The 72,089-nt window shown below is 40.2% G+C and overlaps 2 protein-coding genes across 3 annotated transcripts; both read right to left on the bottom strand.

The window, feature by feature from the left end:
* Positions 1 to 17,795: 17,795 nt before the first annotated feature.
* CCDC42 (coiled-coil domain containing 42) lies at positions 17,796 to 29,545 on the bottom strand. Its single transcript, XM_087707837.1, has 7 exons — positions 29,156 to 29,545; positions 24,162 to 24,267; positions 23,595 to 23,699; positions 21,395 to 21,592; positions 20,464 to 20,685; positions 19,396 to 19,554; positions 17,796 to 18,075 (listed from the first exon to the last, which is right to left on the bottom strand). Exons 1-7 carry the CDS (start codon positions 29,230 to 29,232, stop codon positions 17,980 to 17,982), a joined length of 963 nt encoding a protein of 320 aa, XP_087563963.1. The 5' UTR covers positions 29,233 to 29,545; the 3' UTR covers positions 17,796 to 17,979.
* Positions 29,546 to 52,026: 22,481 nt separating this feature from the next.
* Positions 52,027 to 71,605, bottom strand: LOC106540689 (bMERB domain-containing protein 1). Of its 2 annotated transcripts, XR_015695986.1 has the most exons (7): positions 71,283 to 71,605; positions 67,112 to 67,232; positions 60,108 to 60,181; positions 58,864 to 58,978; positions 57,522 to 57,595; positions 55,946 to 56,115; positions 52,027 to 54,604 (listed from the first exon to the last, which is right to left on the bottom strand). XR_015695986.1 is itself a non-coding variant. In XM_014055898.2 (6 exons), exons 1-6 carry the CDS (start codon positions 71,359 to 71,361, stop codon positions 55,997 to 55,999), a joined length of 582 nt encoding a protein of 193 aa, XP_013911373.1. In that variant the 5' UTR covers positions 71,362 to 71,604; the 3' UTR covers positions 52,027 to 55,996. The 2 variants fall into 2 exon arrangements, 1 of the variants encoding a protein (XP_013911373.1); XM_014055898.2 differs by having other exon boundaries at positions 52,027 to 56,115; positions 71,283 to 71,604.
* Positions 71,606 to 72,089: the final 484 nt, after the last annotated feature.

The raw sequence follows: 72,089 nt of genomic DNA on the forward strand, positions 1-72,089 counted from the left end.
TTGTTATTGAAGTGATTTGTGCCACATTTCACATTTAAAAATAGTTATTTCTTGACCCAGTAGATAAAATCTGTGATATTCTATAACTGCAATTCTTCCATTAAATGCTCATTAGTGGCACTTCAGTCTGTATAAGTTATGCATGCACGACCACATATGAATGATTATATATGCCAGCAGAAGGATCTTGTGTATGGGTGTCAAAACAGATAAGACTGTGAATGCAGCATTCTAGTCCAATGATCACAGCATGATCCACACATACAGTAACAAGGCTTGCAAGAGCCAAGGTGGCGCAGTGGTTAAAAGCAGCACTGCAGGCTACTGCTAGATCAGCAGGTCAGCGGTTCAAATCTCACCGGCTCAGGGTTGACTCAGCCTTCCATCCTTCCGAGGTGGGTAAAATGAGGACCCAGATTGTTGGGGGCAATATGCTGACTCTCTGTAAACCGCTTAGAGAGGCCTGAAAGGCCTATGAAGCGGTATATAAGTCTACTGCTATTGCTATTGCTATTGCTATTGCAACCTTTGGATTGTGATGTTGTGACCACCATCAGGCTAATTTTGGGCTGGAATGGGACAATTTTTCACAGCCAACTTCCCACTGGACAACTTACTGTGGGGCAATTTAACAATTCAATTGAATTATTTAAAATAAATAAAACAATATTTTAATTTTTGCCTTTCACATTTCATTCCGTCCCCCTTTTCCATGCTTTCTTTAATGATTCTACTCCACCATTTTTTTGATATTAGTGTAACTCTTGTCCTGTGGCAAGTTGTCTTGTGGCGAGTTGGCCATGGCAAGTTGTCATAGTTCCAATTCTGACTGCCTCCTGAAGATGCTTCTACATCCCTGGCATCAGAGCACTGAAAACTTTGAAGAAAAATTCCTATGGCTTGCAACAAGTCTTTAAACTGTTTAGTACATTGTTTTCCCAAGTTGTTGTTGCTCTTCCTCCTCCTTTTCCTGAAGGCTCAATAATTTAGCTTCTGCAACCGCAGTTAAGCATGACAACAATCCAGGTCTTTAGTTGGCATCATCATAATGCCCAAGACTTTGCTTATAGACTACATGTGGTAAGAACTTGCCTAAATCAAACTTCAGACATTCACATTTGCCTCTGTTTGTGTAAGAGATTTGGATCTGCTGCCATGGTTGAAAGCACATGTGGCTTTCAGAAACATGCCTCTTTGGGGTGAAATTCCTAGGTGCATATAACTAACATTCAGATCTGTCTGAACTTCAGTAATTTCAGATGCTTTTTGAATGATGATCTGCTTTTTATGCAGTGTTGGAATTTGGACTTATGTGTAGCCAAAAGTCTACTGAAACATATTTTATTTTCCTTTCCCATACCATTTGTCATGTCATGTATAACTCTTATTTTCCACCAGTGCTATAAACCTGTCTCTATTCTTCCTGTTTCACATATGGGGAACAGAGCTGAATAGAGTTTATTCAAGGTTATAGTTTATTCACTCAGTTTCTCTACATGGTTCTGTCCGTATTGTAATTATTTTAGGATGAATGTATATACAGTGTGCAAAAACAGAGGCAGGCCATTTAAGCCACAAATTCTTCTTTTCCCATATTTAAATGGGCTAGTAAGAGCGCTGTAGACTGGTGAGTGGTTTATTGCTAATCTGTAACAGTAGCATATGCGAAGCTACTTTGACAAGCCTTCCAAATAGAAATACGGTATCTGTCTCACTAATACTTTTTCTAGGCTAGACAAAGTTTCAAGAGCGAACATCAATTCACTGTCTGTGAGGCAACCCTTGGAAGATACTTCAAAAGGCAATGTTTCCTCTTCTGAAAGTCCAGTGAAGTGGTAGCATTTATTTTTCTCACCTGAGGTTTCCTCCAGTGGTTCCCAAAAACTAGAAAAGGCTTCCCACAGCTACTAAAAATGAAGGAAGAGGCTTTAATGGGACACAAAATACCTCACTGGAAAGGACTTCCTTAATTTGAAGAGGAATATTGCATCACTTCTGTAGCACAATGTTGCTGGTTGAGGCAAAACTATGCTGCCATCCCCATGTAAGCAAGATAAGACTGTTTATACATATTCCAGAATATTTCCCATGCATTCACAAGGTCCAGTTAAATTAGGTTTCCTCATACAATCCTCAGCATCAATAATCCCTGATATTGTAGGTCAATGTTTATCAACCTAGGGAAAATTTATGATAGGTGGACATGTTGGCTGAGGAATGTTGGGAGCTGAAGTCCACACAAGTTAATGTTGTCAAGATTGAAAAACACTACTATACGTATTGCTGATGTGGGTGTTACATCGGACCTGGGTACCTGAGAGACCGCCTCCTGCCAATTACCTCCCATAGACCGATCAGATCGCACAGACTAGGCCTCCTCTGGATCCCATCTGCCAGCCAATGTCGGCTGGTGACTCCCTGGGGGAGAGCCTTCTCTGTTGTAGCTCCAGCCCTCTGGAACGAGCTCCCCGTGGAGATCCAGACCCTTACTACTCTCCCGGCCTTCTGCAAAGACACAAAGATCTGGCTGTTCAGGCAGGCTGGGGGGCTGTTGAAATAGCCAGCCCCTCGGGAACTATGAATGTTGTGTATTTTAAAATGTTGTTTGTCTATTTGTATATTTACCCCCTTCCTTTGTTATTGTAAGCCGCCCGGAGTCCTTTGGGAGTGGGCGGCATACAAGACCAATAAAACTAAACTAAACTAAACTAATTTACTGCCATTTCTTCCCTTCACGTTTCTGCATTTAATATGATGATGTTATTTTATACTGCCTTCAGTTTATTTCATTTCTTAAAAGGAAGAATATCCATTTTCAAGCAAATGAGAAAAAAAATAACATTTTCCACTTAGGTAGAGTATTACATGGGGTGAGCAGATTTCACACATCTCTGGTTTGTGTTTAGCATGCTTGTACGCAGCCAATATTGTTTGGAAAACCTCAATTACAACTTATCACAATGTGTAAGCCCAGGCAGTTGTGGCTTATTAATGCAAACCATGGCAGAATATAATATGGAAGTGAGCACAGAGTTGTCAGTTGTTTTGATAAGCTTCTGCAGCTCTGTCTTTAACAACAACTGATTAATGAGAAATGTGATAATCAGGCTGTTGCCAGGGTGCCGGTAAACACTTATTACCTTACACCTGAAACTGATATACCTGGCAATCATACAAGTTCTGAAAATTTGATAAACTTCTAGTTTCTATCCCTTTTGGACTTTTTAACCCAAACAAAGAAAAATGAAATTATGATATAATTTAGTTTAATGACAAAAATAAAAATAGGAAAAAATATAAGTCACATGTAACCCTAGAATAAAAGTTTAATTTAAATTTATGCCTATAACTATTGTAAAAGAAAATACATTTATTTTTCTTGTTTAAACATCTAATATTGTTATGACAAAAAAGAGAGAAACTTCTAGTTTCTATCCATTTTTAAAAACAATCTCCTGGCCAGGTGGGTATGGTATCCTTAAAATATATGTCGTTGTCTTTTATATGTCTGAATGTGGGGTGTGGGAGAAAATAAAACATTTTTTTTTCCAAAAAGTCAAGTTACTTCTTACTGATAAACAGCAGAGGGCAGCATAGCTAGCAAACTTCCTTCTCAGAAAAAGAAACAGCAAGACAAACCTCATTCAGAAAGCTAGTCCTCGACTTATGACCACAATTGAGCCCAACATTTATTTTGCTAAGTAAGAAATTTGTTAAGTGAATTTTGCCCCATTTTACAACTTTTCTTGCCACAGTTGTTAAGTGAAATCACTGCAGTTGTTAAAGTAGTAATACGGTTGTTAAGTGAATCTATTTTTCCCCATTGACATTGCTTGTCAGAACACAGATGACGTGACCCCCAGGTACTGCAACCGTCATAAATATGAGTCAGCTGTCAAGCATCCAAATGCAAATCAAATGACCATGGGGATGCGGCAACGGTTATAAGTCTGAAAAATGGTCATAAGTCCCTTTTCCCAGTGCTGTTGTAACTTCAAACTGTCACTAAGTGAACTGTTGTAAGTTGAGGACTACCTGTACTCTGATCAAGCGAGGCTGTGCTGGATGCTGAATAAAATTAGCACTGGCCAACTCTTGTCTTGGGTAGGAAAAAAGGAATGCAAATTCTCTGTAACAAAGTTTGTTTGGATTTGCAGCTTATGCTTGTTAGGAGATGATCTGAAGGTATCCTATCATCTGTTTAGCCCTGGAAGACAGTTTCCTCTTTTTGCCATTATGGTTGTGGTAAGGGAAAAGAGTCAGAAATTATATGAATCAGAACTTAACCAAGTTAAGTTGGTTAAGCGACTTGAAATATATGTTGCAGAGCATGGATTTAGCAGTTTATTTGGGAAAGATTCCCCCTTATTTCCTCCTTTGGCTATGGACTATGTCAGGGGTGTCAAACTCAATTTCATTGAGGGTCACATCAGGGTTGTGTCTGACCCCTTCTGGGGGACTGGGGCAGCATGGCCAGGGAGTGTGGCCAGCTTGACGTCACTTGTTGAGGCTTTGTTTTCAGCTGTGACGCCCTCCTGCAGCCCTCTCCCAGTGAAAATGGAGCTGGGGGAGCTGCATGTGGCCCTCCTGGGCTCCTGTTTCAGTGTGACGGTCTCCTGTAGCCCTCTGTGGGAAAGAGCTGCAGGAGCCCGTCATGGCTGAAAATTGAGCCCAGGAGGCCCCACATGGCCCTCCCCAGCTCCATTTTCCCTGGCAGAGGCACCACAGGCTGGTTCTTCACTATTTCCAGGGCAGCCCCACAGGCCAGATCTAAACACCCCACAGGCCGGATCTGGCCCACAGGCCTTAAGTTTGACACCCTGGATTATGTGAAATGGAACATCATCTGGGGAGGACTTCATTACTGCTGATTCTCCAAGCATCTTCAACAGAGGCTGTCCCAGAAAATTCTCAAGGCTCCATTCCCTTCATGACCATAGTAGAAAAACAAAACTAAACAAGGACCCTGAAAGACTTTGAGAATCAAAGACAGGAGCCAGAGAATTTCAAACAGGATTCACCTGATCCTCCAGATCTTTAGTACCATCACACATTCAGGACCACGACAGGTAGTCCTCGACTTACAACAGTTCATTTAGTGACCATTCAAAGTTACAAGGGCACTGAAAAGGGTGACTTATAACCATTTTTCACACTTACAACCAGTGCATCATCCTCGTAGTCAAAATTCAGATGCTTGTCATCAGACTCATATTTATGAACGGTTGCAGTGCCTTGGGAATCGTGTGATCACCTCCTGCGACCTTCTGACAAGCAAAGTCAATGGGGAGGCCAGATTCACTTAGCAACTGTGCGACTAACTTAACAACTGCAGTGATTCACTTAACAACGGAGGTAGGAAAGGTCATCAAACGGGGCAAAAGTCATTTAACAAATGTTTCGCTTGGCAACATAAATTTTGGGCTCAATTTTGGCAGTCAGTTGAGGTCTACATGTATTAGCCAGGCTGGATGGGATTAAGGGGAGCTGTCCTTCCAAACATTTAGAGCAGTGTTTCTCAACCGTGGCAACTTGAAGACGTCTGGAGTTCAACTCCCAGAATTCCCCAGCCAGCATTCGCTGGCTGGGGAATTCTGGGAGTTGAAGTCCAGATGTCTTCAAGTTGCCACGGTTGAGAAACACTGGTTTAGAGGACATAACATTCCTCGGGTAGCACCCAGTGTACCTAGCCAAGGGAAGAAAGAAAATATCAGTCTACAATAGGAGGAGGAAGGAGTATGAACGTTGTTCCCCGTCTGGAGATTTTTATAAAAACAATAAATAAAATAAAATAAAAATTCTATTGTGGCTGTGTGTATGAGAATGTGCAAGTGTGGTTAAAAAAACTGTGGCAAAACAAAACGATCTCTGTGTGGTTTTGCTGCAATCGCTTGACTTTGTGCTGTACACCTCTCAGAAGCAGAGGAAAGTAAACAAAAAGCCACAAAAGACAAAACAGCAGCAGAGCAAAAAGGAACCGCCAGACTGTTTTTAACAAACGCACGAAAAGTGGCATTCAGCCCCCCTCACCTTTTCACCCCTCTCCGTGCAGCAGCTTGTATTGAGTGACAGTGGCATAGTCTGAGGACACAGCAACAGGACGTGGGTTAATTTTGTTTTTAAAAAAGCTGAAGGTTTAACGTTATGTTCTGCAATTTACAATACAATAGCAGAGTTGGAAGGGACCTTGGAGGTCTTCTAGTCCAACCCCATGCCTAGGCAGGAAACTTTATATCGTTCCAGACAAATGGTTATCCAATATCTTCTTAAAGACTTCCATTGTTGGGGCATTCACAACCTCTGGAGGCAAGCAGTTCCACTGATTAATTGTTCTAACTGACAGGAAATTTCTCCTCAGTTCTAAGTTGCTTCTCTCCTTGATTGGTTTCCACCCATTGCTTCTTGTTCTACCCTCAGGTGCCTTGGAAAATAGTTTGACTCCCTCTTCTTTGTGGCAACCCCTGAGATATTGGAACACTGCTATCCTGTCTCCCCTAGTCCTTCTTTTCATTTCATAAGATCTGTCACTGTGTTCATCATACTTAGAACCTGAGGTAAATCTGGGTTTAGGACCAGGATATGTCTGCAGCAGGATTTGATGGTGGACCATGTCAGAATGCACATTTATTTCAGTGTTATATTAAAAGCCTTCTGAAAATAGGAAATGAAGAGAATATTTTTTTTAAAAATGATGGTGGTTTGAATTATTGTTCATCCAAGCAAGTACTATTATTTGCTGTTCATAGAGAAACTGAAGTTGACTTTGACCCTTTTGCTACCTCGGATGTTTGTGGCTTGCTTTTCACCCAGCTACAGATGTCTGCTCACTACAAAGCTAACAACCTCCTCACAACATCGCACGTCTTTGACAGGGCCAAGATGCTAAAATACATCAACACTATTATACTTAAAAGAGACTCGCAGCATCAGGTCACACACTCCATCCCAGAATTTTATAGTTGGGGAAGGCTTTATATAGTTTGCCAGTTCCAATACTGTCAGCCCCAAGAGTGAGAGAGACATCATTAGAGCGGGACTCCAGATGTGTGAAGAAAAAACATTCCTTTTGTATGTGGATAAACCAAAAGACGTTTATGGGACCTGGATGAAGCCAAAAGTTTGGCTATCCTTTCAGTGAACCTTTTCCCTGCGTTGAGGGTCCTGCCTTTATGAGAAAGTCTGTCAGCCGTGGAGGAGGGACGACATTCCTTGGCTTGCTGGAACTAGCTAAAGCTGTCGTTCAGACCCAAAGGAATGCAAGTTATCCCCAGCTTCATATTCTGACTGGCCCTTTGCCAAGATAGAGATAAGAAGGCAATGTGTCTTATTCCTTCATGAATCTGGGGAAGATAAAGTGTCAGCTTTATCTGACCAGCTGCTATGGAAACTGGGTGAAGAAAACTTTAGGCAAACCCAATCCAAAAGACAAAAGCTTGGCCAAAGCAAATTAATGGCTTTGTTTCTTACCAGCCCACGTCGGCTGCTTCGTTGTTTGTGTATCAGCGGGGCCAGTAACTGGAACATGGCGCAAACCATCTTTTGCAGGTTTTCTGTTCTGAAATAATCTGCACGACTGACAACAGAAAGGAGACAATTTCTGTTGCTATTATCGATCGCAAACTTGAAGGGTAGGGAGACACACCGACCAAACTACTTGAACAAGAGTTTTATGGAAATGATTTAATCGGAAGCAGGGACCTTGAAGGAAAAGAGCTAACATGCTGCTACTATTTATGATTTGGGGAATATCAGTAGGAAGGAGGACATGAACATGGCTAGAAACATACTATGTGCTTTGGGAAATTTCGGTAACATTAGGGCCATTGTGCTGACATCAGTACCATTTAAGTGTTAAATCTGATGGTCATTTTAAATTACATTCCCAGCCTTAAAATTCTGAGAGTATGTACAGAGAAAAAAGGCCTGGCTTTTGGCTGCTGCTCTTCTGAGTGCCAGGCAGTCTGTACAGGTAATCTTCCACTTATAACCACAACCAAAGGTGATATTCATTAGGTTGTGACCAGTTCTGGAGAACCGGTAGGGGAACTTTTGAGTAGTTCAGAGAACCGGTAAGTACCACCTCTGACTGGCTTCACTCCCATCTATTCTCTGCCTCCCGAGTCCCAGTGATCAGGAGGGAATGGGGATTTTGCAGTAACCTTCCCCTGCCACCGAGCCACACCCACCAAGCTACACCCACAGAACTGGTAGTAAAAAAAATTGAATCCCACCACTGACCACAATTGATCCTAAAATTTCCATTGCCAAACAAGACAGTTGAATTTTGCCCTATTTTAAAACCTTCCTTGCTGCGGTTGTTAATTGAATTACTGCAGTTGTTAAGTTATTAAATTGGCCGTTAAGTGAATCTGTCTTCCCTGTAGACTTTGCTTGTCAGAAGGTTGCAACAAGTGATCATATGATCCCGAGACTCCGAAGCTGTCATAAATATGAATCAGTTGCCAAGCGTCTGAATTTTGATCATGGGGTGATCACAGGGGTGCTGCAATGGTTGTGTGAAAAACGGTCATAAGTCTTAATGTCTATGGAGATTCTCACTCATCCATGTCTTAGTCATGAACTGAAGAAACTTCTTGGCTGGGAAGTGAAATGTTTTCAAAGAAAAAACAAAATCGAATTGCCTTTTGAAAAGCACCTTTAGAATGATCATAAGTCTCTTTTTTCGTGCCATTGTAAGTTTGAGCAGTCACTAAACAAATGGCTGTAAGTTGAGGACTAACTTCTTCATCCAGAAGCTGATAGCGGGTGAGAACCCTGGCCTGGCTTGCATCACTATGACATTATCTACAACCCCAGAGCAGAGGGAATACTCGATGTTCCTAGTCATTTGGTTCCTGCTTAAGCAGATGGTGGAAATTGTGGCCAGGGGTCCCTTGCTCATTTGGTTGGTGGGCCAATTACAATCCTCTCTTAGGTAGGATATCCTGGCAGTGATAACCTACACACTGGTCACCATCTGACTGGACTACTGTAATGTACTGTACCAGGGCTGTTAAACTCCTAGCCTGTGGGCTGGATGCATCACGTGCTGGCCATGCCAATGCCCAGTTTAGCAAAGGGAGAAAAAAATTCCTGACACATCAGCTGATGCCGCTGTGACAACTTGAGTTTGATGCCCCTATACTATAAAGTGCTGCCTTTGGAGATGACTCAGAAGCTGCAACTTCAGATACAGAATGTGTAGGTAGCAGATTGTAGGTAGCAGAATACCACAAATCCTGAATTGCTCAGTTGCCTGCTTCAGGTTTTCATGGTGAATTATTATTTCAGAGTGAGATGTTGATTATTCCTTTTAAAGCCAAATAGAAGATAACTCTGGGATACATCAGACAACATCTTGTCAAAGTTGAATCAGCTGCCCAATCCAATCAACTAGTACAGCTTTATTCAATCTTGGAAATGTTGGAATTCCCCAACCATCATGTCTGGCTGGGAAATTCTGACCTTTAAGGTCCATGAATCTTAGAGTTCCCAAGAAACACTGGGAACACTGCTATAGAAAATCCCTCCCTTGAGAGGAAGGGTGTGGGATGTGATGGTCATCCCCACACTGCTTTTCCCAGAGGGATGGTGAGCCCTCTTAGGAATATAATCTAACTGTTGGGTTGGCAATATATAAATCATGTAAAATGCTATACCTGTTTCTTTAAATCATACTGTAAAATGTGATTAGTTGCTGGTTTCCTCAATTGGCCATAAGAGGGAGCCAGAATGGGTGTTAGCTCTCTTGTCAGATGCTGGGCCAATCTGATCTGAGTGTTTGTAGAAGCTGGCTATTAGAAAGTACCGTGAGCTATTGTAAGTTTTGCAACTGCTAGCAAACTTTGAGTACTGAACTGATTGTATGATTACTGGACTACGTTATTTAGATTATCTCTTAACTGAAAGACATTGATGACTGACTGTCTTATCCGTGTATGACTTGGACTGTTTGATGGACTCTGATACCTCTATTTCCACAAAAGTAAATGCCTATTTAAACTGCAGTGTCTCTGTATGCTGGTTTGTGTGTTCTCCAAAACCACTCTCACAACGCTTCTCTGAACGCACTTGCTCTCCCAACGGGGAGCTAACTTAACACTGGTTATGGGTCCAGGTTATACCAGATGTAGCTAAAGGAGAGTTGGTGTTGATATGCAATACTGTTTATTTAGTGATTGTACTATCCTGGAGAAGATGGCGAGCGACCCATCAACAAGCCTGTTTATGATAACCCAGTTGGATGGAACAAACTATGTTTCCTTGTCTATGAAATGCAGTCTACTCCTGCATAGGGAAGGTTTATGGGATGCTGTACAGAATCCACCGGATGTAACTGCTTTGAATCCAGATAATGATGAAGATGCCAAGAAGATAGCAGATTTTCAGTGATGCAACGAACAGGTGTTGTGTATTATTGGTCTAACACTGAATGACCAACAATTAGTTCATATTTGTGGAGAAAATTCTGCTGCAAGATGTTGGGAGAATTTGAAGAGGATTTATGTACGTAACACTGTAGGTGCACAGTAGGTACCTAACCTGAAATTACCATCATTTATTTATTTATTTTTGCATTTTGCAAGCTTATGAAGATTATTATTTTTCCCAACATAGGTAGTCCTCAACTTATGATATCAATTGAGCCCAACATTTCTGTTGTTAACAAATGCATATTTGCTAAGTAAATTTTGCCCCATTTTATGACCTTTCTTGCCACAATTGTTAAGTGAATCACTGCAGTTGATAAGTTGGTAACACGGATGTTAAGTGTATCTGGCTTCCCCATTGACTTTGCTTGTCAGAAAGTCACAAAAGGGGATCGCATGACCTTGGGACAAAGCAAAGGTCGTAAGTATGAACCAGTTGCCAAGCATCTGGATTTTGATGACATGATTAAGGGGATACTGCAAAAGTTGTAAGTGTGAAAAATGGTCATAAGTCACTTTTTCCAGTGGTGTTGTGACTTTGAATGGTCACTAAATGAACTGTTATAAGTTGAGGACTACCTGTGTGGCTTTAGCTCTTGCTGGTTGTGGGTATCCACCACTGTTAATTTTTTAAAATGTATAATTTGTTTGGGTTTTTTCCCCCCATTATTGCACTTACTGTAGGTTTTGTCTGTGTTTCGTTGTCCATCACATGAAGTCTAGTTGGATTGGCGCAGTCTACAGATATTGCTCAATAACAAAAAAAAATTAGGAGAGTCTGAGAAATAGCTATTTGAATTAGCATACAGACTGCTACGCACCCAATAATTTCAACAATAGCAGTGAAAGTTCACACCATTCAATGGGATGTGTCTGATTATTGTCTGTGAAGATATTTCTCTCTCATTCATTCAATTGTATGCTGGCTGGGAGACACACATCCAATATATAGTCCTTGGCAGGTTTCACTATTGCTGTCAGTTAATGAATTTCAAGCCTCAGCATGAATTTCTATAAGCTTCATGAATGGAGCCTAAACTTAGCTTTCCTGCTGTGGACAGAATAGCTTTAATGTCTACAGAGAGAAAACGAACTCTTATATCTGCTGACCTAATTTGGATGATTTACTTTTTAAAGCTGCTGAAGTTATGACATTGCTGTTCCTACCAGCCTATAATGCTGACATTACTTATTCCTCAGCACTGATTGGAAATTTAATTGCATGTTCTTATTTAATATCTTTAGCAGAAAAGCAGAAAAGGCTTTTCTGCTAAGGATATTACCAGCATTTGAGATGATGGAGGGCAGGCTTTGTAATTTCAACTAATAGTTGCATCTCTGATTGGCTTACAACAAAAACATTGTCATCTAATGCCTTTTTATTTACAAGATAAACGAATTATAGCAACATTTATTTAGATGTAGATGAGAGAAGTCCTAATTCATGCAGTCATCATTAAGGAATTTAAATAACATAGATATTAAACAACGAGGACCTACTTTCTTAAAAGTACGTATTACAGAAAATTAACATACTTTGTGCCTTTATTTTTGTTTTTAATGATTTTTAATGGGTTTGTTTTTCTTAAGCAACCTTTAAGGCTTGCTGTGCTCTGCATGTTGCCTATTCCACAATTTCAGAGAAAGGGACAATTTAGACTTCATTAATTATTTGGATCAGCTTGATGAAACCTTCGATAGCAAAAGGAATGAAAGCAGAATAGAGAGAACTATAAATTTCTGGTGGTGTTAAACATACTCTTCTTGTGAAGTCAATGATTTTGGATTCCTTTAGATATAAAGATAAGGGTAAAGGTTCCTCTTGCACATATGTGCTACTCGTTCCCGACTCTAGGGGGCGATGCTCATCTCCATTTCAAAGCCGAAGAGCCAGCACTGTCCGAAGAGGTCTATGTGGTCATGTGGCTGGCATGACTAAATGCCGAACGAGCACGGAACGCTGTTACCTTCCCACCAAAGGTGGTTCCTCTTTTTCTATTTGCATTTTTACATGCTTTCGAACTGCTAGGTTGGCAGAAGTTGGGACAAGTAAAGGGAGCTCACTCCGTTACGTGGCACTAGGGATTTGAACTGCCGACCTTTATGATTGACAAGCTCACGTCTTAGCCACTGAGCCACCGCGTCAGTGCTTTTAGATATAAATGTATCTAATATTTGGAAGAGAAACACAAAGTTGCCCTTTAGTTTAGTCTTTGACTTTAGCTCTTCCTGCTGGACCTATACAGCAAGATCATTTGCAAAATAATCTGCATTTCACACTTAGGTTGAATTACCAGTGGAAATTATTTGCTAGGAAGAAAAGAATTCTTGGGATATTTGTGTCTGCATATTCAAAAGAGTTATAATAAAGATTCCTGACCACTTTCAGCCAAATACCATTCCTAAATTTGGAGGGGGGAGAGCTATGGCAGAAAATTGATAGGAAAATATAATTATTTGTTTCATATACTAAACTATGGTTTATGGGGGGGAAATCACAGTTGGCCGGACTGGCACAACTCACCAAACTATATACCATAATTTGCAAACTATTCTATGCTATGGCATTGGTTAGTCTAATCTGTGATCCATGCCAGTATGTGAGTAATGTAAAATATGTCCAAGAAAGTAATTAATTTTAGGGCTATGCTTTCTTGAGATTCAAGTAGAATTGTTTCTGTTGGACCTGAGGAAGTGGTCAGAGTCCTCTGGAGGACAAATACTACCACCTATGAATTAAATCCATATCCGTCCTGGCTGGTCAAGGTTCCTAGGAGGTATCATGTGCAGAGGAGTGTTGCTCCCGGTTTGGCCCCGATTGGGCGAATCAGTAGTAGTGGCGGCAGGAGGCTCCGCCCACCTGCTCGGACGCTTCTGCACATGTGCAGAAGCATCGAGCACGAGTGCATGTGCAAGCACGAGTGAACTGGTAGTGCCGGGATTTGGGTTGGTCCAAGTGATGGTGAATTCATCCTTGATGGAGTGTTTCTGGCTCCTTTTAAAGAGGCACTGGTCAACCCTCTCCTTAAAAATCCATTGCTGGCCTCCGGTATTCTAGATACTTTTCATCCAGTCTTTTACCTTCCCATTTTAGGGAAGGTGGTGGTGTTGCAACTCCAGAGTATCCTCGATTGTACTTTTAGATGATTTCTGGTCATCTCTGGAATGCAGGTGGTGCATCCATTCTTGCTTTTCTTGACATTTCTGTGGCTTTCAGTTCCATTGACCATGGCATTCTTTGGGCCAACTTAGGGAGTTGGGGGTGAGGACACAGGTTCACTTCTTTCCTCTGAGGCAAGTCCCAATTGGTGTTGATCCCAAAAGGTCCAGCCCATGGCTTCTGCTTTAGCGGGTGCCAGAGAACTCAGTGCACTCTCTCTACTCCTTTTAAACATCTATATGAAACCTCTGATGATTATATATCTTTGTCCACGGAATGCCGTGAGCATTGCTTTGCAGTGCTAGGAGACTGTGGAGAGCTGGAGAGCTGGATGGGGAGCAACAGAATTCAGCTGGGTAAGTTGGAGTGGCTGTGGATAGGTGAAGGTCCTCTATATCCCAAATTTACCATCTTTAGTCCTGGATGGAGTTCTACTATTCCAGACAAACTTGGTGCATAATTTTGGAATCCTCCTGGACTCACAGCTCCTGCTCAAAGAACAGGTTGCAGTTGTGAGTAGGAGGGCCTTTGCTCAACTGTGTTATACACCAGTTAGAATGGACGTGGTGGCTCAGTGGCTAAGACACTAAGCTTGTCGATCAGAAAGGTCGGCAGTTCGGCAGTTCGAATCCCTAGCACTGCGTAACGGAGTGAGCTCCTGTTGTCCCAGATTCTGCCAACCTGGCTGTTCGAAAGCATGTAAAAAATGCAAGTAGAAAAATAGGGACCACCTTTGTTGGAAAGAAAACAGTGTTCTGTGCGCCTTCGCCATTTAGTCATGCTGGCCACATGACTGCGGAAACATCTTCGCACAGCGCTGGCTCTTCGGATTTGAAATGGAGATGAGCACCGCCCCCTAGAATCAGGAACAACTAACATCTTTGTGCGCGGGGGGGGGGGGACCTTACCAGTTATACTTCTTCCTGAATAGCGAAGCCCTTCTCTAGGTCACTGGGACCCTGGTAATCTCCCATCTGGACTATCACAATGTGCTTATATATGGGGCTACATATACATAGTACATAGAAGCTTCAGCTGATTCAGAATGAAGCCATGTGAGCAATTTTGGGAGTCCCATGGATGGCACATGTAACACCTCTACTGCACAAACTGCACTGGGTGCTGGTTTGCTTCCAAATGCAATTCAAGGTGTTAGTGATGACCTTTAAAACCCTGCAAGGCATTGAGTTACGTATGGAATTGTGCTCTCCCCATTATATCAGCCCTTCCCACCTGGTCAGATAGGCAGTATATGTTAAAGAACCCACTTTCAAGAAGTCAGTTAAAGAGACTTTTCTCTACTTTGACTCACGCTTTTTAGAATATCCCTCCCCCCTCTCTCTCACACACACAGACAGGTGAAGTAGGGTCCCACCCTTGTGGGAGAGTTTGAAGACCTAGCTATGCCATCTTGCTTGAGTCTTGCAGAGAGGCACCCCCACACCACCTTTATAACTTTAATTATTCTATTTCTGTTCTAACTGCTTCCTATTGAACTATGATATTTATGTGGGTTTCATGTTTTGAATTGTACACCATCCAGACTCACTCAGCGAGTGAGATGGGTGGTCCCTAAATTTGTTAAAGAAATAAAAATAGAACACCTGGTGGCGTTTCTATCTTACCTCCTAAGTGACAAGAGGTATTTGCTGAATGTGGCCCACCTTGCCATGGAATCCAGAAGAATGGGAAGTATTCATATCCTTCTTAAAAGAGGTTCTTCGGCTGTGTTATTCTCTGTTTGCTGATCCTTTTCACTTCCTGAAGGTGTGCAGTGGTCCCTAAGTCTCCAAATGAATGAGGCAAGCTGGCATGAGTCACCAGGGCCTCCAGAGATGAGCTACTTTCCTGTTCCACGCATCCTGGCTGAATCTGCGTCATCGGTGCCACCTGATTGCACTGCAGAGCTGAGCAATGACGGCAGCAGAATACACTCAGCGCCTGCTGCTTTCCTAGTCTCTGCTCTTTGCTGCATTCTGAGTACCGTGTATGGGATAAGTGAGCTCCTAGCTTCCCTGCCTCTCTTGTTCTCATCACCTTAGCTGTCTTTGCTCAAGTCAAAACACTATGCATAGAAGAGAACTGTGACTCAGCTGGCAAGAAATTGCTCTGTGGTTTGCTGTCTTTGGCTCTGCAAAAATTGCTTGCCCATTGCAGCTGCCATGAGACAGCTTCTTCGGGACTTCAGCAGACCTCCCACACTGTGAAATGCTCCAGCCATTCTCTGCTGTGCTATTAGCCCAAAGGTGAAGGAACCATGCCAATATCTAGTTGTATTCTCCTCCCATTTAAAAAGGGGGACATTCCTTTTGCTTCCATTTTCCTCCAAACCGCCTTTGTCCAGCTGGCGTGTGGTTCCCAGACCAGAAAATATTTTCAGCCAGAAAGACTCATTCTTTTGTACTAATTTTCTAAGTGTTTGCATGCATCAGATCCATTTCAGCCAGTTCTATTTATACACATTCATAGACACCAATATTCCTGCCAGGGGTGAATTCAGCAGGTTCTGACAGGTTCTGGAGAACCAGTAGCGGAAATTTTGAGTAGTTCGGAGAACCAGAAATACCACCTCTGGCCCCAGAGTGTGGTGGGAATGCAGATTTTGCAATATCCTTCCCCCAGAAGTGGGGAGGGAATGGAGATTTTGCAGTATCCTTCCCCTTCCACGCCAACCAAGCCATGCCCACAGAACCGGTAGTAAAAAAAAATTGAATTTCACCACTGACTCCTGCATGCATTTTTATACATGGCAAAGAAATGCCCTGGCCCTTTCTACTCAGCAATTCAGTTCCCCCCGCCCCCAAATCCACCTATTAGCCTGCTTTTATGAACCTAATGATCATACATTAGTTTTGTTAATTTTTTTCCAACAATTAAAATTGCAAATTTTCTTTTTCATTCCAAATGCAAAGTTTTTTTTCCCCACAGTGCCTTTCAGTGCCATTGTGCCACGCTTTTTTCCGTGCCGTTGTAACTTTGAATGGTCACTAAATGAACTGTTGTAAGTCGAGGACTACCTGTAGTAATTTTATTAAAAAACAAATACAAACTAAAAGAATAAAGAGACAAAATCTAAAGGGCAGAAAAGAAGAAGAAAATAGAAAATAAACCTAATAATACAGGAAAGAAAAAGAAAAGAAACACATTGAGAAATGACTTCCCCTTCATCATGTATAAACAATCTTAATAACTTAAGATAACTTGATAACTTATGTCAACATAATAACTTATCTAATACAATAAATGATGTTTTCTTCCCATATTCCATCTTTTATTCATCAACAATTCCTTAAAACCTGTCAGCCTTCCCAGTTAGATTATACGGGAAATATGAGTTAATTCTATTTTATTTTAAGGTTATATTAACAGAATCTTGCAAGTCTGGAATTACGGATCTCTCACTGTCTTTCTTTACAGAAGCTGGGAGGGTTGTTGTCTTGTTCCATTCATTAGCCAGTTATGTACTATGTCTCTTTCACCCTGTTTGTGATCTTATTTGACCATCCTCTAGGCAGCATCTCTTTGCCCCATCTTCCAAGCTTTTCCCCATAATATACTATAATGAAACCTTGTTGTTTCAGTCCTGATCAGCAAAAGTCCATAAAGGATCACAACAACATATCTATTTTAATCTTGATCAATTGAACCAACTTCATATAATTTCCTTTTATTTTTAACAATCTTGAAGTTTAATATCTTCAAATAATAGAACTTGATTTTTCTTTTTTTTTCCTTCGTCCCTTCCTACAAAATTTTTCAAAGCTTTAACAATCTACTTTTGTAAATCCTTTATAGGACAGTTATCCAGGTCACTCTTGGTTTGTTATTTTCAGTAAATGGCCTTTCCACCCACAACTGCAACCTCCACAGATCCCCCCCCTTTTAAAATAATTGAAAGATTCTTATTATTTGGCTTCAACTGGAGGTTCATTTATTACTAATTTTGTTTGGAGGAGATTTCTATTCATTATTTTATTTATCCTACAGTGTAGACAATGTAAGACAATAGATTTGTTTTACTCCATTTATCAAAAAGCTGGCAAACTGCAAAATGTTTGAAGTCCTGACAAAGTTAATTATGATCCATATTATGTTTCCCTTGCCTATTCTGATCATTATCTATCCTTTCAAAGGACTGTTCTTCAGAATGCTTGCACTAGTTTTGTGTTAGGAAGTTAAAGTAAATATGGAGCAGCCAAACACAGTTGAGAAACCAAAGTTTTATTTGCAAAAATATACTCTTGATATCATGTGACTTTGTTTTGTATGAAAGAAAGTAAAGTAGATTTGATAATTACACTATAATAAATAAAACATAATCCTGCACATAATTTAGCAAACATAGAATGAGCATGGAAATACGCTGTGTAAAGCTTTGGACAGCTTTCTCTACATGTCCTTGGGAAACCCTATTTGTGATCGATTTTGATCTTTCTTCTTCACTTCTCCCCAGATGTCTGACAGATCTTGGATAAACTGCTGGATCTGAGAGCAAGGAAGAAGAAGGTCAGATCTGTATGATAAGGGGTGACTCCCTAATAGTACAGGATAGAATTTACTGCTGCTTTAGAACTTAAGACTGCTGATATGGCGGATATCACCAGGGGAAGAGAAGCAGGAAGCATTTCTCTCCAAATGCAATTAGTCATCATTTAATAATCACAATTGGGTTTGGCAATTTGGTTATTAAGCAAAGTAGTCACTAAGTGAAACTGTGATGGTGACTGTGCTTACAATCTTACTTCAGTTTTTGTTTTACAGAAATCCATAAATGCAAGAATTGGTCATAGTTATTTTTTCATTACCAATGCTTTCCAGCTGACCACAGGAATTCTGTGGCCATTTCTCTTTGACTGCTGGGACTCTGCATGAATCAATTAAGCATTGGGACTGCACTAGTCAGGCCCTGAAGCTTTTACAGAGGCGATATCAGGATCTGATGCTTTTTGGACTGCCTTTCTGCCATCTTATGTACAGTTCTACTTTCTGAACACTTTCTGGTAGTTGGGATACCCAAACCGGAACAAAAACTGACAAAGTCCTGACAAGAACAGTGATGCCTAACCTTTTTGCCATCATGTGCCAAAAGCAGGGGGATTGCGGGGGGGGGTCGGGTCGTGCGTAGGCATGCCCACACCCAAAATTCTATGTGTGCGACCCCCCTGCGCATACGTGCACAACCCCCGTCCCCCCGCTTTTTGCACGCAATGGACCCATTTTTCGCCCTCCCCAGGCTCCAGAAGCCCGAGGAGGGCGAAAATGGCCTCCCCCGCCCCCTCTGAGGACCTCTGGAGCTTCAGGAGGCTTCCCTCCAGAGGGCAAAAGTCATCCCTATGGGCAACCTGGAACTCTGTTACTGAACTTCTGGGTTGCCCATCGGGCTGTTTTCCCCTTCAGAGGCTTCAAGAGGCTTCCCTGAAGCTTCTGGAGGGAGAAAAATGGCCCAATGCACAAACCGGAAGTCCATTCCTGAACTTCCGGTTTGCATGTTGGGTTGTTTTTCGCCCTCCGGAGGCTTCAGCAAAAAAACAGCCAAAAATGAAGGCCGAAGTCAGCTGGCCATTAGGCATGCTGGAGCTGACAGGGCAACGCCTCACGTGCCCTAACAAATGGCTCTGCATGCCACCTGTGGCACGCGTGCCATAAGTTCGCCATCACGGGACTAGAATATATGCTAAGTCTACTCCTAAATCCAAAGGGACTCCAGGCCCAAATAGAGTTTTTCTGAATCACAGGCGAAAAATGCTTCCTGTCCCTCATTTGGATAGTGTGGTAGAAGAAGAAAGAAAATTCATTCATGCATACCATATCCAGCTGCCTGTGAGTGTCCTCCAGAGGGACCATTAAAGTTTCCTTCATCTGCTTGTTTACACTCTGATAAAGATTCAGTGTAGCCATCTTGATGGTGCCCAGCATCAGGGTTTTCTTTGCAGCAGTGTTCTGGATATGAGCCCAGCGGGACTCCTATGGAGGAGACGGAGGCAGAAAAGAACATGTTGACAGAATTTTGATGAACGCCACTAATTCCTGCTTCCACTATAAAATAGACCTCAAACAACCATGAGGGACATGGCACAGCAAGCAAAGCAACCAGCCTAGAGAGACTCTCTAAGCCTATTGTTCAAAGGAAAACATCCTCATGGATGGCCCTTGGTGGCTCTGTGGAACAGCCTAAGCCAGTGTTTCTCAACCTTGGCCGCTTGAAGATGTCTGGACTTCAACTCCCAGAATTCCCCAGCCAGCAACTGCTGGCTGGGGAATTCTGGGAGTTGAAGTCCAGACATCTTCAAGGGGCCAAGGTTGAGAAACACTGGCCTAAGCCAATTGTGGTTGATCTGCTCTCTGAGCTTGGAATTCTGCCATCCATCCCTCCTAATAAACCAACGTTGAGAGCAACAGACAGTTCTTGACTTCCGAGACTATGGTTTGCTCACAGGTTTCCCTGAGAAAGAAAGACGCACAGGTAGTCCTCAACGTATGACCATTGAGCCCAAAATTTATGTTGCTAAGTGAAACGTTTGTTAAGCACATTTTGCCTGCATTTTATGACCTTTCTTGCCACAGTTGTTAAGAGAACTCCTGCAGTTGTTAAGTTAGTAGCACAGTTGTGAAGTGAATCTGGCCTTCCCATTGACTTGGCTGGTCAGAAGGTCGTAAAAGGTGATCACATGATCCCAGGACACTGCAAAGATCATAAATATGAACCAGTTGCCAAGCATCTGAATTTTGATCAAGTAACCATGGGAATGCTGTGACAGCTGGAAGTGTGAAAAACAGTCCTAAGTCCCTTTATTCAATGATGTTGAATGATCACTAAACGTTCTAAGTCGAGAGCTACCTGTTTCCTCACCCCACCCCACCTCATCTGCTTACCCAGGCAATGACATCACTACGGGCATGGTCAAAGCGCAGCTGCAGGCGGGCCAGCTCATTGTTGTGTTGCAGAATCTCATCATCTTTTTCCTCTTTGTAGCGGGCCAGGCGCACCTTGGCTTGTTCGATCAACTCCAGCCCCTCCTGGGCTGATTGCAGGAGATCCCGGTGCATCCCAACTAAAGTTTTATAGCGTCCAATGACTTCCCGGATTTCTTCAAACTGCAGATGATGCCGTAGGTTACAACTATCCTGAGGTGGCAATCTTTTTTAGATTGACAATCAAGGAAGGATAACAACTAAATAATAATAATAACTTAGACACTTTGATGACAAGTAGGGAATCTTTTCCAGAGTGTAAGGTTGATTAAGTTCAGAGAAAATGCACACACAGAGATGAGCCTGCCTATCACTCATTCACACTGGTTGCAGCTGAATTAAGCTGCACATTGCACAAATACAATATGCACAGGAAAAATCTTCAGGATTAAAAAAAATACCCTCAGTACTCATGTAACTTTATATATCCTGGTGGAATATTTCTCTACGATCTATTCTGTAATTCAGACTTTGTTGTTCATTGGTTAATGGTATATTGGTTAATGATATCATTGGTTAATGATATATTAAATGAGCGTTGAATGAACTACGTGTTAAGTGAACTATGAGTACTGTGGGGAGAGTTAAATGCTACTAAAAGTTCTATACCAAGCTACACTTGGTTGACCCAAACCTTAAAGAAGAAAGGACAAATCTGTCACTGAACTAAGACAATCATTCCCAATCTAATCCTTTTTACATTTGTTGGAGATTGAATCTTTGCCATAAAGGGTTGTAATTAAAGGGGGGGGGGGTTAAGTACACTGGGAGAATCTCAGGTCAGAGAAACTGCCCCTTAGACTTTCCTCAGCAATTCTTTCCTCATACATACCTCAGAGACTTGCACCACCTTCTCCAAATACTTGTTGAAGATTGAGTATTGCTGTAGCTTGTTGTAGAGCTTTTGGTGCTGCTGTTTGAGAGCTGCGATCTCTAACTTGACCTTGGCAAGCTCCTTCACCCGCTGTTTCTTCAGTTCTCGTTCCTTGTTGGCTTTCTTCAGAGCTCTGATCCGTTTCTGGTCATTCTCCTAATAATCCACATATTGAATACATTTCCCACACCCCAATGAACCCAGACAAAGACAAAGACAAAGAACAAAGGCCAGAAGCAAAAGGGAGGGGGCAGGGAAAAGGTAATTGGAAATGTTAAGGTCTCCATGGAATATATGAGAATGACAGTATTTTAGAAGAAATTGCCATAAATCAGGTCAGGATAAAGGCCTAATAATGAATCTTTAGGACCTCAGGAAAAAAATAAGCCCCAACATTTTTTTTAACTTTATCCTTTTAGTGGGGAGCTGTGATGGTGCAGTGGTTATAATGCAGTCCTTCAGGCTAATTCTGCCAACTGCCAACAGTGCAAATGTCACCAGGCTCAAGGTTGACTCAGCCTTCCATCCTTCCGAGGTGGGTAAATGAGGACTCAGATTGTTGGGGACAATATGCTGACTCTGTAAACCACTTAGAGAGGGTTGTAAGTCTAAGTGCTATTGCTATTGGAGATGAAATTGAATCTGCAGTCTTTTGTATACAAAGCATTTTTTTTGACTGAGATATGGCACCACACCGGTCCATTAGCTTGGGGATCCCATGGAAGCCTGGAGCCCATTAAGTATAATCTTTATTGTCATTGTACTTAAATACAATGAAATTAAATGACTAGTATAAGTTTAGTGTGCATTCTTCCTGTCTTTTTTTGTTCTTATCCTTTTTAAACTGTTTTTAATGGATAAATTATGCTGATTATTTAGTTTCAAATTGTGTACACCATCCAGAGTGAGATGAGTAGCTATATAAATTATGTCTATAAGTCAGTCAAATCTTTGGCTGGCCCTAGTGTGTCCAAACATGAGACTTAAATCAGGTCCTTTCTAAATTAAGGTGGCTCCTTCTTTGTTGATTTTTCTAAAATTACTAAAAACCCAAATATTTCAGAGTTTTCTTCTGATTTAAAGTTTCTCCTCTTTTTTTTTTGATATGCACTGTTATTTTATCTAACAATTTGTGTATGTTGTTTCTAGCTACCTAGAATGGGATGATAGCAATAGCAGTAGACTTATATACCGCTTCATAGGGCTTTCAGCCCTCTCTAAGCGGTTTACAGAGAGTCAGCATATTGCCCCCAACAATCTGGGTCCTCATTTTACCCACCTCGGAAGGATGGAAGGCTGAGTCAACCCTGAGCCGGTGAGATTTGAACCGCTGAACTGCTGATCTAGCAGTAGCCTGCAGTGCTGCATTTAACCACTGCGCCACCTTGGCTCTCTTTATGATGACCTCATAAAGGTGATAAATAAATGGATGAATAAATAAACTACTAGATGCCATCTTTTTTGCTATTGTGGAAACATGCCATTGCTAAAAGAGGAAATAATTTTGAATGGCTATGGGTTTTATTACACATATCTCGCCTATTTTGCTTCTTTTCCAATTTGACCTTACTGTGCAACCTTTATTACTAGACCTGATGGGAAAAGAAACAGTTAGTATATCATGTGCTTGGTTTCAAGAGAACCACAAAGAGAATTACTAGTTCCTAACTAGAACATAAAGGTAGATCTCGACTTGCAGGCACAATTGAGCCAGAATTTCAACCACTAGGTCGACTAGGCAATGCCATTGGTTAAGCAAATTATCCGATGACCAGATCCAATTTTTACCATAGTTGTTAAGCAAATACTACAGTCATTAAGCAAATCATACATCATTAAATAAATTACATGGTTGTTAAAGAAATCTGGCTGCTCCTATTGACTTTGCTTGTAGAATACTGGCTGAGATGTTCACAAATCTCAATCACATGACCACAGGATGCTGCAACCATCGTCAATGCAAGCTGGCTGCCAATCACTCAAATTGCAATCAAATGACTGCAAGGGTATGCCACTTATAACTGTAGGTCATAAGTCACTTCAGTGCCATTATAATTCTGGACTGTTGTTAAACAAATGGTCATAAGTCGAGGACTCCCTGTAGGATGGAGCAATTACTCTTAAAATAAGCTGTTGGAAATCTATAAGGAATCTGTACCTGTATGAATTGCTCAAATTTCTTAATGTATGCTTTCAGCTGGACTTCTTTTGTACCAAGCTCTTCCCACCTGTTGTTTAGGGATTCCATTCTTGTTTTAAATGCCTAAAGAGTATATAATAAGTCATTTAATTATGACAGACCTTTGGGTAGTATGAACACAGTTTACTTCCACCAGGATACAAACTGAATCTTAGATGGGAATCAAACTTTATTATCTGGCAAAGGACAAATGAAAATAATATAACAGAATAAAAGAGTTGGAAAGGACCTTGGAGGTCTTCTAGTCAAACTCCCTGCTAAAGAGGGGAAGACTGGCATGGAAGTATTCATTCTGTGTTTTCAAGGTATAAAGAAATATGATAGATGTGTTATTCTCTGATCCTTCCTTCTCCCGCCCTCCTTCCTTCCTTTCCTTCCTTTTCTTTTTCTCTCTTTTTCTTTTTTTCTTTTCTTTCTTCTTTTTGTTTTTATCTTTCTAATTTTAAGAAAATTGAATAAATTAAGAGAGGGGGGGAGAAAGGGAGGGAAGGAGGGAGCAGGAGAGAGGGAGGGGGAGAGAGATACCTCCTTTTGAGCTTCCATGGCCTGATGCACCAATTTGGCTTCTTTCTTCTTCTCCAGGAGTCGAATGGAAGGAGACGGAGACTGCTCCTCTGTTACTGGGAATTTCCTAATCAAAGAGAACAAACATTTCTAATGGAAGCAAAGGCATATCATGCCATAGGACCTATGAAAGTTGTTCAAACATCTTCACATGGCAAGGGCAGAGTTCTAAAAGAATAGCATACTGAATTTCTCCCTAAATTAACTTTCATTCAGAAAAGTTTCTACAGCTCCAGGCGGTAATCTAAGTGGAAATAACATGCCCAGTTAATCAACGGACGTGGGAGAAGGATCTGAAGAATTAAAGATAATCGTGGACTAAAAGAAGATAAAAGCAATAAAGGATGTAGAAGGCAAAATAACCTATGAGGAAAGGCAAGTCAATAGGTAGCTGAGACCATAGCAACAAATATGCCCTTTAAATGACACTTTGATGGAGATTAGTACTAGTATCTAAGGTATAGTGCTTAGTGATGTAACTGTTGCTGATTAGTCAACAGCACGATCCAATTCATCTGTGGGTTGAATTTTAGTTTCAAAGAGAGAATATTTTTGAAAAAGTGTTTCTTGACAAATAAGATTTATTTTGCCCCTAACTGGACAAACTCCAGAAGTAGACTTGAAAGGGTGTGAAAAAGTCCACAGGAGCATGATCCTGATTGCAGAACAAGGTATAGGAAGTTAAAAACAACAATAATATTATAATAATATAATATAAATAGGAACCACCTTTGGTGGGAAGGTAACAGTGTTCCGTGCACCTTTGGTGTTTAGTCATGCCAGTCATATGACCAGGGAGATGTCTTTGAACAGCGCTGGCTTTTCAGCTTTGAAACAGAGATGAGCACCGCCCCCTAGAGTCAGGAATGACTAGCACATATGTGCGAGGGAACCATTACCTTACTGTATGTATTATATTTATTTATTTATTTTCACAGTTACTCATGAGAACTTACATGTTCCAATCAACAGAAACTTTGAGAAGATTCCAAAATCCTCTTCACTAAGAGGTTTGAAACAAAACAGAAGCAAAACGACATAAGCAAATATTATTACAACAAACAGAGAAATAATCAAACACCACACTCATATTGTTTGGATTCTAGTTAGAGAATATACAGGTAGTCCTCCACTTACAACAGTTCATTTAGTGACTGTTCAAAGTTATAACAGCACTGGAAAGTGACTTATGATTGTTTTTCACACTTACGGTAGTTGCAGCATTCCCATGGTCACATGAACTAAGTTTAGATACTTGGCCATTGTCTCATATTTGTGACATTTGCAGTGTCCCAGGTCACATGATCTCCTTTGGTGACTTTTTGGCAAGCAAAGTCAATAGGGAAGCCAGATTCACTTAACAACTGTGTGACTAACTTAACTACTGCAACGATTCACTTAGGGGACTAACTTAACTTTTTAAGTTAAGTTAGTGAATTACTGTATTACTGTATTACTGAAACCTGGCTGGGCCTGGAGGGAGGAGTCCCTCTCACTGAGATGTGCCCAGAGGATTTTCAGGTGCTTCATCAGCCACGACCCCAGAGAAGGGGTGAGGGAGTGGCTATCGTTATCTGAAGGTCCCTAGTTCCTCGTAGGATCCCTGCTCTGGAGCTTGTTGGATGTGAGTGCTTGCTGGTGAAGTTGGCCCTGGGGGTCAAGTGGGCTTGTTGTTAACGTACCTGCCTCCCAACAGTGTTACAACAGCCCTCCCCTTGCTCCTCGAGTCAGTAGCCGAGCTGGCAGTTGAGTTCCCCAGACTTATGGTGCTGGGGGATATCAATTTGCCTTCGCTCGGCGAGCGCTCTGATGGGGCGCAGGAGTTCATGGCTTCCATGACAGCCATGGACTTGACCCAAGTAATTCGGGGCCCAACTCACTCAGCGGGTCACACGCTTGACCTCGTATTTCTCTCGGAGCAGTGGAGTCATGATCTTGGTTTGAGGGGTAGTGAGATCCTGCCCCTGTCATGGTCGGACCACTTCCTACTGAGGCTTGACTTTCGGAGGCCAATCCCCCACTGTAGGGAGGAGGAATCGATTAGGTGGTTCCACCCCAGGCACCTAATGGACCCTCTGGGTTTTCAGACGGCGCTTGGTGTTATACCTGATTCTCTCGTCCACAGTCCGGTGGAGACCTTGGTCACTGCTTGGAACTCAGCGGCAGCGGAGGCTCTAAACCGGATTGCGCCTTTATGGCCTCTCCGAGGTAGTGGATTCAGGAGGGCTCCTTGGTTTACTGAGGAACTCCGGGACATGAAGCGCCAAAAGAGACGCCTAGAGCGCCACTGGAGGGCCAGTAAATCTGAGTCAGACCAAGCACTGATGAGAGCCTATATCAGAGCCTCTCTCGTGGCAATACGGGTGGCGAAATGTTCGCATTTTGCCGCTCTTATTGCATCCGCTGAATTGCGCCCAGCCGCCTTGTTTAGGATAACCCGCTCCCTCCTGAAAGGGAGGGATACGGGTGACGCTTTACAAGGTAGAGCTGAGGAATTTGCCCAGTTCTTAGCGGACAAAGTTGCTCGGCTTCAGGCAGACCTGGACTCCAATTGCTCAGAGCCAGCCAAGGTACCAGGGGAGGGTCTTGAGCGGAATTTATGGATTGATTTTCAACTTGTCATGCCTGAGGAAGTGGACAAGGCCATGGGAGTGGTGAGTGCCTCCACTTGCATGCTGGACCCAGCCCTCCTGGCTGGTCGCGAACAGCAGGGAGGTGACACGTGGCTGGATCCAGACGATAATCGCCACCTCTCTTCGGGAGGGATCCTTCCCGCCCCTCCTAAAGGCGGCGGTGGTGAGACCTCTCCTGAAGAAGCCGTCTTTGGATCCAGCCATTTTAAGTAACTACCGTCCAGTTTCCAATCTCCCCTTTGTTGGGAAGGTTGTTGAGAAAGTGGTGGCCTCTCAGCTCTGGCGGTCCTTGGATGAAACCGATTATCTGGATTCCTTCCAGTCTGGATTCAGGCCTGGCTACAGCATGGAAACTGCTTTGGTCGCACTGATCAATGATCTCTGGAGAGCCAGGGATGGGGGTCATGCCTCCATCCTAGTGCTCCTTGACCTCTCAGCGGCCTTCGATACCATCGACCATGATATCCTTCTGCGGCGGTTGCGGGAGGTGGGAGTGGGAGGCACCGTTTTTCAGTGGTTCTCCTTCTACTTCTCGGACAGGTCGCAGTCAGTGTTGGTTGGAGGGCAGAAGTATGGGGTGCCACAGGGTTCGGTCCTGTCCCCCCTCCTGTTTAACATCTACATGAAGCCACTGGGTGAGATCATTCGGCAGCACGGGATAAAATACCATCAATATGCAGACGATACACAGTTGTATCTGTCCACCCCGTTCCAACTCAGTGAAGCGGTTGACGTGATGTGTCAGTGCCTGGAGGCTGTTAGGGTCTGGATGGGTGTGAACAAGCTTGCACTCAATCCCGACAAGACCGAGTGGCTTGTGTTTTTCCCTCCCAAAGATTGGCCTTGTATTCCATCTCTCATGCAGCTGGGGGGTGAAATTATACGCCCCTCATACAGGGTTCGCAATCTGGGAGTCCTCCTGGACCCACAGCTGACTTTAGAACATCATCTGTTGGCTGTGACCAGGGGGACATTTGCCCAGGTTCACCTGGTGCACCAAATGCGTCCCTACCTGAACCGGAAGGCCCTCAGAACAGTGACTCATGCCCTTGTGACCTCAAGACTGGACTACTGTAATGTGCTCTACATGGGGCAGCCCTTGAAGAGCATTCAGAGACTGCAGCTTGTCCAGAATGCAGCTGCGCAAGCGATTGTGGGTGCACCTCGGTACACCCACGTTACACCTATCCTCCGCGAGCTGCACTGGCTGCCTATTGGACTCCGGACGCGTTTCAAGGTGCTAGTCATTACTTTTAAAGCCCTACATGGTATCGGACCTGGGTACTTGAGAGACCGCCTCCTGCCAATTACCTCCCTTCGACCAATCAGATCCCACAGATTAGGCCTCCTCCGGATACCATTAGCTAGCCAATGTCGACTGTCGACGCCCCGGGGGAGGGCTTTTTCTGTGGCTGCTCCAGCCCTCTGGAACGATCTCCCCATGGAGATTCGGACCCTCACCATCCTTCAGGCTTTCCGCAAAGCCGTTAAGATCTGGCAGGCCTGGGGCTGATGAGTTCCCAACTCCACTTGAATTGCTGATTGTTGTGTAGTTTTTAATTGTCTAGTATTTTGCTTTTGTCTTGTTCGTTTTTGTATTGTCCCCTTCCCCATGTGTTTGTTTGCCGGCCTGAGTCCCTCCGGGAATAGGGCGGCCTACAAGTATAATAAATACAAATACAAATACAAACTACTGCAATGATTCACTTAACAACTATGATAAGAAAGGTCATAAAACGGGGCAAAGCCTACTTAACAACTGCCTCACTTAGTGACATAAATCTTGGACTCAATTGTTGTCATATGTCGAGGACTACCTGTGTTGTATCTCCAGTCTCAAGGATGCCATATCTGTAACCTTCCTATGACAATTGGTTTTGCTTATAGATGATCCAATTGATTATTAAATATTGAATTCTTAAAAAATTGTTCTACAAAGTCTTTTATAAAATGCATCTCACACAGGTTTTTTAAAAAAAAAACATATTAATAGTAACATGGTGGAGGGAATCAAATTAAGGCTACAGCATTGAGGAATAAATGAATTATCCCTCCATCTGGTTTCACAAAAGCAACCTGATTTCCTATTGTGTGATACTGGATTTTAAGCTAGATGAAACCTTGATCTGATCTAATAGTTGTCTTCTAATAAATATTTGTTTGCTTGCTTTTGCAAGGAAGGATTCAGAAGGGAAAAGATTCCAGGAATGAGAGAGTAAGAACAGGGTTCAGAAAGGGGAAAGCAGAAAAATGTTTTGGTGGAACAGAGAAACATTTCAGAGAGTTGAAAAGAAACAGTGGAAAGAGGAACAGTTCACTTACATCAACAGTTTCAACAATTTCTGTCCATATTGCATGCGGAAATACTCGCTTAGATCCTCTTCATCCATGGTGGTCATGATGGCCGTTCACTTGCCAGGCACGTCCTGACCCCTTTCAACTCTTTATCTGAGCTTGGGAGTCAAGCAAACTGATTAGAAAAGCTGCCAGTTCAATGCAGTTGAAGCCATGGAACTTTCAGAAGAAGATACGGAAGATGCAAATGGTTGCTTAGCAACAGTAGGGATTTACTGCATTGGGAAAGATGAAAGTCCTTTGGGAAGTCATGATTCGCTCTGTAGGTGGTAGAACTTAACAAAACCTCCCAAATTCAACAGCCTCATTCTTCCCATTTGGTTGTAACTGGGACAACCTGAGATAGTATAAAATGTTGTCATTTAGTAGTTTGTTGCTTTAAAACTGCAAACATAGGGGAAGGCAGCTGCCATTTGTGCTAAATTAATGCCAAACACCAACAAATCATAATTATTTATGTGTTTCAGAGGTTCTGACCAGTTCTGGAGAACTGGTAGCAGAAATTTTGAGTAGTTCGGAGAACCAGTAAATACCACCTCTGACTGGCACCATCCCCATCTATTCTCTGCCTCCCAAGTCCCAGCTGATTGGAAGGAAATGGGGATTTTGCAGTATCCTTCCCCTGGAGTGCAATGGGAATGGATATTTTACAGTATCTTTCCCCTGTCATGCCCACCAAACCACGCCCAACAAGCCAAGCCATGACTACTAAGCCACATCCACAGAACTGGTAGTAAAAAAATTTGAATCCCACCCCTGATGTGTTTATATGTGCACATGTGTATACATGCAAAATCATTACAGAATCCACACTCAGAAGAAAAATTACAAAAATCCTCTTTACCCTTTCTTTTTTAAATCAACAGCATTTTTCAAAGAAAATATAATTGAGGCATACAGATCCAGCAACAAACTAATTTTGTTCCCCAATGTTATACTATATGTACTATTATATCTTTCTTGTCAGAGTGTGTCATACACAAAATCTGTGAGCGGGTAGTAGCTGCATTTAGGCCAACCTAATAATTAGAAAACTTGTAAATACGTTTTCAAAATCTACAGCTCTATTTATCCAGCAAGGTGTTACAAAAAGGAGATTTGACGGGACAGAGAAAAAGGGAATTAAAGCAAGCTAGCTTTTTTTGTTTTTTTTGTTTTGCTTTTTTAGTTAATGAAAATTAAATCTGCATTTGCGCACAGATGAGCATGTGTAACTCCATTTGTACAAACAGCCTACTGCTCATGCAAATGGAGCTGCACACACAGTCACCCTCCACTTGCATAGCCCAGTTCCAAATTGCTTGAAGTTTGGTAGTGGGCCATGACCCATGGGTTTCGAGAGCTCTGTTTTAAAGGACACTAAGCCCTATTTTAAAGGACACTAAGTTTGTAAACCCGAGTTTCTAATCATTTACAGAAATTGTTATGTACCTGGTTCTTAACTATTAAAGAACTTCAGAATGACAAGTTTGAAAACACTGGGAAAATCTGCATTCAGTCCTGAATAAAATAAAAAATATTAATCATGAGCTTAAAAATGTAAAGAATCTGAAATAAACAACAAAAGAAATGAGAGACTAAATAAGATTTTGGTTTTAGAAAGTATAATGCTAAGGGTCCTGATATAATTAGAATATTGAAAATTTTACAAAGATATTTTAGAATTAATTTTAAAGAGCAAACAGCTTCTTGTGGGAAATATTGTAGATCTTGTTTTGGGTTTAATAAGATATAACATAAAGAAGCTGTTTCATGATTTCAAAAACTGGACACTAAAGAGGACTAACATTTTTAGCTAGAGGAAAGACATACAGACCTGTAAGATGATGTAAAATGTCATGACAGGAGAGATACTAAGACTTTTGAGGAATAAAATAAGAAAATAGCAGCCACAATATCAACAATGTCAGTTATGATATCTGCTTCTATGGATAGATTAAGTACAAAATATGTTATGAAGAAATGTTATTAAGCCAGATGTAGGAAAAATGTATCTGACAAGATAGAGATGATATTAAAAGTAGATTTACAAATGAATGTCTTTGAAAAGGATGCTTCTCTGGATCTATGAACAAAGCTGGCTGAAGTTTTAAAATTCAAAGGGGGACATACAAATGACAAACCAACCAACCAACACAGTAAACTAGATGTGTTCAAACCAACACAGTAAACTAGATGTTTTTTCCCCTTTTGGATTTATTAAATAAGCTTGTTAAAGCATTGAAGAAATTTGTGTGGTGTGACAAAGAAGAAATCGAGAAAAAACAAATCTGACAACAATATTTGAATGAACTAAAGATTAAGACTGTTAGAATGAAAAGGAATGAATATAAAGTTGGTTTACTTGTTGAAGGTTAAAAGAAGATATGATGTTACTTCTGGCAACCTTTTATGGACTTTGTGCTGACATCAGAATTGAAGAAATGTTTTATAGATTTGTTTATAGATAAAAGATGGGACATGGGATGAAGAGATAAATGTTGGTAACCTTAGAGGAGGTGAAGAGTCACTAAATTCATGTATACCTATGATGGTCAGAAATAATGTCTTTATATATTTCTTTTCTCTTTCTGTATTTTTACTTTTCTCTTTTTTCTTTTTCTTTGCATTTTTTAGTCCTTTCTGTTTCTGTAAGTTTAGTTTGTGCTAAATTTAATTTATAATCAAATATAAATATAGATGAAAACCAAAGACAATGGTTGCTATTACCAATTTTGAAAGGTATCAGTGAGAGAATGGAATGGAAAAGGATAAAACAGGACATAGGCCACCCATGCCATTAACTTGTCCAATCCTTGTTGGACACTTTCAGAAAAAGGGATTGTATCACAGGTCAAAAGACACTACTCCATGTTTTAATTTTTTTTCTTCTGAACATAAAAAAATAATCTCTCCAAACTTATATTTAATAGTGAATTGATAGGTTTGACTGCAAATGTTACCTCCAGAAAAAAATTGTGAATGAGGAAATAATTGTTTCATTTGCACACATCCTTATTCTGGGAATAAAGCAGAGGTGGGCTGCTGCGGGTTCACACAGCTTCGGGTGATCCTCTAGCTAAGCATCTGCCCAGTTAGGTGAACCCACAAATCCCACCCCGGCTGGCCCCGCGACCCACCCCACCCCTTCCACCCCTAACAGGAGTCTCCACGTGGCCCATTTGGGATGCCAGGTAAGTACAGAGCCTGGGCAGAGGCTTGGGGATGGCAAAAAATGGGTTTCCTGGAAGTTCCACAAGGCCAGAGACAGGCCTGTTTCCAACCTCCGGAGGGCTTCCAGAGCAGAGGTGGGTTGCTCCTGTTTTGGCCCGGATCAGGTAAACCAATAATGGTGGAGATGGAAGGCTCTGCCCACCCACCGCTTCTGCGCACAAGCGAAACGGTAGTAAAAAATGGAAACCCACCACTGCTCCAGAGTCTGGGGAGGCTGTTTTCACCCTACCGGAAGCTCAAGAAAACACCACCACCCCATGGTGCCGGAGGCCAACTAGGCCACTCCCAACATGGCCACACTCACTCAGCAATTGGGCAGAGAACCCATTGCTAAAATTTTTGAAGCCTATACCTGGCATAAAGCTATGTTTTTGTGTACATTGATGGAAACAAATTTTAGGCAAAATGAAGAGAAAACATATTTTTATGCTCCCTTTCAGAAAGTAGGCAGAGTGCCTTTGGAGGAGTTTTATCACTGCTGAATGCTAAGGGTGCACTTGACAGACTCTCTTCATCTTGTCCATGAGGCCAGATGTGTCCATAAAATCTTGTGAAGCATTTCCCAATCATGTGTTTTCTCTTGTGGGGTGGTTCTGCAGGTCCTGATTTAATTATAGCTAGAGTATAGCTAGGAAAGTAAAGTTTTATATTTCCTTGCTGAGGGCTCAGCAATATTTGCGTTGTAATTATGTGGAGAATATAAAGCCATGTTTTCTATTCGAATTTGTTTCCACTGAGAGGGAAGTTAATCTATTATGGTCAAGCTAGATGTGTGATTAGCTTTCTGTTCTTTAAAAAAAAATACATTATAGATATAACCATGTTGGATCTATCATATGAAGAACAGGGTTTTTAAATCTTTCTCCCAAAATTTGCCATTTGTTCTTGTCAGCCATTTGCTCACAATTTCACCTGCTGTGCTGCAAATGAGGACAATGTTGCCTGTTCAGTACTCTTCTCTCCATTTTCAACATTGGAAGAAACTCAGCTTCTGGGGATGGGTCGGGGAGGAGGAGATAGAAACCCCAATTCTAACTGGATTTTTTTTTTTTTGCAAAAATGAAATGGACAAACACTTCTTTAGAAGTATAATGACAAAACTTCCCTCTGAATGGCCTGTTTTGTCCTCTTTGCCCTGCATTAGACCTAAACAATCTATTTCACATATTTACAATAGATCTTACTTATTTCATTTGTTACATTTATATCCTGTCTTTCTTCCAGGAACAAGAGGCTAATAGGTGCAATAGAGGTATTGGACTGTCACTTAGAAGACTGGCGTTCAAGTCCATCCCCAGCCATGGAAATGAATTTGGGCCATTCACTCTCTTTTAGGACAACCCACCTCGCCAGATGCTGTGAAAAAATAAGAGGAAAAATGACACCTTCTGTCTTAAACTCTTGATTAAACAGCAGGATATACACCTAACAAATCTGTGAATATTTTCCATTGATTGTTGTTATGATGATCAAGTCAGCCAAAATTAAGGAAAAAGACAAGAAGAGATAAAAGGGGCTAAAATATTAAAAATGAAGAAAAACATATTGAACCTCCCTCTGAGCAGATAATGGAATCTGAAACTGCAGGGGAGAAATGTGCTGAAGAAACATGCTGGTTAGAGTCATCAAATGAATAGATCAGCCCTGTTCATTCACTGAAGCTGAGTTGTGCCCCCCCCACCTCATTCAGGGAATTTGTTCCTGTTAGCACCTTTAGAATCCTCATTAATGCCTCAGAAAACACATTCCGATAGTCGCCTTCTTCTGTTCTCTGTGTATTGTGGGCCCTTCAGTTTGAAAAGAGAAGGTGGAAAGTTCACCTGCCGTTTTGGATTCAGGTTTCAGCATGTATCTAATCTAGGAGTTAATTGCTGAAAGTATTTGGTTCTTTTTCAGTTGAACTTTTATTTCTGAATGTCATGAAAAGATAGAAGGATGGTACCCATGCTTTTTATTTTTTTAAAAAAAATCTCAATCCCAATGTATTTTGCAAAACAATAACATCCATTTTGGGGGGGGGGAGAATTATTTATTTGTCAAATTTTTATGGTCAGTCCTCTTGATTAAATAACTCTGCAACAATTAGAACTTGGGATGTCACAAAATTGGAAGCAGCGGGGCAAATCAACCACTCAGATATATGCAAGATGGCCCACGATGAAGCAGAGTGGACCTTCATTCTGCTATAAAGAAGATATATTTAGACTGAGAATGGATGGAGAACAATAATGTAGATTTGCAGATGATGGAGAATGTGGTAGCCAGATAGCTGAGTAGGGTTCCCATTGCCCATACAGATGTTATTCTGTTGATAGACCATATGACCATCAGCTACATAGCCAGGTTCAGGGTTTTAATATTGACATATAAGACCTTTAACTACAGTGCTGTGGTCTCTAAGAAACCTGACAAGGTGCTTTCAGCATTATCAGCTATGATTGTGAGGGTTAGCATCTCTCAGTATGCAGAGAATTATAGACCATCTGGTGATGGCATTTTCATTCTAGAATGCTGTCCTGAAATATGTATGCCACACTTTAAATCTTTTACGCATCTGTTAAAAAACCCCTCCCTTTTCCATGTCTGAATTAACAAAGTTTTGGTTTTGTTCCCCTCTTTTCCTTCATTTTTATTGCTTCAAATTCAATGACATACAGGAAATAAATTATGTTAGGCAAACTCTCCTCTGCCCTTCTATCAGCATAATAACCCTTCCAAAAACTAAATGGGAGCAAATGGGAGCAAATTTTTAGTAGCTGTCTGGAGGGGAATCCAGAAAAGGGAATCTCAAGTTTGAAAGGGATAAAATTTGCTCAGAATCTGTGAAGGGAAAAAAAATCCCCATGGCATCCCTGTGGACCAAGATTTGGGCAGCAATTCAGAATGCCACCACCTCCTAAGGCCTCTCTTCCCCATTCCCTCCTGGTCATGTGACTCCGAGGGGAGCAAATATTAAGATTTCCAGGAACCAGCTTTGTTTAAACTGAGCATAGGGTTTGTTCTGCTTTACTCTATTGTTTGTATTTCATATTTTAATAGTGGTTTACAAACAGTTGGGAGATCTGTAGGAATGTAAATCTTGTATTCACCTAAAGAGAAATACATGAAGTTATGCATTTAAAGAATGAGCTAGAAAAGCAATTTGATGCATCCTATTGCTCATAGTTGTAGACTCAGATTAATTCATCCTGATTTTTTCAGAAATGGCACACTAGATGAAGATTAAAAGTTTAAAAATGCTAGTGCCTTTTAGATCCCTTAAAACAAGTATTTGTTATTCTGGCTTCTTTATTTGTGGGTGGCGCAGTGGTTGGAATGCAGGCTAATTGTGCTAACTGCCACCAGTTCGATCCTGAGCAGTTCAAGGTTGAGTCAGCCTCCTATCCTTCTGAGAACAGTAAAATCAGGGCCCAGATTGTTGAGGGCAATATGCTGACTCTGTAAACCACTTAGAGAGGCTGTGAAAGCACTGTGAAATGGTATATAAGTGTAAGTGCTATTGCTATTAAAACTTTGGTGATTGCAGCAGATCAGTGGGACAATATCATCTGCCTATGTTGATTGTTCATAACAATCATAAATTGGTAATAGGTTTAAATAGGTAAATAAATATATATATCAGTCATGTTGCTGCCAGTTGTTGAATCCCATTTCACCAGCATTAATATAGCCAGAAATAATGAAAGATGCTGACAACTGACATCAGGTTACTTACTTATTGCCCATGCCAGAGTCAAATAAAATATGGAGTGACTAAAGGGGATGTGGGAAGGTGTCAGCTGGAAGACTGGTGGGGTTATCATATCTTCAGATGGATCAATGAAAGGGGAGGAATATAGAAAAGGTTGACTCAGTGTCCTAAGAACCTTCTGTCTTTCCTTAGCTTTGCACTGTAGACTAAGCTGGTGATCTTGATTTGGAAAATTTACTGTGATTAAGTGCTTATGAGGACTGGCATCAAGTTGGCAACTGCTTGGCAGCTCAGGGACTCTGCTTTGAATGAACAAGTAAAGGTACATTCTTTCAAACTTCCAGTCTGAAAGCACTTCTTGTTTTCTTCAGATTTGGCATCTATGGAGATTCTCAGTCATCCAGGTCATGGTTGTCCCAAAGGTGCTGGACTTTCTGATTTTTCTTTGAAGATGTTTCGCTTCTCATCCAAGCTGAAGAAGTTTCTTGGATGAGAAGCGAAATGTCTCCAAAGAAAACTCAGAAAGTCCAGTTGCCTCTTGAAAAAAAAAGCGCATTTGGTTCAGATATGGTGGTTTCGTTGATAAAATGCCAACATTCCCTGAGAAAGAGATAGCATTTGTCAGTTGGTTCTAGGACCTAACAATTTGGAAAGATGTCTTCTTCTAGCATGATTAAAGTAAAGGCAATGGTGGGATTCAGCTGGTTCGCACTACTTCAGGTGAACTGGTTGTTAAATTATAACCACCACCCCCGCTATCAAAGTGAATCCTGGGTGCTGCGCTGCAGTGGATAAATGAGCAACAGAGTGGCCTGTGTGAGGGAAGGAAAAGGCTGTTTTCTCTCTTTCTTATCCCTGCTCTTCCTTTTCCTTGCCTTGTGCTGGCTGCTCCATTGTCCATTTCTCCCTTGCAGAGCAGCACCAGGATCTGCTTTGAGAACGAGGGGTGTGTGTGTAATAATTTGCCTGGCCAAACTAACCGCACAGTCTCCCCTACATTGGGCCCAGCTTTGATCATGCTGCCAACTTAAAATCCTTGCCCCTTTCACTTTTGCCAGCAGACTGACCAACACACAGCTCTACAGAGAGGGGGGAATCCCTCCCTCCACTTCCTCCCAATTCTTCACCTTCCTGTGCAAGCTCTCAGGAGCATCAACTCCTTGTCTCTATGGTAACCCCCTCCTCATTCCTCAGAAACCTCATCTCTTAAAGGAGCCACCCTGAAGGCTAAAACAGCAGTGAGCCCAACATGCAGACAAGCACCCTTGAAACAGCCTTTAGGCAAAGGGTGGCAATTTAACACCGGTTCACTCAGGGTCAGATTGACCATTGCAGGAGGCTCATCCTGCATGTGTGGCAGAGCTGGAGAACGGGGATGGGCCACACCTCCCACGACAGCCAACTTGAACCTGGGTGAACTGGTTGTTAAATTATTTGAATCCCACTACTGGGTGAAGGTTCCCCTTTTCCAGTCATTTACAACTATGGGGGCAGTGCTTATCTCCATTTCTTAACCAGGGAGCTAGCATGACTATACACTGAGGTGCATGGAATGTCATTACTTTCCCACTGGAATGGTACCTATTTATCTACTTGCATTTGCATGCTTTCAAACTGCTAAGTGGGCAAGAACTGGAGTAACGGAACCTTTGGAAAGCATGGCATTCCATCCCATCGCGACCATCCCATCATATGGCATTCTAGTCGTGTACCAGGGCTGTCAACTTCCCAGCTGACAAGCTCAGCAACTCTCACAATGGCTTAGTAGACAAGCTAAGCTATTGTGTCCCCTTATGTATGATTAGCACTGGTCAATGTTGTGCACTTGGGAATATTGTCCCACAACATGTTGATGTTGTCATCCTCAACCCAACTATGTGGAAGTCTGAACTAAACACCAATTTATCCTTTGATGTGATTTTGTTGTGAATAACTGTAGTTCTGGATCTTATTTTGGTGATCCTGAATTTCCCTGGAGTAAGTGACAGAAAGCATTTAAAGCTTTCAGTTCTTATAATAGCATTCACAAACAGAGATAAAGCCATTGCTAGCTAGTCTTAATTTGTGTTTTTCTTTTTCCCCTCTCTTTAGCTTTACCTCTGCTTCCTCACTCAATGGCTCTCTCCTCTATATATTCAGGGTGCATTTTTAAAAGCTTGGCTCCCCCCACCCCTTGCATTCTCCATGGTAACTGCATCAGCTCTCCATGAATAAATTACTTCTGAGCTCTGACACAGCATCACTTATTAAAACAGAGGAAAATGCCAATTCTGAGTCACTTTTTTCTGACCGAGAGTTTACTGACATTGTTCCCCCCCCACATCCCACCCACCTCAATTTCTCTGCCTTGCCAGTTTCCTGTGTGATGAGAGTATGAGAATGGCATTATCTCTAGCAAGCATAAAGCACCTTTCAGGGATCATTCAAGATGATTCTCTATTCATACGTATTCCAGGCTATTAAGGAGGCAGCATATGGCACATGGGAGCACTGCCTGACCGAAGACTCTTTGCCAGATGAGGATTCTATGGGTGCTGCTTAACCTGAATCAATTCCACTTTACAATGGCCCCAGTTTATTTTACTTTTCAAGGTTGATCTAATGAAGTATTATAGGGAAATAGATGTTTTCTTCTGAATACTAAATCCTAAAGTCTTGACGAACTTTCTTCTACAAGCTGATTGAGTCAACAAATACATAGGCCATGTCTATCTGTCTGTCTGTCTGTCTGTCTGTCTGTCTATTTATGATGATTTGGGTATGAGCTTAAAAAATTGTACATCTCTATACCTTTCTCAGTTTACTCCCTGCATCAATTAGTGATTATTCCACATTTAAATTCTACCTCAAAAACATATGAATAGGGCAGTGGCATACATATTAGCATTTATTTTCAGACTTTATTCTCCTGTGAGTTGAAAATCCCAGAAATTAGAAGGATATATTGCAGCTCTAAGGATTAAATGAGCACTTCAATAATTGAGCATAATTAACCATAATCTGTAACGAATGGGCAAGGAAGGGAGGCCTACATAGCTTGGATCTTAAGCTTCAGGAAGACAAATCAATGTTTATTTAAAAACCGAGCCTTTTGGCTACATGTAAAAGAGTGTGTTCTGTAAGGTGTTTTCTCTTTTGAGCAGGAACACGGCAGGTGGGTGAAGAAAATAGAATCCATAATTCTCTGTAATTCTCTGAGGAATTATGGCGATTCTCGGTCATCCAAGGTGTTTTGGGACAACCTTGACCTGGGACAATCATGACCTGGATGACTGAGAATCTCCATAGGCTTTTAGCTACCCTGTTTCCCTGAAAATAAGACCTCCCCAGATAATAAGGCCAATTGGGCTTTTGAGTGCATGCTCTAAAACAAGCCTTCTCCTGAAAATAAGCCCTCTCTGAAAAAAATTTCAACACAGAAGCAGCCATTAGGTGTCCACACTCGCCGCCTCCTGCACCTCAAAAATAATAAGACCTCCCTGAAAATAAGGCCAAGTGCTTATTTTGGGGGTCAAAAGAAAGTAAGGCCCTGCCTTATTTTCGGGAAAACACGGTATGCACTTTGGGATGAACACCTTTTAAACACCTGGGAGTATGAATAGATTTTCTGGAAAACTGCAGTCTACAGGAACCATTTGCACTTCAGTTTGAGATGCAGACAACACAGACTCATCCCCAACAACCTTTGCCTGTCTTCAGCAATGAAGGGGCACAGGGAAGAAAACATCCTGTAGCCAAGAAGGCTCCATACCCATTTGACCTACTAGGGTGACTCAGATAAACCTCCAATGGCCTCAATGACTCTCTAAAATAATGCAAATGATCAGCTGTCTGCAAGGAATATAAATCCTTCCATTCCCCACTGTCCAGTTAGAGCTGAAGAAGCTACTTGGATGAGAAGTGAGACGTCTTCAAAGAAAAATGAAAAAGTCCAGTTGCTTCCTGATAAAGCACCTTTGGGATTTCCCTGAAGAATACAGCTACGTCTCCCATCTGCAAGACTCAACTCTATTCATCAGTAGGAAGCAGGAAGCTCTTGAAATTAGCTTTGGAAGCATCACTTTTCCCCTCATTGTGTGCTTGGTTTACCCGGCAAATCAGTGCTAATTATGGGAAGAAAGTCAGGGGAGCCTTCAGTAAAACTTATCAGGCTTTCTAAGGAAAAATGACTAAGAGGTTGTTTTCAAACAGCTTCCTCTCTGAATTCCCTCTAATTCAAATGTCACTTAAGTCTTATCCATTCATTAGTGCAGATCTGAATTTGGATTTGGATCCTTCCATTTGTAAATAATTCCTTAATGTCTTTCTGTATTCATGATCAAGCAAATGTGGGTGGTAAGGAGATGGAAGCCATGACCTTTGCAGTAAATAGATTCTCAATAAAGCTATAACCCAGGAAAGCATACAGTATAACGGGTTTATGCTACAGCAACCATCCTGTGCTTCACTAAGAATATTTAGTGTGGGTGGAATCCATATTATATTTCATGTCATAACACTGGGATAACTAGTACAGTTAATACAATATGCAACTTTCCATGTTAGGAGAACAAGTGCTTTTCTACATCAGTCCAGAAAATGAAGAAATATTTGCAGTTTATAAAGAAAATGCCTTTCTGGGGGAGGAAAAGGCATGAAAACAGAGATAAGTAAATGGATTGATTGGGATGAGATATTGTTTTATGTGTACTGACAAATAAATATTTTTGAAATTAATAGTTATTGATGACAATGTCCCTAAAACTCACGACATGATTATATAATTCACATTGTTCTACAGGCACCAGGGAAAGCTTAAAATGAGCATTCCCTTAATAATTTGTGATGGGTGCGCTCCATAAATGAGCTCCATAGGATAAGAAAACTGTTGAAACAGTCCTTGATGGGCATGCAAGGAATAGAGTCAACAACTAGAATCAAATACTTCAAAGCATAAGGTAAGACATTCAAAACTGCAGTAGATAGATGAATGGCAAGCAAGTGGAGATGACCATGCACAAAGATTGTGAAAACATTCTCTTCCCCGGTACATTTTTAGAATCAGTACTGCCCACAGACAGCCCTGTTTGCCTTTGTATTAGTCATAATCTCTCCAAATTCTTAACACAAAAATTATGTGTGGAGACATAGCAGATCTCACTGAATTACTAAAGATTGCAGCTTTCCTGATCTTTGAGCTTATGTTGAAGCGATTCCCATCATTTGGAAAATTACCACATATGTTCATCATGACAGTGTCCAGTCCCCGAGTTGTCCTTTTCTGTCCTTCAGATGCTTTGAATAACCAATCCCATAATCCTGTGCTACTGATGATGTTGATTGGGGCTGATGGAAATTGGAGTCCAAAACATCAGAGTTGTAACTCCAGTTTTAGCAGTTGGGTTTAAAATAAAATTAAAACCTCTATAGAGAAAGTGAACTCTTCAGAGGTTAGCTTCTCTAAGTTAAACAGACCCAAAGAAATGATGATCCAACTAGCTTGGTCCTAAGCGTGGTCCTACTATTTGCTGAAGACATAAAAAATACTAAGAGTCATGTCTTATAAAACGCCACAAGATGGAGCTATTGAAAACATAGCATTGGTTGGTTGTAATGCTTATAGAAAAAATATACTGTCAGTACAAATATTGACCAGGATTGAGTTGTTGAGAGAAATTTTTAAAAATGAATGGTGATTGAGGTGCTTCAATATGATAGGAGCTGCCATTTTCAAGATGTCCGTCTTAGCTCATCTAATGCAGGAGTCATAAATTGACATTTTTTATAATTTTGGCAATTTTTAGGTGGGAGCTGCTGACCATTATTTCAAGGGTTCCTCTGGGATAAATGTTGGAGAAAAACTTATTTAAGGCATTCATAGATCTGAGTGCTATTGCTTACCCTAAGATACATCCAAGTAAAGAGAAGAATAGCAGTGTACCTAAGAAATAAATCACCACCATTCAGTAGCAAGCCAAAAATGAGAAAATTACAGTTAGTTAGAGATTGACAATGGCAATGGCATTTTGTGCCAGTATTGCTTTTGTTTGAATAAATAGCACGTTAATTCAGCAGCTGGGAAAGAACCTGAATGTGTATAATTAATAATAGATGGTAAAGTGGATGGATCAATTTTCACAGACATAGCTTTTCCTCAATGCTGAGTTCAGAACTATTCAATTATCATAGACCTGACAGAAAACTATACTGGCATGGAATATACTACCGGTGGTCCCATTGCCAATCCCTATCTTGCTTTTACTGCCTCTGTTTTAAGTTGCTGTAAAGCAGAGGTGAGTTTCAAATTTTTTTAGAATCTCTTCTCTAGGTGTGGCCTGCTTTGTGGGAGTGGCTTGCCGGCCATGTGACCGAGTGGGAGTGGATTAACAGTCATGTGATTGGGTGGGCGTGACCAACTTGTAAAATGTGGTGAAACTCACTTAACAATGCTCTTGCTTAGTGACGAAAATGTTGGCTCAGAAACTCTGGCATTTGAAGCATGCAAGTCTTAAAGCTGTCAAGTTACAAGACCCTTGCACCCCTAACCCTTTAGAAAAAAAAACCCTAGGGGTGTTCAAACTTGACAGCTTTAAGACTTGTGGACTTCAACTCCCAGAATTCCTCCTCTCACTCTTCATCTTGATGATGTGCGAACGGGCGGGGGGTGGGAGCTAGAACCGATTCTAAACAGCATTGTAGATTTGTGGAACCTCTTCTATAGAAGAGGTTAGAACTGGCAGGAACCCACCCCTGCTGTAAAGTAAGTTCCTTCCAAAGTAATGGAGGAACAAATTCTAACAAGGTTTATACACATGAAGTCTGCCCTTGACTTGTATAAGAATGAAGAGGAAATTACTATTGGAACAGCTAAGGATGACTTCAGACTTCACGTTGTCAGCCAAACAGTTGAAAAGCCTGTCAAAAACAATCTCACTCAGATAAAGGCAATGCCATGGAGAGATCGGACAGAATAAAGAGGTTTTCAGGGCAGGGTTGTACCATAATTAGATGCAATGTGACTGTTTCCTTCATCACTGCCTCCATTTCTGGTTTGCTTGAATATAACTATTAAGACGTATTGCTGGAAAATTACTCACAGACTGGATCCCTCACTGCCAGCGCGACATCTCTGATATACTAGTCCCATAGTGAGTCTCGTGAGACCAGAATTGATGAAAAATCTGGGCATTGGTGGATTTCTGGGACTGCTTATACATTTGGATCCATGAAAATAATGTTCATGTTCTGAGTGTCATTAAGATTGATAGCTGTTAAGGACATGAAACTCCCACGATTCTCTAGTCAATAAAAGAAAATGTGTTACCCAGTTTATGTTTCTTCCAGGAAGAACTAAAATAATGAGCAGCTGCGGTGAGGCTGGCACTATTGTTTGTCTGATTATAACGATAGACACTGATTGGCAGTTTGGCAGTATTGGCTTGTTTGATTCTGTGCTCAACAAGTGTATTATTAAGAGTCATTATATAAATATTAGTTTATGGTTTAGTGCAGTGATGGCGAACCTATGACACGCGTGTCAGTGCTGACACGCGTAGCCATTTGGGGTGACACGCACAGGATTTCATGCGATTCATCCTCGGCTCCTGCACGGCCGCCGAGGATGAAAGAATCTGTGCTGGAGGAACGGGGGGGCGAGACGTGTGATCTCCCCCGCCCACACTCACTTACTGTATCGCCGCCGCCCCTTTCTGAGCGCAGGGGCTGCTGGTAAGGCGTGCGTGCCGTGCGCACACACGTCATCAGCGCGGCGAGGGAGGACCCGCAGGAGAGGAGCGCGGGAACAGTGCGCGCCTCTCTCCAGTCAGGCCAGCACAGAGAGTCTACTCCTGGGACTGTCGGTTACGACCGCACCACAGCAGGGAACAGCGGAGTGCTAACGGGAACTGTGAGCGCCATTATACATTTTTGTAGTTTAAACTATAAATTGCGCAAAATTATGTTTTTGTCGAAGTGACACACAACGCGAGTTATGCTCGATTTTTTGCCGATTTTTGACACACCACACCAAAAAGGTTGCCCATCACTGGTTTAGTGTATGGTGTGGAGTCTTGCATAGCATTGTTTGATGTAGCTGACTGGCTTCAGCCAGCCAGTGGCTTTTTCAACAAATCATAATACAAGTAAGCTGTGGTTTTGAGAAGTATATAAACTCAATTGATAACATGGCATATCATGTGTGAGTGTGATCTTATTTAAACAATGTTTTCTCCTAAGTGCAAATCCATCAGCAGTGGTGATAGACGTGTCACCACCATTCACAATCCCTATTTACAGTATACTAAGATTGCTAGTTGTCTTACTTGTTTGGTCTTCTCCATTCTGCAATAGGACCTCCAACAGATTTTATCATGTGACATTCAATCTGGGTTGGTCACCAGAACCAGAGAGTTTGTCTTCTGATTTTGTCATCTATTCAAATGGCATCAATATCTTATTTCTCTGTAGAATTGAATACAGAAGAAATGAGTAGGGTGGATTATTTTCTTTACTGCAACTAATGCGCTGTTCTTGAGTAGAATTTCCTAGGAGCACACAGGTTGAGGAAGACTAAGGATTTCAGCTGATCACCTCTGATTTCAGCTTTTTAGTTTTTTGACTTTCAAAATATTGACTTGTGTTTTATCAGAAGCATGGTGGCTTCGTGACTCTTGAGATCATTTTGCTCCATCCCTGGTTTGGGCCCTAGTATTGCATGGCAGGGTGAGCTCCCATCACTCACCTCAGCTTCTGCTCACTTAATAGTTCTATATAAGTAGATAAATAGGTACCACTTTGGTGGGTGATGAGCTGGTGCTTCATGCATGTGGTCACATTCCTTCCAGCTCTGAACCTTCCTGGTTGTGACATCTCTTTGCAAGGTGGCTCCAGTGGAGAGGGGGCTTAAATGATGCTGCAGGAAGAGCCACTCATCTTTCTTTCTGGTGTGAAGCTAACTCAACCTCCTGTGGCACATCTGGAAAGCACACAAGCATGTACCACAAAAGAGCTAGTAAATTGGCAGCCAAACTACTACTCTCCATTAGCATTGTAGTCTCCTGGTTAATGTAACAATGCCACACATTAATAATATTTGTGTTTTAACAAAAATATATCACAGTTTATGTATCCATATGACAGAAGATCCCAACATAGAGACTGACTTTTAGGTAGCTGTGAATAATAAAGCTAAGCTGTTTAGATACTGGGCCAATTGAATTATTTGAAATCTAAAATTTTCCCAACTTCTGTGCATTCCAAGTTTACTGTTAATATTTCAAGCTGTCACAGAAGAGGATGGCTCTTATTAATAGTGCCAAGCAAAGCAGCAGGCATTAGGCTGCATTTTACAGCATGTTGTCCTGAATAAATTACTATGCCTTGAATTAACCATATTAGAGTATCCACAAATCCTAAGAAATATAGACGAAACTGTAAATAGATAATTAGCAGAACATGCATTCCCACCCACTCCTTTTTTTTAATAGAATGCTGATAGAAATGGTTAACAAAGAACTCATGGGAAGGGGGGAAAAACCCCACATACAAGTAGATATAAAGAAAGCCGAAAATTTTGTGTGTTGTGTCCCAGTGTCCTATTCTGGAATCTAGAATAGAAATCACTTGATAGAGGCAAAATAAGCACACAGTATAAGGAAGAAGAAATGGCAGGGCAGAGGTTCAATATATTCCACCCAAACTACTTATTGGTTAAAATATTTGCCACAGAGCCCGCATATACTGTATGCTGAAGTGCTCCGCAAATATTTTTAGTGAATACTCATTAAATACATATTTCAAGGAATAGATTAAGGGTGGAGCCTCGCTGTGGTTTGTCTTACTCATTGCAAACCTAAAAAAAAAGTTATTGTATTTGTAGGAAGTAATTGCTGCAGTAACAAGGCCTGTCATATGTGGACGCTATTATGGAATATTCTGTATCCGATTCTATTTTTCCTTTTTCAAGATATAAATTAGCCTTCAATGATATCAGCAAGGCACACATTTTAAAATGAAATGGAAACATATAAAATATTTAAAAATATAAATTAACCAATGGCTTGAAAGAAAAAAAATAACCTAATAAATTTCACAGAAAATAAATCTTCTGGCTCTCTTACCACTGCAATAGTCTCCCCCAGGCTTTTGGGAAGAAAAAAGTGAGATTCGCTGGGCAGCCTGCTAGAAAGTGATGGAGGCCTTTAATGAGACCTAGATTTTAAGACGGCTGACAATAGTATCCCATTCTACCATGTCCTGCATTTCATTTAAGGCTCTCTAAATCTATTTTTGTAGTGAAGAGTCCCCAAACCAATAACAATGACAGAAGCTTCAGGAAATGTCTGAGCTATAAAAGTAACCCTTGCGAATGTCCCAAATATGTTAATAAGTTAATATTACTTTTGCTTTTTTATTTCTTGTGATTTTATTTCCCTTTTATATCATCTAAATATCTGCCTCAAAACTCCAATTATGGGCCTTTGAATTCTTTTCCAGTTAAAAAAGTCTTTCCTCCAAACAAATCTAAAACTATGATATATTTTTTCCTGACATAAAACATTTTGTTTTATCCTTAAATATCTTTAAGATATTTTCCAAATGTTAGGCATAAATAATTATGAGCATCCAACTCTGTTCTTTAGGTTTGGGTATAATTAAAGCAAGCAACAGACTCATCTAAGTAAGCAGTGAAAGATTTGGGGTAATGAATCAATTCATGCTTCTAAACCTGTAGTACAAACACATTAAAGGACATCGCAGGTGTTTGTCCTGAATGCACATTATGAATCACTGGTGATCTCTATTGATTCTGGGGGTGGTGGAATGTTGTACAGCTCAGATGTGACTTGGCTGCAAAGGCAAATAATAGATTATGGCACTGAGCTGTATCTTGATACTGTTCAGTAATGTGATATATTTTGTTTTAAATTGCATATTCAGAGCTCAACAATTATGCGGCATTGCTAATACTTTATATGTTGTGACTCTTAAGACTCTCACCAGCTTTAAGAATGTAAAAATGCAAGATGGACCCAAATCCCATCTAGTTCAACATTCTTGGACAATCTGTGCCAATGGGGTCTACAACACAAATCCATCATACATATTTTTGGAAAACACAAGCAGGAAGAAACTGTGGATGATTTTATCCAGTATCAAAGCATGTGACTTAAGTGTTCAATTTTTGTCACTTTTAGCTGTTACTATGCAGAATGTAACCATTAAAATGTTAAGTTATGGTTTAGTTGAAACACTTTTCTACATAAGCCAAACTCAGAGAAATCAGGTACAATCAGATCTTCCATCCTGGAAGCAGAATGTATTCATTTATTTGTCAAAACATTGGAAACAACTGATGGGAATGCTATGTTAGATGCTTAATAGAAGTCAACATCTGTTTCATGAAGATTTATTACTGTTTGCCTGAGATCAAGGTGAAGATTGTTCACAATAGTTACACCTCAACTCTGGATTAGGTCCTAGGTAGTAGACAACATTTAGCTGTTAGAACTATTTGGCTTATAGAAAGTTATCTTGATTTGTTCCTGGTATCTTTATGGGGATTGACTTAGAGAGCTGAAGAGACCAGAAATGTTGAGTCCCTAACAGAATACTTGAGAAATTTGATCAATTATTATAAAGCATTCCAAAGATCAACTTTATTTTACAAGCCACAGGAAGCAGATTTGTCAAATTACATAAATAGACATTGTAATTCATTCTTTTCATTTCCTCCACATACATGTCCCAAAATTTAGAGCAATGGATGTTCCAATATTCTTTGATATCTGACAGGAGTTGGAAAGTCACCTTAACTAGGGTGCAATGTGAAAAGTGTATTTTCTGTGTTTAAGACTCTTTGAGAGATGTCATTTCCTATTCTAGGGTTAGGGTTAGAAAATAGGAATCCTATTCCTATGTTCTTCATATGTCTGCACCATTGGAAAATGAAAAAAAAAAATCTGATGCTTCATTTTAGATATGAACATTTCAGTGGTCAATGTTGAAATCTGCTTTTTTAATGGTTGTTTTGGGATCTGTTATATTATTGTATCCCATTCATGATGGTTAAATTCTGACTGCCTTTATGGAATCTGAGTTTGCTGGCAAAAAATACCTTAATTGACTGATCCTGGAACATCTTTGCTTTCTTTGCTTTGACACCATAACAACAAATATTCTTGACTAGACTGCTTTTTATATGGGAGAGAGATGAGAAAGGCAATTAAAATCTTCTAATTTATTGGCAGGTTGTATGTTTCATATTTAAGCAAAACATGTTTAAACAAAATCTTTGAATACATAATATTTTGACATGTGATTCAATAGCTAAGTTAGAAGCCTGACAACATAGTAGAATTCTTCATTAGTTAATAAACATGCAGGAATAAAACAGCAATTAATATAGTTTCTCCCAGTTGGGTATACATTGTAGATACTTTGTCTATTCTGCAGAATCTACTAGCTTGGAATGTAGCATGTTGCAAACATTCTTGGCACAGTAATTTATATTCAGTTTGCAACTAAAGAGACAATAAAACATCATATGCAATCCAAACTCCAGTGCAGAGAAAGTTTATTCCATAATCTCTATAGCAGGAATGAAATAAGTTTCCTTGTCAAATGTCATATAGTCAAGTTTCCTTTTTAACCAGTCATCAAAACTGCATTATTCCTGATCTCTTTTGATGAAATATTTTGAAGCTTCTTAAATCATATTTAATCCAATCAGAAAGATTTTAGTGTAAAAATACACTATTATTTTAGAATGTCCAATAAAATTAAATTAAAGGATGCCCAATGATTCAGATTTAACTAGCCAGTTAAAATTGTAGCATGCAAATTATTTGCAGGATTGATTAATTGAAAATGTCATAGTAGCGCTGTTTAGTTTGAACTTGCTCTGAATGGAAATGTCAATAATATAGGATTGCATTCATTTGTTATGCTTGATTGAAAAAAAATAACCGAGGTTAACTACTTTTATTCTAGTCCTACAAAAAACCAGTGAGTTAGTTCTATATATTGTGAAAATGCTTCATAAGGCTCATGTAGTAGGAAATTATGATAGTTCGTTATTTGCATGACACAGTGCTTGTAAACCTCTTAGTCATCTTGTGTTCATGATCTTCAGTGAATTTTTCTGTTTTTATTTTTCTGTTTGTTCCAGACATAATATATTGAAATTGGCTTCTGCTCAGATTAAGCCCATAATCATATTTGAAAAGTATCTTAACAGCCTTAAAATCACTTGCAAACTTAATTTTAAGAGTGTTAACTAGAAGAGCACTCATAAGTAACCCAAAATTGTATAGATGTTTCACATTCAGATAATTCATGTTGTGTAAGGAACTCCAATATGTGTCTGTGTATATTCAAATACACACATAAACATGCACACAGAGATGTATATAGAAAACATGTTCAGAAACTCATTAATTACATCCTTTTGTTAGTTCTTCAGTTATGAAAATGTCTTGAGAAAGATGTAAAGGTAAAGGTAACGTAGGGTGTGTTAGGAACTGATTTTTCCAGATCTTAAATTATGCCACCATGTAGCTTTGGAGAAGTTCATTTACTAGAATCTTTTGAGTCCCACATGATAGACTATTGCAGACATAACGTCTGCCACTATATAATCAGTTTTAATAGATTGAGTGGTGTACTCTTTCTGAAAACGTTCATTTTGATCCATTTAAATTGCCATTATATGGTTACTTGGACCTCAAAATTGAAAAAGGACTATTATATGGAAGATGCTGGGATTTTACTGTAGGTCAATTATTGAATGATAATGATGATTTCCCCCCACATTTTTGGGATGTATTCACAATTATAACATCTACTAATGTAGTGATTTGTTGTCAGCTTCAGAGTAACTCACATTATTAAAAGTGATTGCCAAATCTGATGGGACTAACAAACCCACCATTACTTTTTAGAAATATTTGTCAACAAATCAATTCAATATATAAATATTAAGTGAGTGGAGTAAGGAATGAGAGATCTTCATTTTGTCTAAATCAGTGTTTCTCAATCTTGTTGCACCCTTGGCCCCCTGGCTCAGGTCTCATTGTAGATAGAGACATGAGTCAGTAACTGGTACATTTTCTGGCATCAATAAGATGGTATTGCAGTATAATACACTTTGCTTTTGTCTGGCCCCAATTATATGCTTTTCACCTATGTCCCTTTGAAATATTTTAGGGCCTGGCCTTATGACCATAATTGAGCCCAACATTTCTGTTGCTAGGTGAGACATTTCTTAAGTGAGTTTTGCCCCATTTCTTGTCGCATTTATTTGATGAATCACTGCAGTTGTTAAGTTAGTAAGATAGTTGTTGAGTGAATCTGGCTTCTGCGTTGACTTTGCTTGTCAAAAGCTTGCAAAAGGTGATCCTACGACCCTTAGGACACTGCAACTGTCATAAATATGAGGCACTTGCCAAGCATCTGAATTTTGATCATGTGATCATGGGGATGCTGCAATGGTCGTAAGTGTGAAAAATGGTTGCAAGTCACTTTGATCAGTGCTGTTGTGACTTTGATTGACCACTAAATGAACTGTTGTAAGTTGCGAACTATTTGTATATGATCCCTGCATGACAACCACTGGTTGATAATTTCAACAGAGACTGTTGATAATTTGAATATTCACCAAACTGTAAGATGGTATCCATGGTCAAGTAATATCTCCCTTGGAGCAAAATGACACAAAGCAATGAACAAGCTTTTGACAAATCCCAGAACACAGATTGTATTTTTCCTCTCTAAACATAACTGCAATCAAAATACAGGTGCTATATAAACTTCTAAGTGATTGTACAACTTTGAAATTAGCTATATGCAACTTGATATTGAAATTTTAATATATTCCTGGGTAAATAGCATCGTCTTGTACTTGAATGAATGGTTTCTGTAGTAGGGACCTTTCAGTCCATCTCATTTCCCATCCCAATGGAGAACATGTGGTTATGAGAAAGGAGTCGTAAGACAGAATTGATGGCTACAAGCATTCAGAATTTAGATGACAGCAGTGGCTTGGCCTTATGATAAACAAAAGAGTCATAAAAACCAGGAATTTATACTCTTTGATTATTATCCTTCAACAGAAGAAAGGGTATATTAAGCATAGACCTTGGCAGATGCAATGAAAATGTTCTAACTGACTAGCAGGCAAGATCTTATCAACTGGTTGTTTTTTGTCTTCAGCTATTGGCCAGAGAATTCAATGGATTGGCTGCTGGTTTTTGAGACGTTCTAAACACGTAGTGATTATACAAATACTCTCATCAATATTGTGCCCAGATTACAACATAAATCTAGAGAGTTTAAGAACAAACTGGATCCACCTAAGGTACATTGTAATTTAGATTTAGAGGAGTAAGGGGACTGAAAGGCTGATTTCTGGAAATGTTCAAAATGAACCAGCCATCGTGCTATAGCTAAACTGCTCTGATTTTGCCCAGTGCCTGTTAAGAAGACACCTGAGAACATCACAGAAATCACCTTAAATGCTATGATTCAAGAAACATGTAACATAAAAGTACTAAATAAAATAACATAAGGGCAAAACTTGGAAAAATACAGTATCTCTTTCAGAAAGCTGCAGAACCTGCTGAAGGATTTGGGGAGGCGCACATACATGCACGGTTCAGCTGGCTGGGGTGACGGCTTGTGTGTCCGCTGCAGAGAGGGCTCCACATGCCACCTATGTATGGCATGTGTGCCAAAGATTCACCATCACAGATATAGAATCTCCTGCTTGAGCAGGGGGCTGGGCTAGAAGACCTCCAAGGTCCCTTCCAGCTCTGTTCTCAAAAATTGAATCATTAGAGTAGAATACAGAGTTTAGGGTAGTTCCTTCCTTCTACATTCATATGTTTGCAAAATTTCATAGTGTTGATTCATTTTGGACCAGAAAAGAATCTTGAAAAATTATTTAGTTGAACATACAAGGTTTATTAGAAGACCCTTTATATGTGATGTCAGTAGCATGGGAATCACTCTTTTATTGTTTCACTTCATGTCACTTTTATAACATTCATCTCTATAGATTTTTCTTGCCACAGTTATCAATTTTGTTCTCAGATAGACAATATTCATGGGAAGGACAACAAGGGACAGTTATCCTGCCCACACAATACTGGTCTTTTAAAATATTTTACAGTAATAATATGGGGCAGACCAACAGGAAAAAACCCAACAACTATATTGTACAAAACAGTAACTATAGATAAGAGTAGCTGCAGCAAATCAAACTTGCTTTGAGGGAGATTTTATTGTTTCATAGGTTTCATAGAAGGACTAAGTTGTACACATTTTACAGATGAGGAAAGAGAAGCGCATAGGTTTCAATAAGCTCAATTAATTATGTGTCCATCATAGTGATGTGAAGAATTCAACTCATATATGAATAAGTCCTAGAAGAAATGGAATAGGATGGAGATCAGGATGAAGATGAGATAGGATGAAGACCTGGATGTGAATCATCTTGGGGTGCTAATGGCCTGCAAGCTACTTCTAAAATTACATAAAGAAAAATATCATTATAAAGGAATTTGACAGTACTAAATATTGACTTGATTCTCGGGGGTTATGGGGGTAGGTATTCTACTGTTAGTTCTGGTTCGGAAATTTTTCATAATTTTCTCTGGTATACTCCATATTTTCAAATTAATTGATACTAGGAAATTCATTACTTAAGGGATTCCTGGGTTTCCTGCCAATGAATACCTTCCCTCATGTCATTCCATGCATCAATTTGGAGAAAATTGACAATATTTATATAGATGCTGAAGATGGCACATTTAAATTGGTTGAATTTTATGAAATGAAATCCTGAAACCAGATTTGGATGACTCCAATTTGACCTCAATAATAAGTATGGATCCAAAATCTTGGAGGCAGTCTCAGGTACATAGAATTAAATTATATACCATAGACATCAGTAGGGAGGGATAAAGGACTGTGCCCCTTGTAAATGTGTGATCTCACAATAAAATTTTAGAGTTTTCCTTCAACATACTTTCTAAAATGCATTGCATATGGTGCAAGATTCCTTCAATGCTAGAGATTTAGTTTGCCCAATATACAGATAAGACTTCTATGGAGAATGTATGGAACTTTCTAGGCCATGGATAAATCAGCAGCAGCAGTTTCTCTCTCTTCCATAACCCAATGTTTTTTGTCCCTGCAGAAAAGACAATGCTTTAGGAAGCAAAATACATGTCTGAGAAAAGGACAAAGACATGCCCATCATTTTAATTGTGAAAATTGAAAAAGACAGTGATCAGAGAAATTCAACACTTTTTAAAATTTAAAATCAAATAGGAAAGAAAGTTTTTGTGTGCGAAAGGATTTACTGAAGGGCTTCATATAAAACCCTCAGATATCAGGAATGAAGTCAACTCTTTTGACCACATCATTACAGAGTATATTGTATGTATATCAGCCATGCAAACATATAGAACTGACAAGAGGCTGATTTCTTTGTAGGTCTGTTTAAAAAGCATCCACAATATAAGAAAGTAGGCACAATTGTTACCCATCAATCCAGAGAGTAGCATGTTGCATTACCTTGCTATTTAGAACCATTTCTTCCCTTTCCCATGATCTCATTCTGATCACTTCCAGTTCATCTAGGTGATCACTCTGTTACTCATGTGTTTCAGGTGTGATTTTCATTTCACCTTTTAACTTCAATTGAAGCCTCTGCTTTTTTATTCAAACCTTTACTTATGCTTGTTTTCTGAGCTTGTATCTACTTTCAAGAAGGTGAGCAATATGTTCTATCCATGTCAATGTTTCAGTCCTTCTTTGAAAAGCAGTGTGGAACTCACTTATATCCCAGTAGAATATGTAATCTACTGATCCCTTAGTCATCATCAAGATTGTGATGACTGTAGTTCTCAGGATTACCCTGTGACATTGGCAAATAGGAAATTCAAGTAGGATGTGAAGCTATGGCAGATGCCCTTATATTTATCTGGCTAAGATAGCAGTTCAAATAAAGATGTGAATACTGAACTGAAGAAGCTTCTTAACAATCTGAACTGAAGAAGCTTCTTGACAATCTGAACTGAAGAAGCTTCTTGGATGAGAAGAAAAATGTTTTCAAGGGGGAAAATGAAGAAAGTCCAGTTGCCTTTTGAACAACACTTGGGACAATATGACCTGGATGACTGAGAATCTCCATAGACATCTAAATACTTGAAAATGAAATAGACCTTCTCAACTTCAAGTGATGGCCTGGCCCACCTCATATAGGATCAAATTATATTCATTATAAGTAGCAAACTGCTCCAGGGCCCACTTTTTTAATTCAATCACTGGAAGGATGTTAGAAATAAATTAAGAAAATCTCTGCCCTAATTATTAGCGGATAAATTGGGGTTCTGAATGGGAAACACTGTTGGTGAAATTATTGTAATACTGTCTTGTTCATCTCAATAAACCTTGCTTGGAAAGAATTACTTACTTTCTGTCTGAGGCTTCTTGCCAAGGAGATTGACCCTGGGGTGGTTGCAGAAGACCTGAGGGAAAATGAAATGGAGAAGATGTTTCTGTCCTCCCAGTTCCAGGTTTCCTCTCATTCAGTTCTTGACATTTTACAGTAGCTCAGCTATGAAGAATACAAAGACATCATAACCTACAGTAGCTACTTGGGAACCTTCTGAGTCACCTCAGGAAAAAGAGCTGGAGTAAGGAGCACAAGAAAAGTTTTCAACTATGTGAAATCATATCATAGAGGATGAACAGCGGTTTAACTAGCGCATAGAAATAGCTGAGAATGTGGGTTGTAGAAAAATGATTTAAAATTAAATATAACTTCTTTGGTTAAAACGTTGAGGAATAGTTCAGGTGATGTTGAAGAAATGTTCCCTAGAGGTTTTAAAGAAGGCAGTGGATGAGCTGTTAAGAATATGTAAGGATAGGCAATCAAACTCTTGGGTTACTCAATACATACCCTTTTCCTTACAGTTTCATAGGATTATTTTCCTTACAATCAGTACCTATCCTTTTCTTACCTGTGCACCCCTTTGCACATAAGCATGAAGCAAAATTTGTTTTGCCACATAGCAAAATATTTGATCCTGAATGTTGCACCGAAAACATACACAATGCCATTCACCTTGGTATCTTACAGCAGTTTTCATGTATGTAGGAAAACCATGAGTTTGGAAGCACTTCTTGATTACATGTTTGACTTTGCCATAAGAATCAATTTCTGTCGATAAGATCACTGCGTGTAGTAATCTAAGAGTAATGCTGATGCACAGCTGTCATTCTGCACATGAGGGTGACCTTTGTGGAGATGATGCAGACATCTCTGGGTCCCACAGTTGCTAGGAAACTTCATAGAAGCAGGGCAGGGTGGATGCAACATGATGAACAGCAGCAATCCACTATATTGAGAATCATTCTGCTGGTACTTCCTGTTTTAGAGTATCAGGAAATGGAAGGAAGTGCTCAGTCCTTCTACTTCGTATGTGGATGAGTGTGTGTGTGGATCTGTGTCAGTACATTTCTGTACCTATGTCACTAGAGCTTATAAATCTGCAACCAACACGAAAACTACATCCTAACTTGGGATGGCATGGTTTGGGATGCTATCCCTGTTACAATAGTTATAAGAAGGAAAACATGGTATTAAATATCTGGGTCTGTGTCCCTTGTTTGGCTCTCTTTCATGAGCATCTTGTGTTGTCTGCTTCTGATCTCCACCAAACTCTGGCCTATATAGACCTTTAGGGTCCTGTGTGCTTTCCGTCAACATGTTGTCCACAGTGGAATCACTCATCTCTGCTCAATAGGCTTGTGAATCTACTATGATTTGAATGGATTCGGTTAACCAGGAAGTGGGCAGGGCTTACCCATGACTGGATCTTGTGCTTGGTGTTGAGCACATGCCCCTTAGCTCTAGCCTACATGATTGAGCAGGTGAAGCCACAGCACTCCTTCAAGAAGATGAGGCTTGTCTTTGTTACATAGGGTGGAGAGGTTTGTTGTCCTCTTGATGTCACCTTCTTTTCTTTTACAGGAGCTATGAAGAAACAATCAATTATTGCCATAAGAACTTGACATACAGCTCTGGAGAATGAACTACAAATTGATCTGGGGGAAAAGGGCTCCTTCTGTTGTCCGAGCAATTCATTAGGAAAGACTGAGTACTGGTGCTGGGTCAGAATGAACTAATGAGTATCTTGAATATTCACAGAGGGGTAAATGCAATCAAACTGTTGTAAAAATCACAGTAAATCTTATCTCCATTAAAATGCTACACTGGTCAGTCTCCCACCTTCAATATTGCTCCTGTTTTGGGCATTACATTTTTTGAATGACTCAAAGAGGTTAATTGCATTATTCCATAGGCCAACAGCGACATATGGTTGCAAAAAATGCAATCAACAGCATTAAAGTTGTTTTAATCACGAACAGTAATTACTCGAGGTCTGTTTTGTTCAAACTCCATCCTGAATACTATGTCCAGTTTCAGTCATCACACTTCAAGAAGGATTTAGAGAAATTGGTTCAAAGAAAGCCTGTAAGGATGATCAGAGGACTAGAAACATAAACCTATGAAAAAAGATTAAATGAGTTTGGCATGTCTAACCTTGGGGGGGGAAATGACTGCGGGGGTGTGAATAGCACTCTTCCAATATCTGGAACAGTAAAGGAAAGTCCAGACCTGTTATCTCTCATTTTAGAGTGCTTATTGTCCTTATAAAAAGCCAATCCTGGATGAAAGTTAGAAGAAAATTATGATTTCTGAATAAGCAGAGAGTAGAAGCAATTATTCAGAAAGATGGTGGGTTTCCTGTCATTGGGGGTGGGGAAGAAGCAGTTGGATAACCATCAGTCTGGGACACTTTAATTTGGGTTGTTGCACAGAGGCTAGAGTTGAACTCAGTGGCATAAACCATCTCTTCCAACCCTATAATTCTTTAATGTGTGTGTATGTGTGTGTATTTATTTATTTGTTTGTTTGTTTGTTTGTTTGTTTGTTTATTTATTTATTTGCTGGGAAAGATGGAGGGCAAAAGAAGAATGCAATGACAGAGAATGAGCTGGCTGGATGGAGTCACCAAAGCAGTAGGTGTGAGCTTAAATGGACTCCAGAGGATGGTAGAGGACAGGAAGGCCTGGGGGAACATTGTCCATAGGGGGGGGGGTTGTGATGGGTCAGATGCAACTTCGCAACTAACAACAACAACAAATATATAAAATGTAATATAATAATGAAACATGTCACATCATGGAAGCTATAAATTTAATCAGGACGTAATACGAATATAAGTATATGCAGGATAAAGTACAGCCAATAATGCAAACTCACTGATTTTGCTTAATACTATGCAGATTTCTTTCTCTCTCTCTCTGAATAAGCATGGACACCTTATCTTGTCCATTAAAAATGGGAGATGCAACTCCATATTCATGAGTACCTACTTGTTTTCAGAAGGCAGGTTTTGGAAAGCTTGTTCTTTAAAAATTCAGCCATTTCCTTATCTTCTTCTCGTTCTCTGTGAAAAGAGGAAACTGCATCAAAGCAGCCATTTCTTAGGTTTGAAAAGACGATTACAAAGCAGTCTGAATGATGGCTCTCTAAACCTCTGTGAAAGAGAAAGCTACTTTTCTTTGATTCTTGAATTCTCTCATTTAGAGTAGTAAATAAATTCATTCCCATCGATTGGCAGGACAACCAAGGGAGGTACTTCCATGGGATTTAAAAAGTGCTTGGTCACTGGCTACATATACTTGTTTCTTGTCCTTTTATAAAATATTTCAAAATTCACAGAACCTTAAATAACCAATTAAGAAGTTTGGGGTAATATGTTGGATTTCTTGGGAAGACAACATGATTTTGCTAAGGTTATATTCCTGCCTTGATTACTTTTCAGTATAGGAAGTCCTCAACCTATGACCACAATGAGTCCAAGACAACTGTTAAATGAGATTTGTTCCATTTTACAATATTTCTTGCCACGGTTGTTAAGTGAATCACTGCAGTTGTTATGTTAGTAAAAACAGTTGTTAAGAGAATCTGGCTTCCCCATTGACTTTGCTTGTCAGAAGGTCACAAAAATGATCCCATGACCCTGGGGCACTGTGACCATCATAAAACATGCCAATTGCCATGCTTCCAAAGTTTGATCCCATGACATGGGGATGCTATAATGGTCATAAGCATGGAAAATGTTCATATCTCGCTTTTTCAGTGCCATTTTAACTTCAAACAATCACTAAAAGAATGGTGGTAAGTCAAGAACTTCCTGTAATCAACTCCTGTTGCCACATTTCCTTTGGCAAAGTCCAAACAGTGTTTTTAACAGTATGATATGATTAATGCAAAATTGAATGTAATACAATACAGAAAAGAAGTGAGAAAAAAAATCTGACTTTGAGTTCAGAATGCCAACTGGTTTAACAGAGTCCCTGCAAGGTACAGTAGATAAAACATTGGCATTTTGGCAGCAACCTTGTCGAACTGAGTCCCCAAAAGATGGGTTAGGATAATTAGGATCCCAAAATCACAATTGACTCTTCTGAATCTGCATCTTTCTAGTGCACTTTTCTGCCACATGACATCTACTAGATTTGCTGGACTGCAATTCCCAGAAATGCTAATTATTTACAATGCTGGTTTGGAATTCTGGGAGTTGTAGTAATACTGGGCATCAGTTTTGCAGTGTTATTTTAGGAATAAAAAAAGAATAACCACTATGTGTTTCTTTGGAATGTTTACAGGATTGGGGGAACATAAGGTAATCAAGAAAATTGGCATATTTACCTGAGCCTTTCAAACTCTACATCATCCACAAGGAAATCCCGAGTCTCTACAAGTTTATGAATTTGTTGCACTAACTCCTCCTCCTTCTGTTTGTCTTCTTTTGATTTTTTATTTTCTGCAGTTTGGGGAAAATACACATACAAATGTTTATTATTGAAAATTTTTGCAGGAAAGATGAAGATAATTCTCAGAACGGAGGAATTCCTAGAAAGATAATTGTTTAGATTAGATTAGATTATTGATTATCAGCGCCCCAGTTGTAGAATATTCTCCGAAGAAAGTTTTTCTTACTTTTTGCCTTCGGAGACAGGAAACTATCTGCTTTTACTGGGTTTTTGAAATCCATATTAATCTTCCTGTCTCTTTATGACATTTTCCTCTTACCTGTTAACTTTGAATTTAATGTGTACTTGCTATATTGGAAATCCTAAAACGAAAAACAGCTCAGGGCACATGGAAAACTCTGAAAAATGAAATAATAAGGGCCCAAATCAAAATAATACTACAAAGAAAAATCACTGGATGAGACCAACATAAAGAGCTTTCTGACAAATTGAAGAGCAAGGAGGACAAGTATAAAAAAATGGAAGCATAAACATTTAACTAAAACACAGTACCAGCAAATAGCCCGAATCTACAGGAATGGAATCAGGCAGACTAAGGCTCAGAATTAAGTCTTGCAACAAATGCCCAAAATAATAAAAATAAGTTTCTTTCAATATGTAAGGAACAAGAAAAAAAAGTCAAGGAAATGATTCCACTAATGGGAGAAAATGGCAAAAAGGTGAGGGAGAAAGCAGAATCACTTAAATCTTTTTTTATACAAAGGGGGTGGGGGTGGGGAATAGCCCAACCTAACAAAAGCAACATATTGGGAGACAGAACAGAAATGTAGATTAATATAGGTAAGAAATTGGTTTAAAAACATCAATCCACTTAAGATGAATTCAGATCACCAGGACCAGGTGGTTTATATTCCAGAGAACTGAAAGAGCTGGCAGATGTGATCTTTTCCACGTACAGCAGAATCTATTGATGGACCTGACTCTCAACAGAATGGTATTCAAATATGGAGCTCATAGGCCACAGACAATTCAATTAAAACTGTCATGCAGCCTCTTGAACCTTTTTCAACAATTGCCGGTGAATTTGAGTCTTAGGTATCTGCATACGTCTATAGGAAAACAGTGTGTTATAAATCCTACAGCAGTTGTTGGATCAATCACTCCAATTATAGGCCTTACCTGGCACTGAAATCAACTTCTGTAACTCCTTTTTCAACCTGCTGATTTCCTTACAAAGCTGGATATCATCCATCCTGCACAAACAGAAAAAAACCATAGTCCTGAGCATAAAATAGAATTGCTTTGATGTAGTGGTTAAGGCATCAGATTAGGGAGATTATGATTTCTAACTTGGGCACAAAACCAACTGGATAACCTTGGGCCAGCCTTGTTCTCAGCCCTAGGAAGGAAGCAATGGCAAACCATTTCAGAAAAACCTTGCCAAGAAAACTGCAGGAACTTATCTAGGCAACCTTCAAGAATTGGACATGATTGAACAAAACAAAACAAAAGAAACCAGAATAGAATTTATTAAAAGTTATGGAAGAAAACTGAATAAAAAACCCAGTGTTGTATTATTGTTGAATATGATCATGGCAGCAAGATTTTTATATGTGCAGAAATTGAAAATTAAAGAAGTTCCAGATGTTGAAGAATGGATGTTTGAAGTTATGGGTTTGACAGAATGGCAAAACTCACATTTTGAGAGAGAGAGAGAGAGAGAGAGAGAGAGGGAGGGAGGGAGGGAGGGAGGGAGAGAGAGAGAGAGAGAACTACACACTCTTTTATTAAGAACTGGAATCTCTTATGGATTATATTACAATAGTAGAAAAACAGCTGGATGATAAATAGTTTTATAGATTAATTAAGGGGGGGATAACGGAAAATGCAAATAGTGATACAATGCAATCATATAAAAGAATAAGAAATGGTTACTGGTTCACATATGGGGTTTTTTAAGTTAGATCTTCAGTTTTGTACTTGTAGGTTTATGTTTTTGTGTATGTTTCTGTAATATGTTTTATCTTTATTTCATATATAGGATTTTAGTAACATTTATATAGAAAGAGAAAATAATATTTATCACGGTAAAGCAGTGGTAGTCAACCTTTTTCTACTTACCTCCCACTAATGCATCTTTCTTGATGGAAAAATTTCCTTACCGCCCACCAGTTTTTGCGCAAGTGCGGAACATGAGCATATTTCTTTTTTTCAGACATGGGTTCTAAATTTGTTTCACAATTTAACAACTACTTTTACTCTTACGTTTTGATCAGCACTCCACACAGTGCTTTTTCCCCTCCTCTTTTCCCTTTTATTACAAACACCAAAAACAATGCTGGATTAGGTGCCAATTTTTATTAAGTGTTACCATCAAAACAAAATTCCTTTTCCTGCCTTCTTCTTCTTTACCTTTCTTATAGTATTTCACTATATCAAGGATCTCTTTTTCCCTTTTTTATTTTCTCCTTCTTCTTCCTTTACTTATTTCTTTCTTTTATTTTATAAGATAACAAAACTTAATTTATGAGCCAGACTAAACACTGCTTAGTTTCCTCCTTTATTTTATTCCCTTTTCTCTATTTTTCTTCCCTTTTTTTGTTAATTTTTTTTATCTTTTCCTTTTTATCTCCTTTTTTTTACCTTCCTTAGGGCAATGTACAAAAGTAAGGCTGAGCTAGTTAGCCCACTTATTATTATTAGCCAACAACAATTCTCTCTTGCCTATAACTTTTCTTTCTCCTATTTTGCAACTGCTCTGCTCCGCTTTATTTTATAAGATAACAAAACTTATCTGCCTGTCCCTGCTATCAGTTTCCACTCCTCCCCTTCCTCTTCCCACGTGTTTGCTTGTTTGTGTGCATGCGCACGTTGGTTTATTGATGTGTGCACTCGCGCTTGTCCACTCACTCAAAAGGAGGTTTTAACCTCCGAAGTTCCTACCGCCCACCTGGAATCCCAAAACGCCCAATAGCGGACGGTAGGGACCAGGCTGACAACCCATGAGCTAAAGTGAACACAGAAACTATACATGATTATGGAAGGCAACATCTACGTACTACTCTTTCAATGGTAATTGCCTTATTTCTTCCAAAGGAAAATGACACTGAATTTAAGAGAATCAATCTAAAGAGAAAAGTAGATAGAAGATGATTGAGGCATGATAGCTTGCTAGCCAGCTAGTGTGTGTGTGTGTGGGGGGGGGGGGGGTTCTTTCAGTTGGAGTTTCCCACTATAGTTGGAGATAGAGGAATGCAGCACAGGACAAAATATCTGTCTGTCAAGCTAGGTAGATGGATGGATGGATGGATGGATGGATGGATGGATGGATAGATAGATAGATAGATAGATAGATAGATAGATAGATAGATAGATAGATAGATAGATAGATAGATAGATAGATAGATAGTGATAGACAGATTGGCAGACAGATAGATATCTTGTCCTGTGCCCTATTCCCCTATCTCCAACTATAGTTGAAAACTCCAGCTGAAAGAACTCCACTCCACACACACTCCTTGCAATATGCCTAAATATTATATGTACATTGTGTTTATTTCTACATACTCGCCAGAAAGCACACTCAAAGAAACAGCAGTGCCTGAAACCAAGTAAATATTAGTTCATTAGTTTGTGATGTGTTGGTTTTAATTGCTGTTGTTATTTCTGGCTGTTTTTAATTTGATTATTAAGCCACTCTGAATTATGTAGAAAGTGGGAAGGCATATAAATAAATAACAATGCATATTATATGACCATGTTTGCACAGCAAAAAAGAAAAAAGAAAAGAGGTTCAAGTCATTCACACATACTTCTTCATAACTACTTCATTAGTTAAGTGTAGGAAAACGACGTTTCACTTATCAAAACCTCTGCAACTTTCTCTCCTTTGAAATAATTTCCAACATTTATTCAGTAAATATGAATGAAAATTAAGAGGAAAAATGCAGGAGAATCTATGTGCTAAGCAAAATACTAATACTAATAATGCATGTAGAAAGATGCCAGGCTGAGTAAGGCTGAACACAGTCTGAAGGAGCTGTCCATGGTACTGAGTCTGACCAAGGACAAAGACCAAAATTTTAAAATTCGTATCCCATTAAGTAAATCTATAGATCCACACTGTACATTTTAAAATCTTTTTGTAACACTGCATTACATGTAAGAGTAAACTCTGATGAGCCTAAGGTTATGAACTCTGAATAGATATGTCTATCATTGTACTGTACCAGCATTATTACACAGCTGATCTGTATACCTTACTTTTCGGAGTATAAGATGTGCCCCCCACCCCAAAAGTGGGTAGAAATGCCTGTGCATCTTATACACTGAATATTGCTGAAGCTCCACCGGCCCCCACCCTTTTACCATTTTCAGCCTCCATGTGTCGCGTTTTCAGACTCCGCACACTCCATTTCCAGGCTGCGGGGATCACCTCAGAACATCGCTGCTGATTGCTGCCTCTACACGTTGAATTTTTGGCCTTCATGCATCACATTTTTGGCTGGTTTCAGGTGGCAGGGATCAGCAGGAATCAATGGGGATTGGAGGCAGCAACTGAGATCCCCGTGGTCTGGAACCAACCAAAAATATGATGTGCGGAGGCCAAAAATGTGGCATGCGGAGGCTGAAAATGGGGCATGCAAAGGCTGAAAATGCAATGCACAGAGGCCAAAAAAATGTGATGCATGAAGGGGGAGATCAGTGGTGATGTGCTGTGATGATCCTGGAAGTCTGGAATGGGTCTCAAACGGAGTGTGCAGAGGCCGAAAATCTGACACGCAGAGGCCAAAAACATGACATGCAGAGGCAAAAAACATGACATGCGGCGATGGGTTGTGGCGATCCTGGCAGCCTGGAACAGCTGATAGGCGGTATTCTGGGAGGCCAGTCCAATTGCCAATTAGCTGCTTGTGCTGAATCAGGCTGTGATAACGTGCTGAAACTGACCAGGCTGTTTGCTGTTTACTGCAAGGACGCTAGCCAAATGAATACCGATGGATGCTGGTAGGCAGAGGCAGAATGTTTTTGTTTTCCTCCCCAAAAACTAATGTGTGTCTTATACTCTGAAAAATACAGTAATTTAAAAGAGAAATGTACATTGGCTAAAATCACCTTTTAAAATGCTTGCCTCTTGGTCTCTCTGTCTGCCTATCAAATTTAGATATCACCCATCTTACTCTCAGAATGACTCTGGGCAGTTTACAGACAAAAGCTTTAAAAGCCATATAAAAACATAGTACATACCAAGATCAGTAAAATGGGAGCCAAGTAAAAACACAGCAAAAATAAATTAAAAGGCAGTAGGAGGCAGTGAATGTCTTCAGGTCTCTAACCACTTTCAGATTTGCATGCCCCTCTTTGAGCCCCATGTGAGTTGGTAGAGCCAAGTCTTAATTTTTCTGATAGGTCAGGAGAGGGGGGATCATTTACTCTTGGGGGAAGATTTTTTCATAGGACAGGGGCAATGGCAGAAAGAGTCTCTACCAATTGGGATTCTTTAAGTTATGAGGTCTGCAACATACCTTCCTTGCTAAGTCCAGAACTTGGAATAGAGTCAACTTTATCCTCAGAATTCACAGCTTAATTGCTTCCAGTATGGAGTGATTGGAAGCCAGATAGAAATAATTCTCTAGTAAAAGAATCTGAGTTACAGAAATATATTCTTAACCATTCTAAGTCTCAGTATTGGAAAAATAGCTCTTCCTGATGAGACAGCAAAGAAAACGGTTGTGGCATGACACAGATAGGAAGCCCTTCTCTCACAGTGCCTTATGGCCAGGGGTGAAATTCAGCTGGTTCTGGCAGGTTCTGGAGAACCAGTAGCATAAAGTTTGAGTAGTTCTGGCTAGTCCCAGAGTGGGGCGAGAATGGTGATTTTGCAGAATCCTTCCCCCAGAGGTGGGGAGGGAATGGGGATTTTGCAGTATCCTTTCCTTGCCATGCCCATCAAGCAACACCCACAGAGCCGGTAGTAAAAAAATATATGAATTTCACCACTGTCTAAAGCTATAGGCAGTGCAAGCTAATCTCAAAATACTGGTCTGCTTTCTTGTTTTTACAATCATGCTGTCCATGTTTGAACTCTTGAAGGTATTCAGAATGACAAGTTTAAAGGAAAATATTCAGCTGACAGAAGGGATATTTACACACACACACACACACACACACACACACACACACACACACACACACACACATATATCCCTCTCTCCCCTCCTCTCTCTCTGTCAAATATGTGAAAGACAGGAGGGCTACAGGATAGAAAAACAGTAACCTAATCCATGCTTTTCTGATATAAATCCTTTGCAAACATTGCTACTCTCGGAGTTCTTTCCAAATCAGCTTGTCATCACAGAAACCTCTGAAATTTCTGGGGCAGGTTGAACAATGTAGCCTTTGAGGAAGCGAAGTTGGTCTGATTCTGTTGAGAGATTCTTCTCATGCAATGAAGCCTACAATTATTCTGAGGAATGCGTTGCAGATGTGGGGATTGAAGAGTGCAAAGACGTGTTCAAAATTGCATGGAGGGACAAAAACTGTTGAGTTACAATACAATACAATAGCAGAGTTGGAAGGGACCTTGGAGGTCTTCTAGTCCAACCCCCTGCCTAGGCAGGAAACCCTATACCATTTCAGACAAATGACTATCCAACATCTTTTTAAAGACTTCCAGTGTGGGGCATTCACAACTTCTGGAGGCAAGCTGTTCCACTGATTAATTGTTCTAACTATCAGGAAATTTCTCCTCAGTTCTAAGTTGCTTCTCTCCTTGATTAGTTTCCACCCATTGCTTCTTGTTCTACCCTCAGGTGCCTTGGAGAATAGTTTGACTCCCTCTTCTTTGTGGGATATTGGAACACTGCTATCATGTCTCCCCTAGTCCTTCTTTCTATTAAACTAGACATACCCAGTTCCTGCAACCGTTCTTCATATGTTTTAGTCTCCAGGTGCCTAATCATCTTTGTTGCTCTTCTCTGCACTCTTTCTAGAGTCTCCACATCTTTTCTACATCGTGGCGACCAAAACTGAATGCAGTATTCCAAGTGTGGCCTTATCAAGGCATTATAAAGTGGTATTAACACTTCACGTGATCTTGATTCTATCCCTCTGTTTATGCAGCCTAGAACTGTGTTGGCTTTTTTGGCAGTTGCCGCACACTGCTGGCTCATATTTAAATGGTTGTCCACTAGGACTCCAAGATCCCTCTCACAGTTACTACTTTTGAGCATGGTACCACCTATACTGTACCTGTGCATTTCGTTTTTGTTGCCTAAATGTAGAACCTTACTCTTTTCACCATTGAATTTCATTTTATAGATAGTGCCCAATGTTCAAGTTTGTCAAGATCCTTCTGTATCTTAAGCCTGTCTTCTGGAGTGTTGGCTATTCCTGCCAGCTTGGTGTCATCTGCAAATTTGATGAGTTCCCCATTTATTCCCTCATCCAAATCATTGATGAAGATGTTGAAGAGTAGTGGGCCCAAAACAGAGCCCTGGGGTACTCCACTGCATACTTCCTTCCATGAAGATGCAGTTCTATTGAGCACTACACGTTGAGTGCGGTTGGTCAGCCAGTTACACATCCATCTGGTGGTGATGCTGTCTAACCCACATTTTTCTACTTTATCTAGTAGTAGGTTATGGTCTACCTTATCAAATGCCTTACTGAAGTCCAAGTAAACTATATCAACGGCATTCCTCTGGTCCACTAATTTTGTCACATTATGAAAGAATGCAATAAGATTAGTCTGGCATAATCTGTTTTTGACAAACCCATGTTGGCTTTTGGCTATTACTTTGTTTGCTTCTAGGAGTTCACAAATTCATTGCTTGATTATCTTTTCCAGAATCTTTCCTGGTATTGAGGTCAGGCTGATAGGTGTATAGTTTCCTGGATCTGTTTTTTTCCCTTTTTTGAAGATGGGAACCACATCAGCTCTTTTCCAGTCCTCTGGTAGTTCCCTAGTGCTCCAGGATCTCTGAAAGATTTCACCCTATCAACTGAAAATTGATAGGGTGAAAAAAAGGAGGGGAGAAGGAAGAAAAATCTAGCAAGAGAATTCAATACTACCTGCTTCTTGCTACCTTACAAACTTGGAAAATGATACTCCTCTCCTCCATCATCTGAATACTGTATCACACATACACACAAAGACCCAATTTTCCAAATTTCCAACTCACATGTATCGGAGCTCTGATTCTCTCCGCACAAGAACATCCCTGATTCTCTCAATTTTGAAAAGTTCTCCTTCAATATCATCAATGGTAGCTGTAGAGTCAGCCATAGAAACTATTTCTTCCCCTGAAGAAATAACAGACAAGAAAATCAGTTAGTGAGAAGGATGGAAACGAAGAGAAGGAGAAGGTCTAACATCAGCCAATCCTTTGAGTGAACAGGCTGAAGATTAGTGTTGCCAGCATCTTAAGCAATGTTAATTGCATGGAACTCAATGAAACCCTATCAGTCTTTTTTGTGAGCCTTGTATATAAGATAGCCATATGAATATTTACAATAAAAAAACAATTCTTCCTTGGTACAGGAAGTACCTCAACATTGTTAGAACTGTCATTCCTAATTTTACCTCATTCCCCATGACACTGATCTTCTTTCATCTCTAAACATGGTTTCCACAGCCTTATCCTCCATAGTTTCCTAGCTTATCCCTGTCCTTTCCATCTCAAAGGACTTTAAAAAACATTGCCCACTCCTGCTGAAAAGGAAACTACAGGAATTCCTACTACTACTATTTAGAAGGCAGTGAGAGGGTTTTCCATGGGACTATTGGAGCCTGAATACAACATCCATTACCTCTATCATGCTAGGATGGTGTAGCAATTCCACTTGTTCCCTATCCCCATGACTAGCCCTTCCCTCATTCCTAGGCCTTGATTTATCCTGTTTTATTTTGCTGTTTGCTGCATTGCTAAATACCCACCAGTTGCAAAATAAAAAAATGAAGAGAGCCAGGAGGTCATTGCTATGCCAGCAGCTTTTTCTGTTGCTTTTTCTGTAAAGATCATTAGTGAGAAAAGGATGGCTGTTCCTAGGTTGAAATACATGGTCTATGTTGATTCCTCCGTACCTCAATATTTTGGATTCTGAATTAAAGTATTTGACCTCCTACCAAGATTTCAACTGGAACTAAAGCAAAATGCTTGAATGGCAAATAAGGGCTAAAGACATGGAACAACACTGAAACACTGGGAGAATCTTTAGCATCTCCTCCACTCTAGAAGTTGAAGGGATGTCAACCATAGAGTGACTCCTCCCTCCCTCCCTCCCTTCCTTCAACATATCTTCAAGGATTTAACATAATCTTAGAGTCTCAACTCTAAGATTGCAGTGTATGTGCTTGCCTTCACACTTATTCACATTATCTCCCTGGGGAATCATTGAAATGAAACGTATTATTGAAAAATGAAATGCCTGAATAGGTCTTTTTCCTAAGGGTGAGTAGACAAAAGCCTTTTTATTGGGTCAAAGAAGAAGCCCCCCCCTCTTTAAATAAAATCCAACAGGGAGCAACAATTATGACACACCTGTCAGTGAAGAGGATGTGTTGATAATAAGGATGTTCCCTCACTGAAGTTTCTATCATTGTTTTTTTTTTAAATGCTAAGGTGCCCTTTGTGTTCTTTCATGAATAGCTGTAGCTCAGCAGGAAAGTATATGCTTGGCATATCCAAGAACTCAAATTCAATTCTTGGCATCTCCAGAAAGAACAAAGAAGCACTGATGCCTGTAAATCATTGCCAGCAATACTGTGCAAAATGGACCAATGGTCTGACCTAGAATCATCAGCTTCTTAGGTTTCTGTGTTCTCCCCACCCCACCCACCTTGTAAGTATTGCCATTTATTGTTAATTCCTCCTTCTGGGAAATGATTCTGATGAAAGTTGGTGGCACATGCATTTTAAAAAAATATCCAACAGGCTCATGTGGACAAATTGAAACACTGGACATGAGTTATAAGTGATCTCCCCCAACCCCCCAAAATAATCTTGTACTGATTTGAGTTCTGCAATCCTTGGATCAGCTCTGCCAAATATGACTTGTGCAGAGAGAGAAACAAGTTTGTAACTTTGTTATCTTTATGCAAACCTTAAGGCCAGCAGTGCCATCCTTCTCTACTACATGAAAGCTTGTTTAATATATACGGTATGAGCAGAGGTCAGTAATAAGATCGGCATTTCATTATTGGAGCCAACTTGGTCTGTGCTGGTAGGTCAAGGCAAGCAAAAAAGGGCAGGGCTTAAGCTCAATTTTGTTGTGTTTAGGAAGAGTTCCTCTAAGCAGAAGAGAGGAAAAACTGCAAACATTTGCCTTACATGACCTTGGGGAAGAGAAATTGCTTTTAGGTGCCTAGCATTCTAATTAACATGGGAATGCTCTGGTTTGAGTGCCTCTGTCAAATACCAGCCCTGGCACAAATTTCTACTATGCTGGCTGGGGAATTCTGGGAATTGAAGTCCACAAGTGTTAAAGTTGCCAAGTTTGGAGACCCCTGGCCTAGGAGATACTCAGGCTTCTACATAAATCAAGACATCTCTCCAACACGTGATCTGGACTGACTCAAGACTTTTAGTTGTCTTAAGTGAAGCAGCATGAAGATGGAGAGATGACATGTAACTGTAATGGTCCAAAAATTCCCACAGCCATTGCAGGGAATACTTGAATGCCCTCTCAATTTATATGGAAGAACAGGAAATGGTTCCTTTAATTGGCATGCTGTTTTCAGAGTGGGGAGTCAACAAGGAGCTATATTTACGATGAAATGACCCAAACTTAGTGCCATATCTACAGCAAGTGATACAATACAATACAATAGCAGAGTTGGAAGGGACCTTAGAGGTCTTCTAGTCCAACCCCCTGCATAAGCAGGAAACCCTATACCGTTTCAGACAAATGGTTATCCAACATCTTCTTAAAGACTTCTTAAGTGTTGGGGCGTTCACAAGTTCTGGAGGCAAGCTGTTCCACTGATTAATTGTTCTAACTGTCAGGAAATTTCTCCTCAGTTCTAAATTGCTTCTCTCCTTGATTAGTTTCCACCCATTGCTTCTTGTTCTACCCTCAGGTGCCTTGGAGAATAGTTTGACTCCCTCTTCTTTGTGGCAACCCCTGAGATATTGGAACACTGCTATCACGTCTCCCCTAGTCCTTCTTTCTATTAAACTAGACATACCCAGTTCCTGCAACCATTCTTCATATATTTTGGTCTCCAGTCCCCTAATCATCTTTGTTGCTCTTTTCTGCACTCTTTCTAGAGTCTCCACATCTTTTCTACATCGTGGCGACCAAAACTGAATGCAGTATTCCAAGTGTGGCCTTATCCAGGCAGATCCACCTTTTAAAATGACAGTGTCTTCTTTGACATGTAGTTAGGTGAAACTAGCAGATTTCTGAAATGCATGTCCATATGCCATTTTCTTATCTTCAAACAGTTTTTGTGTTTTATTGCATAAATTTAGTAAAGTGGTTGGATAGATGGATAGATGCTTCTCACTTGATTCAATACTATTTGCTATATAATTTAAATCCATAATTACAAGAGAATAGATGCGGAGGGACAAGCGATGGGTCTGTTCTGTCATTAAGCTTATTGCTGTCAGAGCTGGCTTATTGCTTTCCCATTCACAAAAATTGGGAGCTTTTCCCCTGAAGAAATAAATAATAAATCCTTACTTGGAGTTAAAAACCACATTTGGAAGCAATAAATGAATTCCTTTAGAAAAATAAAGGCTATCTTCAGGCATCTTAGTTAAGAATGAGGATGCTACTTTTCTGGCAACCTCCAAATCACGTGTTTTTAACTTCCAGGGACTATCTCCTTCAATTATTCTAAGAGCTTCTTCCTTTGAGTCTTTAGTAAACAAACTCCATCCTGCAATGATCTGGGTCAGATATCTTTGGGGGGGGGGTGAAGAGGAACCAAATCTTTTGGTTCTCAGCCAGATGTTCTTGCTCATACTTGTCTTCTTTTCTCCCTATACACGTTATTCTGTCTCGATTGCCAGGGAAATAGACAAGTGACCAAGAAGCCCCTCCTATAAGCCACAACATCTCCAGGAGCTGTGGGGGTGTAGGAAGTAGGTAGAGGAATGAGCCATCAATCTTCTCTTGACTACTATAAAACTTTCAAGGAATAGGAGACCATGCACAGTTAACACATGAATATCCATGTGTTAATAACCATGGATACAAACATATATTTATACACAATACCCATACAGACACACGTATATATTTATCCTGCACAGGTGCAAGGATTTGAGCCCTGTTGCTAGAGGTAAAGGTCATAGAACTGAGTTGGTATTTCAGCAGTACCCCAGATGTGCAAAGTAAACTTACCTTTGCCTGAATCTGCTGCAGTCCACTTGGTTGATTCCAGGGATCCATACTGGGTAGATGCCTTGCTCTCCTTTTCCATCTTCACTCCTTGCTGTGGTTTTTAAAATCCCCCTGTTTCCCCCTGTTTTTTTAAATGGTCAGAATTCCCTAAGGAGGAGGACTTCTAAGGAGAAGGGGTTGCCAGGAAGCGAAGGTCAGCTTTTGATCAAGGAATCATTTAGTGGGGAATCAAAAGAGCATGGATCTCAGCCAAACCCGGTCCCAGCTTGGCAGCTGCCGCCCACCATCAGTTCATGCCGCGATGCTCTTGTACATCTGTCAGGGGTGGGGGGGGATAAGGCAGAATCTGAGGCTGCAGGAGACTAGATGAAGGTCTATTATGACACTGAGAGGTGCCCTCTGGTGGTTAAAAAAAGGTTTTATTTTTATCATTTGAAAGACTTCCAGAAAATCAAAACACCCCTACTTATTTATTCCACTGATTTTGTCCCATCTTTGCCTGCAACTACTCATTACTCAACCACTCAATTTAACTCCATGCAAAACAGTGTAGAACCACTTGCATAAATATCTCTTTGTTTCTAAATAAATTCAGCTAATAGCCATATATCAAGCTAGGTAAGGTAAAAGTTCCCCTTGCACGTAAGTGCTAGTCACTCTAGGGGGCATGCTCATCTCTGTTTCAAAGCTGAAGTCTGAAGATGTCTCTGTGGTCATGTGGCCAGCATGACTAAATGCCGAAGGCGCACGGAACACTGTTAACTTTCCACCAAAGGTGGCTCCTATTTTTCTATTTGCATTTTTACA

Source organism: Thamnophis sirtalis, unplaced genomic scaffold, assembly GCF_051295495.1.
Source record: "Thamnophis sirtalis isolate CommonGarterSnake01/CBP01778 unplaced genomic scaffold, rThaSir2_p1.2 scaffold_3, whole genome shotgun sequence".
In the NCBI taxonomy this organism is placed as follows: Eukaryota; Metazoa; Chordata; class Lepidosauria; order Squamata; family Natricidae; genus Thamnophis; species Thamnophis sirtalis.

What these genes read in the sequence shown, in the direction of transcription:
- CCDC42 (XM_087707837.1), bottom strand. Translation starts at nt 29,232, where the DNA reads ATGACCACCATGGATGAAGAGGATCTAAGCGAGTATTTCCGCATGCAA. An exon ending in AAATTGTTGAAACTGTTGAT is followed by an intron (nt 24,268 to 29,155) that starts GTAAGTGAACTG and finishes CTCTTTGATTAG; the next exon opens with GAAATTCCCAGTAACAGAGG. An exon ending in CCATGGAAGCTCAAAAGGAG is followed by an intron (nt 23,700 to 24,161) that starts GTATCTCTCTCC and finishes TATACTCTTTAG; the next exon opens with GCATTTAAAACAAGAATGGA.
- LOC106540689 (XM_014055898.2), bottom strand. Translation starts at nt 71,361, where the DNA reads ATGGAAAAGGAGAGCAAGGCATCTACCCAGTATGGATCCCTGGAATCA. An exon ending in TGCAGCAGATTCAGGCAAAG is followed by an intron (nt 67,233 to 71,282) that starts GTAAGTTTACTT and finishes TTATTTCTTCAG; the next exon opens with GGGAAGAAATAGTTTCTATG. An exon ending in AACCTGCCTTCTGAAAACAA is followed by an intron (nt 56,116 to 57,521) that starts GTAGGTACTCAT and finishes GTTTCTTCATAG; the next exon opens with CTCCTGTAAAAGAAAAGAAG.